The following is a 72089-nucleotide window of genomic DNA, read 5'->3' on the forward strand; positions in this document are numbered from 1 at the left end:
TCCTCCAATAACCACACTCCATGGTGTCACACACGTCGAACACTGTCCCGAGGAACTCCTGCAGTGATGTCCTGGTGCTGAGACGATTCTCCAATAACCACACTCCATGGTGCCACACACGTCGAACACTGTCCCGAGGATCTCCTGCAGTGATGTCCTGGTGCTGAGACGATTCTCCAATAACCACACTCCATGGTGTCACACACGTCGAACACTGTCCCGAGGATCTCCTGCAGTGAGGTCCTGGTGCTGAGACGATTCTCCAATAACCACACTCCATGGTGTCACACACGTCGAACACTGTCCCGAGGAACTCCTGCAGTGATGTCCTGGTGCAGAGATGATTCTCCAATAACCACACTCCATGGTGTCACACACGTCGAACACTGTCCCGAGGATCTCCTGCAGTGATGTCCTGGTGCTGAGACGATTCTCCAATAACCACACTCCATGGTGCCACACACGTCGAACACTGTCCCGAGGATCTCCTGCAGTGATGTCCTGGTGCTGGGACGATTCTCCTCCAATAACCACACTCCATGGTGCCACACACGTCGAACACTGTCCCGAGGATCTCCTGCAGTGATGTCCTGGTGCTGAGACGATTCTCCTCCAATAACCACAGTCCATGGTGTCACACACGTCGAACACTGTCCCGAGGATCTCCTGCAGTGATGTCCTGGTGCTGGGACGATTCTCCTCCAATAACCACACTCCATGGTGCCACACACGTCGAACACTGTCCCGAGGATCTCCTGCAGTGATGTCCTGGTGCTGGGACGATTCTCCTCCAATAACCACACTCCATGGTGCCACACACGTCGAACACTGTCCCGAGGATCTCCTGCAGTGATGTCCTGGTGCTGGGACGATTCTCCTCCAATAACCACACTCCATGGTGTCACACACGTCGAACACTGTCCCGAGGATCTCCTGCAGTGATGTCCTGGTGCTGAGACGATTCTCCAATAACCACACTCCATGGTGCCACACACGTCGAACACTGTCCCGAGGATCTCCTGCAGTGATGTCCTGGTGCTGAGACGATTCTCCTCCAATAACCACACACCATGGTGTCACACACGTCGAACACTGTCCCGAGGATCTCCTGCAGTGATGTCCTGGTGCTGAGACGATTCTCCTCCAATAACCACACTCCATGGTGTCACACACGTCGAACACTGCCCCGAGGAACTCCTGCAGTGATGTCCTGGTGCTGAGACGATTCTCCTCCAATAACCACACTCCATGGTGCCACACACGTCGAACACTGTCCCGAGGATCTCCTGCAGTGATGTCCTGGTGCTGAGACGATTCTCCTCCAATAACCACAGTCCATGGTGTCACACACGTCGAACACTGTCCCGAGGATCTCCTGCAGTGATGTCCTGGTGCTGAGACGATTCTCCTCCAATAACCACACCCCATGGTGCCACACATGTCGAACACTGCCTTGATGCCAAGCACAGTCACTGTCACTTCACAGCTGGAATTCAGTTCTTTGGTCCTTGTTTGGAGTCGATTGGTCCTGGTGGAACTCAAATTGAGCCTCGGTGAGCAGCTTATTTGTGACGAAGTGCTGCTTGATAGTGTTTATAACTCCTTCCAACACTTTGATTGCGAGCAGGCTGATAGGGCGGTAATTGATCGGGTTGGATTTGTCCTGCTCTTTGTGGACAGGACATACCTGGACAATTCTCTACATTGTCGGGCAGATTCCAGTGATGTGGATATACTGGAACAACTTCACTAGATGTACGGTTAGTTCCAGAGCACAGATCTTCAACACCACAGCCAGAATATTGACGGGACCTTTAGCATTTGCTGTGCCCAGTTCATTCATTTGTTTCTTGATACTGAAATGTGGGGGACCTCTGCACTAAATCTCACACCTACTGTACATTCTGGAACTTTTGTCACCTTTAGTGCTTCCTCCAAGTTGTGTTCAAAATGGAGGAGCACTGATTCATCGGCTGAGGGAGGGCGGTAGGTGGTAATCAGCAGGAGGTTTCCTTGCCCATGTTTGACCTGAAGGCATGAGATTTCCTTGGCTCTGGAGTCAATGTTGATGACACGAAGGACACTTGCATCTGAGGGTACATCACTGCGCCCACCACTGGTGGGTCTGTCCTGTCCGATGACTGCTGATGGCGGTACCTGGGACTTTGCCTAATAACTATGATTTTAAATGTATCACTATGTCACACAGTTGCTTGACTAATGTGTGGTCCACTTCTCCCTACTTTGGCACCAGTCCCCAGGAGTTAATGAGGAGGGATTGGCAGGGTTGACTGGGCTGGGTGTTCCTTTGTGGTGTCCGAATCCAATGCCGAAGCTGAGCGGTCCGCCCGGTTTTATTCTTCTGTATCCTTCTTTCGAGAGGCTTTCTAGGCCATTTCAGAGGCCATCACGTTGGTGAAGGACTGGAGTCGCGTATAGACCAGGCGTAAAGGGCATTGGGTTTTACAACAATCTTTACTAATATCAGCTTTTTGTTTTGAAATGTTTCAAATTTGAATTCAATTCATGAAACGTCCACGATGATATTTGGACCGTTATCTCAGGATTACTTGTCCAGTAACATAACCAACAGGCTATCGTTCTCCACACCTCGCCCTCTCTATATCATTACCCGTCCAGTAACATAACCAACAGGCTATCGTTCTCCACACCTCGCCCTCTCCATATCGTTACCCGTCCAGTAACATAACCAACAGGCTATCGTTCTCCACACCTCGCCCTCTCTATATCATTACCCGTCCAGTAACATAACCAACAGGCTATCGTTCTCCACACCTCGCCCCCTCTATATCATTACTCGTCCAGTAACATAACTAACAGGCTATCGTTCTCCACACCTCGCCCTCTCCATATCGTTACCCGACCAGTAACATAACCAACAGGCTATCGTTCTCGACGTCTCATCATCTCTCTGTCCGTTGTCTGATTGCACCTCTGAAGTGCCTTTTGACGCTTTCTTTTCTGCATTAAAGGTGTTATATAAATGTAAGTTTTGCTGATAAGTCCTGACTACACCAACCCCATTGCTGGATATCTGTTCCCGGTTACCGAGGTTTCATACCGGCAGCGGATGTGTAAAATAACGGGTGTCGGACATTTCAATTACCGGGGGGAAAGCGATTAGATTTTTCATTATTTTTATTGGTCGATTCTCCAGCCCTACACCAACAGTGATTGTTTCGATTAGTCAGTGTAATTTCTCAGGCAGTTTTCTAGCTGTTTCTCTCACTTCCGATTCGTTCCTTCCCTGCCACTAGAGTTCTGACTCGCTGCTTTTTTATTTCTCGGGAAATCACAAAGTGCAGCAGCAGGAAAAACTGAGAGAAAGGAGTCTATCATATTGTCTGTCAGTAATCTGATGTCATGTTGGACACTGAAGGACAGAGACAAATAATCACATTAAAACTGCTCTCAGTGATTCCTCACTCTCCGAGAACTATAATTCATCAAATTTCTTTGCCGTTAATGACTGAATCAAGATATTTACAGAATATTCAGCCCATGTTCAGAATGGATCAGAACCCGGCACAGTGACTGCTTCCTGTGCTCAACAACTGGGAGATCCCATCACTGAGCAGATCCTTTCCTTCTCATTCTCGGTGTTTATATTTCACTCAGCTCCTCAATTCATTCATTACTATTCTTTACAGAAAGTCACTGAGCTCGCGGAGAAGGGAAACCGGGCGGACAGTTCCAAACTTCTCCTAACTCTGGTGATGGAGAAAGGCTCTCGGGCCCGAAGGGTGATGTGGGAATCCTTTGTGAAAATGCGCCATGGGGTACCAAAGCTGGACAAAATACTGAAAGAAATACAGGAACTTGGTACGGTAAAATCACACTGAATTCAGTTTCACATTCAAACAGGATTTTACTATAATATTACACAGATCTGATTTCATGAACACTAATTGATTTAAACAGGTTCTGAACCATTTGATTACATGAACATCGCACGAGGTTTATCCGAAGTACCCAGTCACTTGAGAGGTAAGTGATGAAATGGAGATTTCAAACCGTTTATCTCACTATAGAATCCAAATATTTGACTGGAGCTGATTTGTTTAAATGTTGTCAGAATCTGTGAATGAGAAGGTCCAAGGCTCAGGGAATAGGATTGAACATTATTTGGATTCGTGATTAATCCACAAAAGTTCTGCATAGATTCAATTTACAAATAAAGCTGATTTTTGAATTATTGGTAAATTTGCAGGTCTTGTATGCTCCAGTTAATCCAACTGCACATTGCCTACACCTGGCAGGATCCTGATACACTGTGAAACCCCATACACATCTGGCAGGATCCTGATACACTGTGAAACCCCATACACACCTGGCAGGATCCTGATACACTGTGAAACCCCATGCACACCTGGCAGGATCCTGATACACTGTGAAACCCCATACACACCTGGCAGGATCCTGATACACTGTGAAACCCCATACACACCTGGCAGGATCCTGATACACTGTGAAACCCCATACACACCTGGCAGGATCCCGATACACTGTGAAACCCCATACACACCTGGCAGGATCCTGATACACTGTGAAACCCCATACACACCTGGCAGGATCCTGATACACTGTGAAACCCCATGCACACCTGGCAGGATCCTGATACACTGTGAAACCCCATACACACCTGGCAGGATCCTGATACACTGTGAAACCCCATACACACCTGGCAGGATCCTGATACACTGTGAAACCCCACACACACCTGGCAGGATCCCGATACACTGTGAAACCCCATACACACCTGGCAGGATCCTGATACACTGTGAAACCCCACACACACCTGGCAGGATCCCGATACACTGTGAAACCCCATACACACCTGGCAGGATCCTGATACACTGTGAAACCCCATACACACCTGGCAGGATCCTGATACACTGCGAAACCCCATACACACCTGGCAGGATCCTGATACACTGTGAAACCCCATACACACCTGGCAGGATCCTGATACACTGTGAAACCCCATACACACCTGGCAGGATACTGATACACTGAAACCCCATACACACCTGGCAGGATCCTGATACACTGCGAAACCCCATACACACCTGGCAGGATCCTGATACACTGCAAAACCCCATACACACCTGGCAGGATCCTGATACACTGTGAAACCCCATACACACCTGGCAGAATCCTGATACACTGGGAAACTCCATACACACCTGGCAGGATCCTGATACACTGAAACCCCATACACACCTGGCAGGATCCTGCTAGACAGAGAATAGCCACACACACCTGGCAGGATCCTGATACACTGTGAAACCCCGTACACACCTGGCAGGATCCTGATACACTGTGAAACCCCATACACACCAGGCAGGATCCCGATACACTGTGAAACCCCATACACACTTGGCAGGATCCTGATACACTGTGAAACCCCACACACACCTGGCCAGATCATTATACCGTGTGAAACCCCGTACACACCTGGCAGGATCCTGATACACTGTGAAACCCCATACACACCTGGCAGGATCCTGATACACTGTGAATCCCCACACACCTGGCCAGATCATTATACCGTGTGAAACCCCATACACACCTGGCAGGATCCTGATACACTGTGAAACCCCATACACACCTGGCCAGATCATTATACCGTGTGAAACCCCATACACACCTGGCAGGATCCCGATACACTGTGAAACCCCACACACACCTAGCCAGATCATTATACCGTGTAAAACCCCATACACACCTGGCAGGATCCTGATACACTGTGAAACCCCATACACACCTGGCAGGATCCTGATACACTGGGAAACCCCATACACACCTGGCAGGATCCTGATACACTGTGAAACCCCATACACACCTGGCAGGATCCTGATACACTGTGAAACCCCATACACACCTGGCAGGATCCTGATACACTGTGAAACCCCATACACACCTGGCAGGATCCTGATACACTGTGAAACCCCATACACACCTGGCAGGGTCCTGATACACTGTGAAACCCCATACACACCTGGCAGGATCCTGATACACTGTGAAACCCCATACACACCTGGCAGGATCCTGATACACTGTGAAACCCCATACACACCTGGCAGGATCCTGATACACTGTGAAACCCCATACACACCTGGCAGGATCCTGATACACTGTGAAACCCCATACACACCTGGCAGGATCCCGATACACTGTGAAACCCCATACACACCTGGCAGGATCCTGATACACTGTGAAACCCCACACACACCTGGCAGGATCCTGATACACTGGGAAACCCCATACACACCTGGCAGGATCCTGATACACTGTGAATCCCCATACACACCTGGCAGGATCCTGATACACTGTGAAACCCCACACACACCTGGCCGGATCCTGATACACGGTGTAACCCCACACACACCTGGCAGGATCCTGATACACTGTGAAACCCCATACACACCTGGCAGGATCCTGATACACTGTGAAACCCCATACACACCTGGCAGGATCCTGATACACGGTGAAACCCCATACACACCTGGCAGGATCCTGATACACTGTGAAACCCCATACACACCTGGCAGGATCCTGATACACTGTGAAACCCCATACACACCTGGCAGGATCCTGATACACTGTGAAACCCCATACACACCTGGCAGGATCCTGATACACGGTGAAACCCCATACACACCTGGCAGGATCCTGATACACTGTGAAACCCCATACACACCTGGCAGGATCCCGATACACTGTGAAACCCCATACACACCTGGCAGGATCCTGATACACTGTGAAACCCCATACACACCTGGCAGGATCCCGATACACTGTGAAACCCCACACACACCTGGCAGGATCCTGATACACTGTGAAACCCCATACACACCTGGCAGGATCCTGATACACTGTGTAACCCCCATACACACCTGGCAGGATCCTGATACACTGTGAAACCCCATACACACCTGGCAGGATCCTGATACACTGTGAAACCCCATACACACCTGGCAGGATCCCGATACACTGTGAAACCCCATACACACCTGGCAGGATCCTGATACACTGTGAAACCCCATACACACCTGGCAGGATCCTGATACACTGTGAAACCCCATACACACCTGGCAGGATCCCGATACACTGTGAAACCCCACACACACCTGGCAGGATCCCGATACACTGTGAAACCCCATACACACCTGGCAGGATCCTGATACACTGTGTAACCCCCATACACACCTGGCAGGATCCTGATACACTGTGAAACCCCATACACACCTGGCAGGATCCTGATACACTGTGAAACCCCATACACACCTGGCAGGATCCTGATACACGGTGAAACCCCATACACACCTGGCAGGATCCTGATACACTGTGAAACCCCATACACACCTGGCAGGATCCTGATACACTGTGAAACCCCATACACACCTGGCAGGATCCTGATACACTGTGAAACCCCATACACACCTGGCAGGATCCTGATACACTGTGAAACCCCATACACACCTGGCAGGATCCTGATACACTGTGAAACCCCATACACACCTGGCAGGATCCCGATACACTGTGAAACCCCATACACACCTGGCAGGATCCTGATACACTGTGAAACCCCATACACACCTGGCAGGATCCCGATACACTGTGAAACCCCACACACACCTGGCAGGATCCTGATACACTGTGAAACCCCACACACACCTGGCAGGATCCTGATACACTGTGAAACCCCATACACACCTGGCAGGATCCTGATACACTGTGAAACCCCATACACACCTGGCAGGATCCTGATACACTGTGAAACCCCATACACACCTTGCAGGATCCTGATACACTGTGAAACCCCATACACACCTGTCAGGATCCTGATACACTGTGAAACCCCATACACACCTGGCAGGATCCCGATACACTGTGAAACCCCATACACACCTGGCAGGATCCTGATACACTGTGAAACCCCATACACACCTGGCAGGATCCTGATACACTGTGAAACCCCATACACACCTGGCAGGATCCTGATACACGGTGAAACCCCATACACACCTGGCAGGATCCCGATACACTGGGAAACCCCATACACACCTGGCAGGATCCTGATACACTGTGAAACCCCATACACACCTGGCAGGATCCTGATACACTGTGAAACCCCATACACACCTGGCAGGATCCTGGTACACTGTGAAACCCCATACACACCTGGCAGGATCCTGATACACTGTGAAACCCCATACACACCTGGCAGGATCCTGATACACTGTGAAACCCCATACACACCTGGCAGGATCCTGATACACTGTGAAACCCCATACACACCTGGCAGGATCCCGATACACTGGGAAACCCCATACACACCTGGCAGGATCCCGATACACTGTGAATCCCCATACACACCTGGCAGGATCCTGATACACTGTGAAACCCCACACACACCTGGCCGGATCCTGATACACGGTGTAACCCCACACACACCTGGCAGGATCCTGATACACTGTGAAACCCCATACACACCTGGCAGGATCCTGATACACTGTGAAACCCCATACACACCTGGCAGGATCCTGATACACGGTGAAACCCCATACACACCTGGCAGGATCCTGATACACTGTGAAACCCCATACACACCTGGCAGGATCCTGATACACTGTGAAACCCCATACACACCTGGCAGGATCCTGATACACTGTGAAACCCCATACACACCTGGCAGGATCCTGATACACGGTGAAACCCCATACACACCTGGCAGGATCCTGATACACTGTGAAACCCCATACACACCTGGCAGGATCCCGATACACTGTGAAACCCCATACACACCTGGCAGGATCCTGATACACTGTGAAACCCCATACACACCTGGCAGGATCCCGATACACTGTGAAACCCCACACACACCTGGCAGGATCCTGATACACTGTGAAACCCCATACACACCTGGCAGGATCCTGATACACTGTGTAACCCCCATACACACCTGGCAGGAACCTGATACACTGTGAAACCCCATACACACCTGGCAGGATCCTGATACACTGTGAAACCCCATACACACCTGGCAGGATCCTGATACACTGTGAAACCCCATACACACCTGGCAGGATCCCGATACACTGTGAAACCCCATACACACATGGCAGGATCCTGATACACTGTGAAACCCCATACACACCTGGCAGGATCCCGATACACTGTGAAACCCCACACACACCTGGCAGGATCCCGATACACTGTGAAACCCCATACACACCTGGCAGGATCCTGATACACTGTGTAACCCCCATACACACCTGGCAGGATCCTGATACACTGTGAAACCCCATACACACCTGGCAGGATCCTGATACACTGTGAAACCCCATACACACCTGGCAGGATCCTGATACACGGTGAAACCCCATACACACCTGGCAGGATCCTGATACACGGTGAAACCCCATACACACCTGGCAGGATCCTGATACACTGTGAAACCCCATACACACCTGGCAGGATCCTGATACACTGTGAAACCCCATACACACCTGGCAGGATCCTGATACACTGTGAAACCCCATACACACCTGGCAGGATCCTGATACACTGTGAAACCCCATACACACCTGGCAGGATCCTGATACACTGTGAAACCCCATACACACCTGGCAGGATCCCGATACACTGTGAAACCCCATACACACCTGGCAGGATCCTGATACACTGTGAAACCCCATACACACCTGGCAGGATCCCGATACACTGTGAAACCCCACACACACCTGGCAGGATCCTGATACACTGTGAAACCCCACACACACCTGGCAGGATCCTGATACACTGTGAAACCCCATACACACCTGGCAGGATCCTGATACACTGTGAAACCCCATACACACCTGGCAGGATCCTGATACACTGTGAAACCCCATACACACCTGGCAGGATCCTGATACACTGTGAAACCCCATACACACCTGTCAGGATCCTGATACACTGTGAAACCCCATACACACCTGGCAGGATCCCGATACACTGTGAAACCCCATACACACCTGGCAGGATCCTGATACACTGTGAAACCCCATACACACCTGGCAGGATCCTGATACACTGTGAAACCCCATACACACCTGGCAGGATCCTGATACACGGTGAAACCCCATACACACCTGGCAGGATCCCGATACACTGGGAAACCCCATACACACCTGGCAGGATCCTGATACACTGTGAAACCCCATACACACCTGGCAGGATCCTGATACACTGTGAAACCCCATACACATCTGGCAGGATCCTGGTACACTGTGAAACCCCATACACACCTGGCAGGATCCTGATACACTGTGAAACCCCATACACACCTGGCAGGATCCTGATACACTGTGAAACCCCATACACACCTGGCAGGATCCTGATACACTGTGAAACCCCATACACACCTGGCAGGATCCTGATACACTGTGAAACCCCATACACACCTGGCAGGATCCTGATACACTGTGAAACCCCATACACACCTGGCAGGATCCTGATACACTGTGAAACCCCACACACACCTGGCCAGACCATTATACCGTGTGAAACGAGTGCCTGATGTGGATGTTATCTCTGCCCCTGGGCAGCTATTCAGCACAAACTGTGGTCAGTGGTGCAGAATTGGGAAAAGGTTAAGCATTACCATTGTACATCACCTCATGAACGTCCGATAGTGTTCGCTCTAATCTGAGAAGATGTTCAGAGTTTCACAATCAAACATTAACTGAGGAGGAACATGAGCAATAGGCCGTGTTCTGGGTGATTTGAAATTGACTGTGCCGATTACCTCTGGCAGTAAAACAGACAAACTAGGCACAGAGAATCTTGTTGTACTGAAAGAACCGTCATTTCATTCAGGGGGATTTGAATCCCAATTTAATTATTATCACAAACATATTTATAATTTTCAAAACTACATTATCGGCAACTCGTATCCAAATGAAACGATGGAGTTTAATAATAGTAACTGTTGAAATGAAGTCTGTCTTCCCTAACGTAATACTGAGTGAAGTGGGCGGTAGTTCTAGTTCTGATTCTGATCGATTATCTGATGAGACTGTTATCTAAAAATAATATAAATGTAAAATTACTGAAAGCTGATCGCATTTTCTGAAACACAACAGGAGGATGTTTAGGGGAACACAAGGCTACTTTGGTCCAAACCAGTCTGTCCCTGTTCGAGGTGAACTCACCTTCCTCTCTTCAGCTTATCCACAGAAATACAACCAATTGTCTCTTGTCCCCAATCACACTGCCCCTTAGTGTCCTCCCTGGTAACTGGTCTCCCACTCTACTACCCTTCAGTGAAAAATATTACCCTGATTTCACACAGAAACACAACCAATTGTCTCTTGTCCCCAATCACACTGCCCCTTCGTGTCCTCCCTGGTAACTGGTCTCCCACTCTACTACCCTTCAGTGAGAAATATTACCCTGATTTCACACAGAAACACAACCAATTGTCTCTTGTCCCCAATCACACTGCCCCTTAGTGTCCTCCCTGGTAACTGGTCTCCCACTCTACTACCCTTCAGTGAAAAATATTACCCTGAATTCACACAGAAACACAACCAATTGTCTCTTGTCCCCAATCACACTGCCCCTTAGTGTCCTCCCTGGTAACTGGTCTCCCACTCTACTACCCTTCAGTGAAAAATATTACCCTGATTTCACACACAAACACAACCAATTGTCTCTTGTCCCCAATCACACTGCCCCTTAGTGTCCTCCCTGGTAACTGGTCTCCCACTCTACTACCCTTCAGTGAGAAATATTACCCTGATTTCACACAGAAACACAACCAATTGTCTCTTGTCCCCAATCACACTGCCCCTCAGTGTCCTCCCTGGTAACTGGTCTCCCACTCTACCACCCTTCAGTGAAAAATATTACCCTGATTTCACACAGAAACACAACCAATTGTCTCTTGTCCCCAATCACACTGCCCCTTAGTGTCCTCCCTGGTAACTGGTCTCCCACTCTACTACCCTTCAGTGAAAAATATTACCCTGATTTCACACAGAAACACAACCAATTGTCTCTTGTCCTCAATCACACTGCCCCTTAGTGTCCTCCCTGGTAACTGGTCTCCCATTCTACTACCCTTCAGTGAGAAATATTACCCTGATTTCACACACAAACACAACCAATTGTCTCTTGTCCCCAATCACACTGCCCCTTAGTGTCCTCCCTGGTAACTGGTCTCCCACTCTACTACCCTTCAGTGAGAAATATTACCCTGATTTCACACAGAAACACAACCAATTGTCTCTTGTCCCCAATCACACTGCCCCTTAGTGTCCTCCCTGGTAACTGGTCTCCCACTCTACTACCCTTCAGTGAGAAATATTACCCTGATTTCACACAGAAACACAACCAATTGTCTCTTGTCCCCAATCACACTGCCCCTTAGTGTCCTCCCTGGTAACTGGTCTCCCACTCTACTACCCTTCAGTGAAAAATATTACCCTGATTTCACACAGAAACACAACCAATTGTCTCTTGTCCCCAATCACACTGCCCCTTAGTGTCCTCCCTGGTAACTGGTCTCCCACTCTACGACCCTTCAGTGAAAAATATTACCCTGATTTCACACAGAAACACAACCAATTGTCTCTTGTCCCCAATCACACTGCCCCTTAGTGTCCTCCCTGGTAACTGGTCTCCCGCTCTATTACCCTTCAGTGAGAAATATTACCCTGATTTCACACAGAAACACAACCAATTGTCTCTTGTCCCCAATCACACTGCCCCTTAGTGTCCTCCCTGGTAACTGGTCTCCCACTCTACTACCCTTCAGTGAGAAATATTACCCTGATTTCACACAGAAACACAACCAATTGTCTCTTGTCCCCAATCACACTGCCCCTTAGTGTCCTCCCTGGTAACTGGTCTCCCACTCTACTACCCTTCAGTGAAAAATATTACCCTGATTTCACACAGAAACACAACCAATTGTCTCTTGTCCCCAATCACACTGCCCCTTAGTGTCCTCCCTGGTAACTGGTCTCCCACTCCACTACCCTTCAGTGAGAAATATTACCCTGATTTCACACAGAAACACAACCAATTGTCTCTTGTCCCCAATCACACTGCCCCTTAGTGTCCTCCCTGGTAACTGGTCTCCCGCTCTACTACCCTTCAGTGAAAAATATTACCCTGATTTCACACAGAAACACAACCAATTGTCTCTTGTCCCCAATCACACTGCCCCTTAGTGTCCTCCCTGGTAACTGGTCTCCCACTCTACTACCCTTCAGTGAAAAATATTACCCTGATTTCACACAGAAACACAACCAATTGTCTCTTGTCCTCAATCACACTGCCCCTTAGTGTCCTCCCTGGTAACTGGTCTCCCACTCTACTACCCTTCAGTGAGAAATATTACCCTGATTTCACACAGAAACACAACCAATTGTCTCTTGTCCCCAATCACACTGCCCCTTAGTGTCCTCCCTGGTAACTGGTCTCCCACTCTACTACCCTTCAGTGAAAAATATTACCCTGATTTCACACAGAAACACAACCAATTGTCTCTTGTCCCCAATCACACTGCCCCTTAGTGTCCTCCCTGGTAACTGGTCTCCCACTCTACTACCCTTCAGTGAAAAATATTACCCTGATTTCACACAGAAACACAACCAATTGTCTCTTGTCCCCAATCACACTGCCCCTTAGTGTCCTCCCTGGTAACTGGTCTCCCACTCTACTACCCTTCAGTGAAAAATATTACCCTGATTTCACACAGAAACACAACCAATTGTCTCTTGTCCCCAATCACACTGCCCCTTAGTGTCCTCCCTGGTAACTGGTCTCCCACTCTACTACCCTTCAGTGAGAAATATTACCCTGATTTCACACAGAAACACAACCAATTGTCTCTTGTCCCCAATCACACTGCCCCTTAGTGTCCTCCCTGGTAACTGGTCTTCCACTCTACTACCCTTCAGTGAAAAATATTACCCTGATTTCACACAGAAACACAACCAATTGTCTCTTGTCCCCAATCACACTGCCCCTTAGTGTCCTCCCTGGTAACTGGTCTCCCACTCTACTACCCTTAAGTGAGAAATTTTACCCTGATTTCACACAGAAACACAACCAATTGTCTCTTGTCCCCAATCACACTGCCCCTTAGTGTCCTCCCTGGTAACTGGTCTCCCACTCTACTACCCTTCAGTGAGAAATATTACCCTGATTTCACACACAAACACAACCAATTGTCTCTTGTCCCCAATCACACTGCCTCTTAGTGTCCTCCCTGGTAACTGGTCTCCCACTCTACTACCCTTCAGTGAAAAATATTACCCTGATTTCACACAGAAACACAACCAATTGTCTCTTGTCCCCAATCACACTGCCCCTTAGTGTCCTCCCTGGTAACTGGTCTCCCACTCTACTACCCTTCAGTGAGAAATATTACCCTGATTTCACACAGAAACACAACCAATTGTCTCTTGTCCCCAATCACACTGCCCCTTAGTGTCCTCCCTGGTAACTGGTCTCCCACTCTACTACACTTCAGTGAAAAATATTACCCTGATTTCACACAGAAACACAACCAATTGTCTCTTGTCCCCAATCACACTGCCCCTTAGTGTCCTCCCTGGTAACTGGTCTCCCACTCTACTACCCTTCAGTGAAAAATATTACCCTGATTTCACACAGAAACACAACCAATTGTCTCTTGTCCCCAATCACACTGCCCCTTAGTGTCCTCCCTGGTAACTGGTCTCCCACTCTACTACCCTTCAGTGAAAAATATTACCCTGATTTCACACAGAAACACAACCAATTGTCTCTTGTCCCCAATCACACTGCCCCTTAGTGTCCTCCCTGGTAACTGGTCTCCCACTCTACTACCCTTCAGTGAGAAATATTACCCTGATTTCACACAGAAACACAACCAATTGTCTCTTGTCCCCAATCACACTGCCCCTTAGTGTCCTCCCTGGTAACTGGTCTCCCACTCTACTACCCTTCAGTGAGAAATATTACCCTGATTTCACACAGAAACACAACCAATTGTCTCTTGTCCCCAATCACACTGCCCCTTAGTGTCCTCCCTGGTAACTGGTCTCCCACTCTACTACCCTTCAGTGAAAAATATTACCCTGATTTCACACAGAAACACAACCAATTGTCTCTTGTCCCCAATCACACTGCCCCTTAGTGTCCTCCCTGGTAACTGGTCTCCCACTCTACGACCCTTCAGTGAAAAATATTACCCTGATTTCACACAGAAACACAACCAATTGTCTCTTGTCCCCAATCACACTGCCCCTTAGTGTCCTCCCTGGTAACTGGTCTCCCGCTCTATTACCCTTCAGTGAGAAATATTACCCTGATTTCACACAGAAACACAATCAATTGTCTCTTGTCCCCAATCACACTGCCCCTTAGTGTCCTCCCTGGTAACTGGTCTCCCACTCTACTACCCTTCAGTGAGAAATATTACCCTGATTTCACACAGAAACACAACCAATTGTCTCTTGTCCCCAATCACACTGCCCCTTAGTGTCCTCCCTGGTAACTGGTCTCCCACTCTACTACCCTTCAGTGAAAAATATTACCCTGATTTCACACAGAAACACAACCAATTGTCTCTTGTCCCCAATCACACTGCCCCTTAGTGTCCTCCCTGGTAACTGGTCTCCCACTCCACTACCCTTCAGTGAGAAATATTACCCTGATTTCACACAGAAACACAACCAATTGTCTCTTGTCCCCAATCACACTGCCCCTTAGTGTCCTCCCTGGTAACTGGTCTCCCGCTCTACTACCCTTCAGTGAAAAATATTACCCTGATTTCACACAGAAACACAACCAATTGTCTCTTGTCCCCAATCACACTGCCCCTTAGTGTCCTCCCTGGTAACTGGTCTCCCACTCTACTACCCTTCAGTGAAAAATATTACCCTGATTTCACACAGAAACACAACCAATTGTCTCTTGTCCCCAATCACACTGCCCCTTAGTGTCCTCCCTGGTAACTGGTCTCCCACTCTACTACCCTTCAGTGAAAAATATTACCCTGATTTCACACAGAAACACAACCAATTGTCTCTTGTCCTCAATCACACTGCCCCTTAGTGTCCTCCCTGGTAACTGGTCTCCCACTCTACTACCCTTCAGTGAGAAATATTACCCTGATTTCACACAGAAACACAACCAATTGTCTCTTGTCCCCAATCACACTGCCCCTTAGTGTCCTCCCTGGTAACTGGTCTCCCACTCTACTACCCTTCAGTGAAAAATATTACCCTGATTTCACACAGAAACACAACCAATTGTCTCTTGTCCCCAATCACACTGCCCCTTAGTGTCCTCCCTGGTAACTGGTCTCCCACTCTACTACCCTTCAGTGAAAAATATTACCCTGATTTCACACAGAAACACAACCAATTGTCTCTTGTCCCCAATCACACTGCCCCTTAGTGTCCTCCCTGGTAACTGGTCTCCCACTCTACTACCCTTCAGTGAAAAATATTACCCTGATTTCACACAGAAACACAACCAATTGTCTCTTGTCCCCAATCACACTGCCCCTTAGTGTCCTCCCTGGTAACTGGTCTCCCACTCTACTACCCTTAAGTGAGAAATTTTACCCTGATTTCACACAGAAACACAACCAATTGTCTCTTGTCCCCAATCACACTGCCCCTTAGTGTCCTCCCTGGTAACTGGTCTCCCACTCTACTACCCTTCAGTGAGAAATATTACCCTGATTTCACACACAAACACAACCAATTGTCTCTTGTCCCCAATCACACTGCCTCTTAGTGTCCTCCCTGGTAACTGGTCTCCCACTCTACTACCCTTCAGTGAAAAATATTACCCTGATTTCACACAGAAACACAACCAATTGTCTCTTGTCCCCAATCACACTGCCCCTTAGTGTCCTCCCTGGTAACTGGTCTCCCACTCTACTACCCTTCAGTGAGAAATATTACCCTGATTTCACACAGAAACACAACCAATTGTCTCTTGTCCCCAATCACACTGCCCCTTAGTGTCCTCCCTGGTAACTGGTCTCCCACTCTACTACCCTTCAGTGAAAAATATTACCCTGATTTCACACAGAAACACAACCAATTGTCTCTTGTCCTCAATCACACTGCCCCTTAGTGTCCTCCCTGGTAACTGGTCTCCCACTCTACTACCCTTCAGTGAAAAATATTACCCTGATTTCACACAGAAACACAACCAATTGTCTCTTGTCCCCAATCACACTGCCCCTTAGTGTCCTCCCTGGTAACTGGTCTCCCACTCTACTACCCTTCAGTGAAAAATATTACCCTGATTTCACACAGAAACACAACCAATTGTCTCTTGTCCCCAATCACACTGCCCCTTAGTGTCCTCCCTGGTAACTGGTCTCCCACTCTACTACCCTTCAGTGAGAAATATTACCCTGATTTCACACAGAAACACAACCAATTGTCTCTTGTCCCCAATCACACTGCCCCTTAGTGTCCTCCCTGGTAACTGGTCTCCCACTCTACTACACTTCAGTGAAAAATATTACCCTGATTTCACACAGAAACACAACCAATTGTCTCTTGTCCCCAATCACACTGCCCCTTAGTGTCCTCCCTGGTAACTGGTCTCCCACTCTACTACCCTTCAGTGAAAAATATTACCCTGATTTCACACAGAAACACAACCAATTGTCTCTTGTCCCCAATCACACTGCCCCTTTGTGTCCTCCCTGGTAACTGGTCTCCCACTCTACTACCCTTCAGTGAAAAATATTACCCTGATTTCACACAGAAACACAACCAATTGTCTCTTGTCCCCAATCACACTGCCTCTTAGTGTCCTCCCTGGTAACTGGTCTCCCACTCTACTACCCTTCAGTGAGAAATATTACCCTGATTTCACACAGAAACACAACCAATTGTCTCTTGTCCCCAATCACACTGCCCCTTAGTGTCCTCCCTGGTAACTGGTCTCCCACTCTACTACCCTTCAGTGAAAAATATTACCCTGATTTCACACAGAAACACAACCAATTGTCTCTTGTCCCCAATCACACTGCCCCTTAGTGTCCTCCCTGGTAACTGGTCTCCCACTCTACTACCCTTCAGTGAGAAATATTACCCTGATTTCACACAGAAACACAACCAATTGTCTCTTGTCCCCAATCACACTGCCCCTTAGTGTCCTCCCTGGTAACTGGTCTCCCACTCTACTACCCTTCAGTGAAAAATATTACCCTGATTTCACACAGAAACACAACCAATTGTCTCTTGTCCCCAATCACACTGCCCCTTAGTGTCCTCCCTGGTAACTGGTCTCCCACTCTACTACCATTCAGTGAGAAATATTACCCTGATTTCACACAGAAACACAACCAATTGTCTCTTGTCCCCAATCACACTGCCCCTTAGTGTCCTCCCTGGTAACTGGTCTCCCACTCTACTACCCTTCAGTGAGAAATATTACCCTGATTTCACACAGAAACACAACCAATTGTCTCTTGTCCCCAATCACACTGCCCCTTAGTGTCCTCCCTGGTAACTGGTCTCCCACTCTACTACCCTTCAGTGAAAAATATTACCCTGATTTCACACAGAAACACAACCAATTGTCTCTTGTCCCCAATCACACTGCCCCTTAGTGTCCTCCCTGGTAACTGGTCTCCCACTCTACTACCCTTCAGTGAGAAATATTACCCTGATTTCACACAGAAACACAACCAATTGTCTCTTGTCCCCAATCACACTGCCCCTTAGTGTCCTCCCTGGTAACTGGTCTCCCACTCTACTACCCTTCAGTGAGAAATATTACCCTGATTTCACACAGAAACACAACCAATTGTCTCTTGTCCCCAATCACACTGCCCCTTCGTGTCCTCCCTGGTAACTGGTCTCCCACTCTACTACCCTTCAGTGAGAAATATTACCCTGATTTCACACAGAAACACAACCAATTGTCTCTTGTCCCCAATCACACTGCCCCTTAGTGCCCTCCCTGGTAACTGGTCTCCCACTCTACTACCCTTCAGTGAAAAATATTACCCTGATTTCACACAGAAATACAACCAATTGTCTCTTGTCCCCAATCACACTGCCCCTTAGTGTCCTCCCTGGTAACTGGTCTCCCACTCTACTACCCTTCAGTGAAAAATATTACCCTGATTTCACACAGAAACACAACCAATTGTCTCTTGTCCCCAATCACACTGCCCCTTAGTGTCCTCCCTGGTAACTGGTCTCCCACTCTACTACCCTTCAGTGAAAAATATTACCCTGATTTCACACAGAAACACAACCAATTGTCTCTTGTCCCCAATCACACTGCCCCTTAGTGTCCTCCCTGGTAACTGGTCTCCCACTCTACTACCCTTCAGTGAGAAATATTACCCTGATTTCACACAGAAATACAACCAATTGTCTCTTGTCCCCAATCACACTGCCCCTTAGTGTCCTCCCTGGTAACTGGTCTCCCACTCTACTACCCTTCAGTGAAAAATATTACCCTGATTTCACACAGAAACACAACCAATTGTCTCTTGTCCCCAATCACACTGCCCCTTAGTGTCCTCCCTGGTAACTGGTCTCCCACTCTACTACCCTTCAGTGAGAAATATTACCCTGATTTCACACAGAAACACAACCAATTGTCTCTTGTCCCCAATCACACTGCCCCTTAGTGTCCTCCCTGGTAACTGGTCTCCCACTCTACTACCCTTCAGTGAAAAATATTACCCTGATTTCACACAGAAATACAACCAATTGTCTCTTCTCCCCAATCACACTGCCCCTTAGTGTCCTCCCTGGTAACTGGTCTCCCACTCTACTACCCTTCAGTGAGAAATATTACCCTGATTTCACACAGAAACACAACCAATTGTCTCTTGTCCCCAATCACACTGCCCCTTAGTGTCCTCCCTGGTAACTGGTCTCCCACTCTACTACCCTTCAGTGAGAAATATTACCCTGATTTCACACAGAAACACAACCAATTGTCTCTTGTCCCCAATCACACTGCCCCTTAGTGTCCTCCCTGGTAACTGGTCTCCCACTCTACTACCCTTCAGTGAGAAATATTACCCTGATTTCACACAGAAACACAACCAATTGTCTCTTGTCCCCAATCACACTGCCCCTTAGTGTCCTCCCTGGTAACTGGTCTCCCACTCTACTACCCTTCAGTGAGAAATATTACCCTGATTTCACACAGAAACACAACCAATTGTCTCTTGTCCCCAATCACACTGCCCCTTAGTGTCCTCCCTGGTAACTGGTCTCCCACTCTACTACCCTTCAGTGAGAAATATTACCCTGATTTCACACAGAAACACAACCAATTGTCTCTTGTCCCCAATCACACTGCCCCTTAGTGTCCTCCCTGGTAACTGGTCTCCCACTCTACTACCCTTCAGTGAAAAATATTACCCTGATTTCACACAGAAACACAACCAATTGTCTCTTGTCCCCAATCACACTGCCCCTTAGTGTCCTCCCTGGTAACTGGTCTCCCACTCTACTACCCTTCAGTGAGAAATATTACCCTGATTTCACACAGAAACACAACCAATTGTCTCTTGTCCCCAATCACACTGCCCCTTCGTGTCCTCCCTGGTAACTGGTCTCCCACTCTACTACCCTTCAGTGAAAAATATTACCCTGATTTCACACAGAAACACAACCAATTGTCTCTTGTCCCCAATCACACTGCCCCTTGGTGTCCTCCCTGGTAACTGGTCTCCCACTCTACTACCCTTCAGTGAGAAATATTACCCTGATTTCACACAGAAACACAACCAATTGTCTCTTGTCCCCAATCACACTGTCCCTTAGTGTCCTCCCTGGTAACTGGTCTCCCACTCTACTACCCTTCAGTGAGAAATATTACCCTGATTTCACACAGAAACACAACCAATTGTCTCTTGTCCCCAATCACACTGCCCCTTAGTGTCCTCCCTGGTAACTGGTCTCCCACTCTACTACCCTTCAGTGAAAAATATTACCCTGATTTCACACAGAAACACAACCAATTGTCTCTTGTCCCCAATCACACTGCCCCTTAGTGTCCTCCCTGGTAACTGGTCTCCCACTCTACTACCCTTCAGTGAGAAATATTACCCTGATTTCACACAGAAACACAACCAATTGTCTCTTGTCCCCAATCACACTGCCCCTTAGTGTCCTCCCTGGTAACTGGTCTCCCACTCTACTACCCTTCAGTGAAAAATATTACCCTGATTTCACACAGAAACACAACCAATTGTCTCTTGTCCCCAATCACACTGCCCCTTAGTGTCCTCCCTGGTAACTGGTCTCCCACTCTACTACCCTTCAGTGAGAAATATTACCCTGATTTCACACAGAAACACAACCAATTGTCTCTTGTCCCCAATCACACTGCCCCTTAGTGTCCTCCCTGGTAACTGGTCTCCCACTCTACTACCCTTCAGTGAGAAATATTACCCTGATTTCACACAGAAACACAACCAATTGTCTCTTGTCCCCAATCACACTGCCCCTTAGTGTCCTCCCTGGTAACTGGTCTCCCACTCTGCTACCCTTCAGTGAAAAATATTACCCTGATTTCACACAGAAACACAACCAATTGTCTCTTGTCCCCAATCACACTGCCCCTTAGTGTCCTCCCTGGTAACTGGTCTCCCACTCTACTACCCTTCAGTGAAAAATATTACCCTGATTTCACACAGAAACACAACCAATTGTCTCTTGTCCCCAATCACACTGCCCCTTAGTGTCCTCCCTGGTAACTGGTCTCCCACTCTACTACCCTTCAGTGAAAAATATTACCCTGATTTCACACAGAAACACAACCAATTGTCTCTTGTCCCCAATCACACTGCCCCTTAGTGTCCTCCCTGGTAACTGGTCTCCCACTCTACTACCCTTCAGTGAGAAATATTACCCTGATTTCACACAGAAACACAACCAATTGTCTCTTGTCCCCAATCACACTGCCCCTTAGTGTCCTCCCTGGTAACTGGTCTCTCACTCTACTACCCTTCAGTGAGAAATATTACCCTGATTTCACACAGAAACACAACCAATTGTCTCTTGTCCCCAATCACACTGCCCCTTAGTGTCCTCCCTGGTAACTGGTCTCCCACTCTACTACCCTTCAGTGAGAAATATTACCCTGATTTCACACAGAAACACAACCAATTGTCTCTTGTCCCCAATCACACTGCCCCTTAGTGTCCTCCCTGGTAACTGGTCTCCCACTCTACTACCCTTCAGTGAAAAATATTACCCTGATTTCACACAGAAACACAACCAATTGTCTCTTGTCCCCAATCACACTGCCCCTTAGTGTCCTCCCTGGTAACTGGTCTCCCACTCTACTACCCTTCAGTGAAAAATATTACCCTGATTTCACACAGAAACACAACCAATTGTCTCTTGTCCCCAATCACACTGCCCCTTAGTGTCCTCCCTGGTAACTGGTCTCCCACTCTACTACCCTTCAGTGAGAAATATTACCCTGATTTCACACAGAAACACAACCAATTGTCTCTTGTCCCCAATCACACTGCCCCTTAGTGTCCTCCCTGGTAACTGGTCTCCCACTCCACTACCCTTCAGTGAAAAATATTACCCTGATTTCACACAGAAACACAACCAATTGTCTCTTGTCCCCAATCACACTGCCCCTTAGTGTCCTCCCTGGTAACTGGTCTCCCACTCTACTACCCTTCAGTGAGAAATATTACCCTGATTTCACACAGAAACACAACCAATTGTCTCTTGTCCCCAATCACACTGCCCCTTAGTGTCCTCCCTGGTAACTGGTCTCCCACTCTACTACCCTTCAGTGAGAAATATTACCCTGATTTCACACAGAAACACAACCAATTGTCTCTTGTCCCCAATCACACTGCCCCTTAGTGTCCTCCCTGGTAACTGGTCTCCCACTCTACTACCCTTCAGTGAAAAATATTACCCTGATTTCACACAGAAACACAACCAATTGTCTCTTGTCCCCAATCACACTGCCCCTTAGTGTCCTCCCTGGTAACTGGTCTCCCACTCTATTACCCTTCAGTGAGAAATATTACCCTGATTTCACACAGAAACACAACCAATTGTCTCTTGTCCCCAATCACACTGCCCCTTAGTGTCCTCCCTGGTAACTGGTCTCCCACTCTACTACCCTTCAGTGAGAAATATTACCCTGATTTCACACAGAAACACAACCAATTGTCTCTTGTCCCCAATCACACTGCCCCTTAGTGTCCTCCCTGGTAACTGGTCTCCCACTCTACTACCCTTCAGTGAAAAATATTACCCTGATTTCACACAGAAACACAACCAATTGTCTCTTGTCCCCAATCACACTGCCCCTTAGTGTCCTCCCTGGTAACTGGTCTCCCACTCTACTACCCTTCAGTGAAAAATATTACCCTGATTTCACACAGAAACACAACCAATTGTCTCTTGTCCCCAATCACACTGCCCCTTAGTGTCCTCCCTGGTAACTGGTCTCCCACTCTACTACCCTTCAGTGAAAAATATTACCCTGATTTCACACAGAAACACAACCAATTGTCTCTTGTCCACAATCACACTGCCCCTTAGTGTCCTCCCTGGTAACTGGTCTCCCACTCTACTACCCTTCAGTGAGAAATATTACCCTGATTTCACACACAGAAACACAACCAATTGTCTCTTGTCCCCAATCACACTGCCCCTTAGTGTCCTCCCTGGTAACTGGTCTCCCACTCTACTACCCTTCAGTGAAAAATATTACCCTGATTTCACACAGAAACACAACCAATTGTCTCTTGTCCCCAATCACACTGCCCCTTAGTGTCCTCCCTGGTAACTGGTCTCTCGCTCTATTGCCCTTCAGTGAAAAATATTACCCTGATTTCACACAGAAACACAACCAATTGTCTCCTGTCCCCAGATAACCTGCCCACGGTCTGATACAGTAACAGTGCAAATTCTGTCCATTCACAGTCTGTCCCTCTCCCAGTGTACACACTAACCCAGATAACCTGCCCACGGTCTGATACAGTTGATATGCCTATCAATTAGTCCAATAAAAGGCGACGAGTTAAGAACGTAACTGAAGGTTTTTATTGACTAAATAACAGAGCCCACCCTCGTGGGTGATCCGATCCAACAGGGAGGAATTCTAGCCAGTCAGCTACCTTTATACCTGGGCAGGTAATGGGCGGAGTCGGAGGTGGTCAGCCCAGGTATAACAGTGTGACAAGAGGCGACCTCGTGTAGTGATGTAACAGTGAGAACAGTGAGAACAATATACAGTGATAACTATAACAGTGGTTTACCACATTCACCCCTTGTTTAGATTAGAGTCCGGCGGGGTGAAGTGTATTACCAGCTCTGGTATGTCAGTCTGTCCGGAGGCCTCGTTAGCCTCTCCGATCGTCGCAGCGGCGGTGTTACATTATCCGGTGTTAAAGCTGGTGTCTGCGTAGTCGGCAAAGGCTCGTGGGGTCCGGCATGCCGTCTACCTGGGCTGGACTCGGGGGGTTGGGAGGTGGGGGTGAGGGTGCGAGGTCTCGTAAGGAGACAGTGTCCTCCCGCCCGTCTGGGTAAGCCACATAGGCGTACTGGGGGTTGGCGTGCAGGAGGTTCACCTTCTCGACCAGGGGGTCCGTTTTATGGGCCCTCACGTGCTTTCACAGCAAGACGGGCCCCGGAGAGGTCAGCCAGGTTGGTAGGGTGGTTCCCGTAGTCGACTTCCTGGGGAAGACAAACATTCGGGCATGGGGGGTGGTGTTAATGGCAGTGCAAAGTAGTGACCGGATGGAGTGCAGCGCAATCGGGAGGACCTCTTGCCAGCGGGAGGTTGGGAGGCCCTTAGACTTTAAGGCTAAGAGGGTGGCCTTCCATACCGTCGCGTTCTCTCTTTCCACCTGACCGTTACCTCTGGGGTTGTAGCTGGTGGTCCTGCTTGCTGCAATACCCCTCTCCAATAGGAACTGACGGAGTTCCTCGCTCATGAAGGAGGCGCCCCGGTCACTATGTATATAGTTCGGGAACCCGAACAAGGCGAAGAGTTTGTTCAGGCATTTAATGACCGTGTTACTGGTCATGTCTGGGCAGGGGAAGGCAAAGGGGAAACGGGAGTACTCATCAACGATGTTGAGGAAGTACACATTACGGTCGGATGACGGTAGGGGCCCCTTGAAGTCGATGCTCAGGCGCTCGAAGGGGCGGGTGGCCTTGATCAGGCTTGCTCTGTCCGGCCTATAGAAGTGCGGTTTGCACTCAGCACAGATCTGGCAGTTCCTGGTCATGGTCCTGACCTCCTCGATGGAGTATGGCAGGTTGCGGGCCTTCATGAAATGGTAGAGTCTGGTGACTCCGGGGTGGCAGAGGTCATTGTGGAGGGTCTGAAGTCTATCACTTTGCGCGCTGGCGCATGTAATGCGTGAGAGAGCATCAGGGGGGTCGTTCAGTTTACCGGGCAAGATCTCATAATCGTAGGTGGAAAGCTCGATTCTCCACCTCAAGATTTTGTCGTTCTTGATCTTGCCCCTCAGCTTGTTATTAAACATGAAGGCAACCGAGCGTTGGTCGGTGAGGAGGGTAAATCGTTTGCCTGCCAAGTAGTGCCTCCAGCGCCGTACTGCCTCCACAATTGCCTGGGCTTCCTTCTCGACCGACGAGTGTCGGGTCTCGGGGCCCTGTAGGGTCCTTGAGAAGAAGGCTACCGGCCTACCCTCCTGGTTAAGGGTAGCGGCTAGGGCGAAGTCGGATGCATCGCTCTCCACTTGGAAGGGGATTGACTCATCCACTGCGTGCATTGTGGCCTTGGCTATGTCTCCCTTAATGAGGGAGAAGGCCGCGCACGCCTCTTCCGTGAGGGGGAAGGATGTGGTTTTCAGGAGGGGTCTGGCTTTGTCCGCATAATTGGGTACCCATTGGGCATAGTAGGCGAAAAGCCCCAGGGTTCTCCTAAGTGCTTTTGGACAGTGGGGGAGGGGTAGCTCCATGAGGGGGCGCATTCTTTCGGGGTCGGGGCCGATGACTCCGTTCTCTACTACACAGCCAAGGATGGCAAGGCGCGCTGTGTTAAACACGCATTTCTCCTTATTGTAGGTGAGGTTCAGCCGTTGGGCCGTACGGAGGAATTTCTCCAGATTCACGTCATGGTCCTGCCGGTTGCGGCCGCAGATGGTGACGTTATCGAGATAGGGGAAAGTGGCCTGTAGTCCGTTCTGGTCAACCATCCGGTCCATCTCCCGTTGGAAAACCGAGACCCCGTTGGTGACACCAAAGGGGACCCTAAGGAATTGGTAGAGGCGGCCATTCGCCTCGAAGGCGGTGTACTGGCTGTCCTCCGGGCTGATGGGGAGTTGGTGGTAGGCCGACTTGAGGTCGATGGTCGAGAATACGCGGTATTGTGCAATCTCATTGACCATGTCCGATATGCGGGGGAGGGGGTATGCGTCCAGCTGGGTGTATCTGTTTATGGTCTGGCTGTAGTCGATAACCAGGCGATTTTTGTCGCCGGTCTTGACTACCACCACCTGGGCACGCCAGGGGCTGCTGCTCCCCTCAATAATGCCCTCTTTCAGGAGTCGCTGCACCTCAGAGCTAATGAAGGCTCTGTCCCCAGCGCTGTACCGCCTGCTCTTAGTAGCGACAGGTTTGCAGTCGGGGGTGAGGTTAGCGAACAGGGAAGGTGGCGGTACCTTGAGGGTGGATAGGCTGCAGGTGTTACGCGGTGGGCGGTTTAACTTTCGCTGGTTGTCGACTGTGAGTGGGGGGAGGGGTCCACCGTATGCTAGGGTTACACTTTGGAGGTGGGATTGGAAGTCCAGCCCTAGTATGACGGCAGCGCACAGCTGGGGGAGTACGAGGAGTTTAAAATTTTTATACTCTGTCCCTTTAACCGACAATGTCACGACACAGTAGCCGCTGATGTCTGTGGCGTGCGACCTCGATGCCATCGAGATGCGGCTGCGCGTTGGCAGGACGGGGAGGGAGTAGTGGCTCACCGTGTCTGGGTGGATGAAGCTCTCCGTGCTTCCGCTGTCGAACAGGCAGGTCGTGGCGTGGCCGTTGACTTTGATGTCCATCATTGAGCTGGCCAGGTGGTGCGGGCGGGCTTGATCCAGGGTCACGGAAGCTAGGGTGTAGATGAGCGCGTCGTTGTCATGACAAGATGGCGGCGAAGATGGCGGCCCCCGTAGTTCACATGAGGCTCTGTTTAAATCATTTGCCCCGCACAAAGATGGCCGCCCCTGCTGTTCCCATGAGGCTCTGCAGGCTTCGGCTGCCCCGCACAAAGATGGCCGCCCCTGGTTTTCCCATGAGGCTCTGCAGGCTTCGGCTGCCCCGCACAAAGATGGCCGCCCCTGGTTTTCCCATGAGGCTCTGCAGGCTTCGGCTGCCCCGCACAAAGATGGCCGCCCCCAGGGTTCGCATGAGGCACTGCTGGCTTCTGAGGATTTGCTTCTGCAGGCCTTGGAGAAGTGGCCTTTCTTGAGGCAGGTTTTGCAGGTCGAGTTTTTGGCTGGGCAGCGCGACCTCGGATGCTTCTCCTGGCCGCAAAAGAAGCAGCCAGCGGCCCGATCAGGGTTGCCTGATGTCGGGGCCGGTACCGGGGCTAGCGGGCCCGGTCGGATCCGTGATGCAGACGCTGAGGTAGGTCCCGGGGGCAGCGCTGTGAAGGGTGGTGGGGTGGGGGTCGGGCCCGAGTCCCAGGGTCGCGAATAGTACCTGGCAAACGCTTCCTGGTCTTGCTGGGTGGCCTCTAGGGTGAGGGCGAGGGCTTCGGCCTTGTCCAGGTCTAGGTCCTTAGCTTCAAGCAGTCTTTGCCGTGTGTAGTCGGAACGTAGGCCTCTCACCAAGGCGTCGCGGACATTGTCTTCCATGTTCGCAGTAGCCGTCACCGCTTTAAAGTCACAGTTCCTGCCGAGTTGTCTCAGCGCTCGTGAAAATTCAGCTATCGATTCTCCTGGCTGTTGCGGGCGAGATCTTAAGAGATGCCTAGTGTACATGTAGTTTACCGGGCTCCGGTACTGCTGTTTCAGTAGGTTGATAGCGTCGTCGTACGTAGTCATGTCCTGGATGAGTGTATATACTCTCGGGCTCGCTTGGGCTTTCAGGACTCTTAGTTTGGATCTCTGAGGGACGACGGCTTCCTCCAGGTACGATTCGAAGCAGTCCAGCCAGTGTTTGAAGTCGTTGGCTGAGTTTGGTGCCTGTGGGTTTAGATCCAGGTATGGTGGTTTCAAGGCTTGCAGCCAAGCCGGCTGGTGTGGCCCGTTGTCTGGAGGCTGCTGTTGCTGTGCTGCTGGGTGAGCTCCTTGCTGTTGCTGTTCATTATCAGACATCTTTAAAATTTAGTCAATAAAATTGATATGCCTATCAATTAGTCCAATAAAAGGCGACGAGTTAAGAACGTAACTGAAGGTTTTTATTGACTAAATAACAGAGCCCACCCTCGTGGGTGATCCGATCCAACAGGGAGGAATACTAGCCAGTCAGCTACCTTTATACCTGGGCAGGTAATGGGCGGAGTCGGAGGTGGTCAGCCCAGGTATAACAGTGCGACAAGAGGCGACCTCGTGTAGTGATGTAACAGTGAGAACAGTGAGAACAATATACAGTGATAACTATAACAGTGGTTTACCACAACAGTAACAGTGCAAGTTCTGTCCATTCACAGTCTGTCCCTCTCCCAGTGTACACACTAACCCCAGATAACCTGGCCACGGTCTGATACAGTAACAGTGCAAGTTCTGTCCATTCACAGTCTGTCCCTCTCCCACTGTACACACTAACCCAGATAACCTGGCCACGGTCTGATACAGTAACAGTGCAAGTTCTGTCCATTCACAGTCTGTCCCTCTCCCAGTGTACACACTAACCCAGATAACCTGCCCACGGTCTGATACAGTAACAGTGCAAGTTCTGTCCATTCACAGTCTGTCCCTCTCCCAGTGTACACACTAACCCCAGATAACATGCCCACGGTCTGATACAGTAACAGTGCAAGTTCTGTCCATTCACAGTCTGTCCCTCTCCCAGTGTACACACTAACCCAGATAACCTGCCCACGGTCTGATACAGTAACAGTGCAAGTTCTGTCCATTCACAGTCTGTCCCTCTCCCAGTGTACACACTAACCCCAGATAACATGCCCACGGTCTGATACAGTAACAGTGCAAGTTCTGTCCATTCACAGTCTGTCCCTCTCCCAGTGTACACACTAACCCAGATAACCTGCCCACGGTCTGATACAGTAACAGTGCAAGTTCTGTCCATTCACAGTCTGTCCCTCTCCCAGTGTACACACTAACCCAGATAACCTGCCCACGGTCTGATACAGTAACAGTGCAAGTTCTGTCCATTCACAGTCTGTCCCTCTCCCAGTGTACACACTAACCCAGATAACCCGCCCACGGTCTGATACAGTAACAGTACAAGTTCTGTCCATTCACAGTCTGTCCCTCTCCCAGTGTACACACTAACCCAGATAACCTGCCCACGGTCTGATACAGTAACAGTGCAAGTTCTGTCCATTCACAGTCTGCCCCTCTCCCAGTGTACACACTAACCCAGATAACCTGCCCGCGGTCTGATACATTAACAGTGCAAGTTCTGTCCATTCACAGTCTGTCCCTCTCCCAGTGTACACACTAACACAGATAACCTGCCCACGGTCTGATACATTAACAGTGCAAGTTCTGTCCATTCACAGTCTGCCCCTCTCCCAGTGTACACACTAACCCAGATAACCTGCCCACGGTCTGATACACTAACGGCGGGTCTTCTGCACATTGTCCCTCTCGGTGAGCAATCAATCCCGTTTTCCATTGCTTCAGAAGGGAATCACCACTGACGGTTTCAGAGTTTGATCCAGTAGAACTTCTACTGTCGTATAAACAGGATCATGTGTGGATTTGTAATGTGATTTCTAAAGCACAGCGCAGGCCGGAGAGTATTAACCATCAGAGGGAAAATATCACCTTCATTGAAACCTCCATGTTCAGTGAATATTAGAATCAAGTGAGGATTTGAAACTTTTCTCGCCCATTGTTCACTTTCAAGCGAGGTTTCCATTAACTGAGATTTAATTTCTACACGCACGTCTATTGAAGCTGTGAATTAAACCGTGCAATATTTTACTGAACATTCAATGTTATTGAGAAGTTGTTTTTGTCAATACAACTAACATTGAAACCACTTTCTCTCTGTTCTAATTGAAGATGTTCAGCAGAAACACAAGGAAACACTCCGGGTACAAACTGAAACACTGAGAGTGAACACGATCCTAATAAAGGAGAAGGTTAAGATTTTCCAGCTGGTTGATCGATACGCTGAACTAACAATCATTTCTACTGTTCGAGATCGGACACTTGTAGAACATGAACTGCTGGCAAGAGGCCGAGACCATGAAGAGTGGAGAAAACAACATCTCCGGGGAGTGCTGGAAAAAATCCGAACTGATCAATTGTTCCACAGCAGTTTTTCCCAGAGAGAATCCAAATCTGGGAGTTCAGGAGCAGTGAGCGGAGTCCCGGGGATTGGAAAAACAACAATGGTACAAAAGATTGTTCATGACTGGGCCACTGGGAAAATATACCCAAACTTTCAATTTGTTTTCAGCTTTAAATTCCGGGATTTGAACGCTATTAATTGTAGAATAAACCTGAGGAATCTGATACTGGATCAGTATCCTTACTTTGGGAATATTCTTAGGGAGCTCTGGAAGAACCCAGAGAGATTGTTGTTTATATTCGATGGTTTGGATGAATTCAAGGACAGGATCGATTTTGCTGACAATCGGAGACATACTGAACCTCAGCACAGGTGCACAGATCCTGAAGACTGGTGTGAAGTGTCTGACATTGTGTACAGTTTAATACAGCACAAGCTGCTCCCAGGATGTTCAGTGCTAGTGACCAGCCGCCCCACTGCATTACATTTATTGGAAAAGGCTGAGATCAGTGTCTGGGCTGAAATCCTGGGATTTGTTGGTGAAGAACGGAAGGAATATTTCAACAAGTTTTTTGAAGATCAGACGGTGGCAGCAGCTGTTTTCAAACACGTGGAGGAGAACGAGATCCTGTACACCATGAGCTACAACCCTTCCTACTGCTGGATCCTTGGTCTGTCACTGGGCCCCTTCTTTACACAAAGAGACAGGAATCGGCAAGTTCCCAAGACCATCACCCAACTATATTCCTACTATATTTACAACATTCTGAAAAACCATGGCCGAGAGATTGCAAGCCCCCGTGATGTGTTACTGAAGCTTGGTGGGATGGCCTTCACAGGAGTCTCCGAGAAGAAGATTGTGTTTGGAAATGGAGATTTGATCAAGTACAATCTGCAACATTCCCAGTTCCTGTCTGGGTTCATGGTGGAACTTCTGGAGAGAGATGAATCTGCCCAGAGCGTGGTGTACACATTCCCGCACCTCACCATCCAAGAGTTTGTAGCCGCACTCGCACAATTCCTGACTCCAGATCCTGGGGACATCCTGAAACTCCTCCGAGAAGCCCACAGCAAGGAAGATGGGCGATTTGAGATATTTCTCCGTTTTGTTGCTGGCCTCTCCTCCCCACAGGCAGCTCGGCCCCTGGAGGAGTTTCTGGATCCATTTCTTCATCACACCACCTGCCGAGTGATTGACTGGGTGAAGGAGAAGGTTGAAGGACAGATTGGAAACACAGGGAGTGAAACTGGTAAAAGGAACCTCCTGAACACATTCCACTACCTGTTTGAGTCTCAGAATAAAGCACTGGCTCGGACCACAGTGGGATCTGTGGAAACACTTAGATTTACTGGATTGACATTGACCCCGATTGACTGTGCGGTCCTGTCTCACGTCATTGGACTCTGTGATTCAATAAAAGACCTCAATCTAGGAGGCTGCTCCATTCAGTGTGAAGGACTCCAGCGGCTGGGACCCATACTGCACAAATGCCGGGTGTTGAGGTAACTGTTTATTTGTCTCTAACTGTTGGGTGAATTGTAGAACAGTCACGGATTGTGTTGTTGCTCCATTCAGTGTGAAGGACTCCAGCGGCTGGGACCCATACTGCACAAATGCCGGGTGTTGAGGTAACTGTTTATTTGTCTCTAACTGTTGGGTGAATTGTAGAACAGTCACGGATTGTGTTGTTGCTCCGTAATGTAGGGAAACAAACAGTTCAGTTAAACCAGGGAGAAGTGGATTCAACACAAATATGACCAATAATAATATGATCGGTCAGTAATTCCCTAAGGACTGGAGAATCTAAAATGGATCCTTGTGAACAAGTAGGGATTTTACAGTCTTTATCGGATCAGCAGATACAGGTCACTGAGAGTCTGATAATTTAATTACAATAAATCATATTTAATAAGGCTGGACAGGTAAACATATAAAATAGAATCTGGCAGTAAAGATAAAATTAATTTAAAATATTTTCCACATCCACCATTTCAACTAGAAACAGGAGAGAAACCCGAGTTTAAATCACTAACAGTTCGATATTTACTCCAATACCGTGCAGGGTGTGTCCTGTCGAGGGGGTAGTTTCCTGGATTGGGAATATTGGGGAATCGGGAATTCTTTCAGCTGTAAATGTTTACAATTATTCACAGTGCTGAACATTGAGTAAAGATTGATATTCAGGATCTTAAACCTGCCGGTGAAAAGGTTCCAATCTAACCGGAGTACAGACACACACCGGCCAGCGGTGGGGCCTCGCACACAGCGGGCGGCTCCTGGGTAAACCGGGGGCAGTGGACCCGAGAATTCCCCATAATCCACCCCCTGTGTGTGAGGCCCCGCTCGGGGAGGGAACTTCCGAAAATTCCCCAAAAACTGTCGGGCCAGTTACACCTGAAATAAATGTAGAGCCAGTTTAATAATGGGAATAAAGTGAGAGACTCCCCTCCCCTATAAACTAGGAGCACAGGGACATTTAAAACTTGTAACGGGACAGAATAAACTCTCTTGCTGCTATTGACAAACATTCACTATAAGCCCTCTGACTCCCACAGCTACCTGGAATACACTTCCTCCCACCTCACTTCCTGTAAGGACGCTGGCCCATTCTCCCAGTTTTTCTGATGATGCCACGTTCCATCCAGTGCTTCCGACATGTCTTCCTTTTCCCTCAACCGAGGATTCCCCTCTACCGTGGTTGACGCGGCTCTTGACCGTGTCTGTTCTGTTTCCCACACTTCTGCTCTCACCCCTGCCCCTCCCTCCCAGAACCACGATAGGTTCCCCTTGTCTTCACCTTTCACCCCACCAGCCTCCACATTTAATCTCTCCTGTCTTCCACCCTATCACAGACCTTCCCTTTTGTTCTGTCCTCCGCTCCCCCCACCTTTCCCGGCCCCGACACTTGCTTAAACATCTGTTACATCTGTAACTTGTTCCAGTTCTGACGAGGGGTCCTTGTCCTGAAACATTAACTCTGTTTCTCTCTCTCTAGATGCTGCCTGACCTGCTGGGTATTTCCAGCATTTCCTGTTTTTATTTCAGAATAAATTCTCCTTGTTATATAAAATCCTGGGGGGCGGATTTTACAGCAGCAGTGAGCGTTTCACAATATAACTCACCCAGAGTTATTGTACAGATTAATATAATGCACAGAGTAGAAAGCACAGGGAATCACCGCTTTATCATTTAATTCTGAAAAAATCGACCGATTCCCATAAAATCCGGGATTTAAGGAGCAGCAGAAATGGGACAAGTTTCTCCAAACATGACGAGGCCGGTCACTGAGCTCCAGGAGGGTAATTCTGATCATCAGGGAATGAGACCGGACTGAGGGACATTTAAAGGCTCCACACAGACAGCACTTTATTTAATAAATACATTAACGGACAGTCCCTGAATATATGGGCAGTTGGACAGAGTGAGATACATTCCCAGTGAGGGGGGAATTTCGCAGGGGTCAGCGGGCGCGATCAGTGGCGGGTCGGGTGGGAAAATGGATTTTTCCCCAGTGGTTCGGGACCTCGCTGTCAACCCGCCACCACGTGCCTTTCCCAAATGTCGGGTCTGTCAGAGCAGAGCAGACCCCACACGTAGCGGCGGGGGAGGCAATTCAGGTCATTATAACCTTGTTAACAGAGGATTACAGTAACAACTATTTTCAGCTCGCCTTCAGAGTTTACATAGAAACATAGAAGATAGGAGCAGGAGTAGGCCAATCGGCCCCTCGAGCCTGCTCCGCCATTCAATGCGATCATGGCTGATCATCCAAATTCAGTACCCTGTCCCTGCTTTCTCCCCATATCCCTTGATCCCTTTAGCCTTAAGAAATATATCCAACTCCTCCTTGAATATATTTAATGAATTGGCCTCTGCTGCCTTCTGTGGTAGAGAATTCCACAGGTTCACCACTCTCTGGGTGAAGAAATTCCTCCTCATTTCTGTCCTAGAAGGCCTACCCCTTATCCTTTAGACTGTGACCCCTGGTTCTGGACTCCCCGACCATCGGGAACATCCTTCCTGCATCTAGTCTGTCTAGTCCGGTTAGAATTTTATAAGTTTCAATGAGATCCCCTCTCATTCTTCTAAACTCCAGCGAGTACAAGCCCAATCGACCCAATCTCTCTTCATACGTCATTTCTGCCATCCCAGGTATCAGCCTGGTGAATCTTCACTGAACTCCTTCCATGGCAGGAATATCCTTCCTCAGATGAGGTGACCAAAACTGCACACAATACTCAAGATGTGGTCTCACCAAGGCCCTGTACAACTGCAGCAAGACCTCCTTGTTCCTGTACTCAAACCCTCTCGCTACGAAGGCCAACATACCATTTGCCGCCTTAACCACCTGCTGCACCTGCATGCTTACCTTCAGCGACTGGTGCACAAGGACACCCAGGTCTCATTGCACTTCCCCTTCTCCCAATCTATTGCCATTCAGATAATAATCTGCCTTCCTGTTTTTGACACCAAAGTGGATAACCTCACATTTATCCACGTTGTATTGCATCTGCCATGCTTCTGCCCAATCACCCAACCTGTCCAAATCATTCTGTAGTTTCTCGGCATCCTCCTCACAACACACACGCCCACCCAGCTTTGTGTCATCTGCAAATTTGGAGATATTACATCTAGTTCCCTTGTCTAGATCATTAATATATATTGTGAATAGCTGGGGTCCAAGGACCAATCCCTGCGGTACCCCACTAGTCACTGCCTGCCTCTCAGAAAAAGACCCGTTTATTCCAACTCTTTGCTTTCTATCTGCCAACCAGTTCTCTATCCAAGTCAACACCTTGCCCCCAATCCCATGTGCCTTAACTTTACACACTAATCTCTTATGTGGGACCTTATCGAAAGCCTTCTGAAAGTCCAAATACACCACATCCACTGGTTCTCCCTTATCTATTTTACTAGTTACATCCTCAAAAAATTCCAGTAGATTATTCAAGCACGATTTACCTTTTGTAAATCCATGTTGACTTTGTCCGATCCTGTCACTGTTTTCCAAGTGCTCTGCTATTGCATCTTTTATAATGGACTCTAGCATTTTCCTCACTACCGATGTCAGGCTTACCGATGTAATTCCCTGTTTTCTCTCTACCACCTTTTTTGAACAGTGGGGTAACATTAGCTACCCTCCAATCCATGGGTACTGTTCCAGATTCCATCAAATGTTGGCAGATGATCAGCAATGCATCTACTATTTCTAGGGCCACTTCCTTAAGTACCCTAGGATGTAGATTATCAGGCCCGAGGGATTTATCGGCCTTCAATCCCATCAATTTCCCTAACACCATTTCCCTACAAATACTGATTTCTTTCAGTTCCTCCCTTTCATCAGACCCTATGTTCCTGTGGTCCACGCTGCTCGGGGATCACGTCAGGTAACCAGGGCGGGAGTTGAAAGGCCATGGAATCATTTCATTACTTGACAGCTGGAAATGTGCTATAAAAGCTCCCATCTCACAGCTGTTCACTTTCCAAGCTCAGAAGCTGTTGCTTACTGCATTTGGAAGACAGATTGAGCTTTATGCAGGTTGCAAGTGTTTGGAGCAAACTCTCTATCCAGTGTCACCTCATTGGAACAACCTCTCTCACCGTTAACAGATAGCTTCTGACATCTCAAGTTCACCTGCCATCTATTACACCAGCATGGGTCTGGTTTATACTGTCTCACCTTGGGCCTCAGAGTCTCACCACGATCAGCCCCAACACCAGCAGCACCAGGGACACCAGCAGCACCAACAACAACACCAACCTTCTCCACAAGTCCTGATGCTGCACCGCACAGAGGGCATCAACACCCGGCCACATTGCTGACCGGGTCACCAGAGATGGCCTCACCATGGCCAGAATTTCTTCACTTGGTGCTGCTCGCCCTGGATGACACATGATGCGCCAGGTTAACACCAGCCCACACCAACAACACAAAGCATCCCTACAATGCCCAAACCATTCCTGTCACACTCATCAGCATTGCGGGGGCTATCGTTATGTCTCACCATTCACTGCAACTCACTAAGCCACTTCCAAACATGTACACAAATCTTTCGAAGAACGGAAAGTGTTGAAAATAAAGATTTCAATGTTTGACACCACATTAACAGAAACTTCACATGAACATTGGCTAAAACACACAATTGCCTATCCTTGTGTGTTGTTAGTTGGTATGATTGGACTAGGATGAGGGTGAGTGTGAGGGGTGGCTCGTGAGATGGGGATGTGATAATATAGAGAGAGATGGGTGGAGGTGCAGGGTACGTTGGTGAGAGTAAGGATGTTCAGGAGTAGGGTGGGGAAGGCAGAGTGATGGGGATGTGATAATATAGAGAGAGATGGGTGGAGGTACAGGGTAAGTTGGTGAGAGTAAGGATGTTCAGGAGTAGGGTGGGGAAGGCAGAGTGATGGGGATGTGATAATATAGAGAGAGATGGGTGGAGGTGCAGGGTAAGTTGGTGAGAGTAAGGATGTTCAGGACTAGGGTGGGGAAGGCAGAGTGATGGGGATGTGATGAGAGGCACAGCCTGATGAGGTTAAGTGAGGCTTTGCAGTAACGTTTTGTAATCTACTGAGATCATTGAAAGGTTTGTGTCACTGCAGGCTGCTCCTCCCGACCACATCCCTGCTTGAGCCCCACGGTGCAATGTGCACCCAGGCTGTGTTGGTCTCTTCCGCCCCTTGAAAGTGACGAGAACCTCCCTGCGGGCTGTGGCTCCCTCAGTAATCATCTAGAGGGAGTTCTGGGAGAGCCTGGGTGCAGCCGAGCTCCTCTGTGCTGATGTCAGTGTTTGTAGAACCTCAATACTGTAGAACACAGAGCACAATGGGCAAAGTCAATGTGTGTCATCAAACCCGCTTCCCCCAATTCCCCAGAGTGAGGCCGCGACCCCCGACCCCGGACACACCCGACCCCCCCGACCCTCCGCCGCCCCCGGCCCTGCCCGACCCTCGCCCAGCCCCGCCCGACCCTCTGCCGTCCCCGGCCCCGCCCGACCCTCTGTCGTCCCCGGCCCCGCCCGACCCTCCGCCAAACCCGGCCCTGCCCGACCCTCCGCCGTCCCCGGCCCCGCCCGACCCTCCGCCGCCCCCAGCCCTGCCCGACCCTCTGCCGTCCCCGGCCCCGCCCGACCCTCGCCCAGCCCCGCCCGACCCTCCGCCGCCCCCCGGCCCCGCCTGACCCTCCGCCGTCCCCGGCCCCGCCCGACCCTCCATCGTCCCCGGCCCCGCCCGACCCGCCGCCGCCCCCGGCCCCGCCCGACCCTCCGTCGTCCCCGGCCCCGCCCGACCCTCCGTCGTCCCCTGGCCCCGCCCGACCGCCGCCTCCGGCCCCCGGCCTCGCCCCGACCCTCTCCCGACCCCGGCCCCGCCCGACCCTACCGACCCTCGCCCGACCCTCTCCCGACCCCGGCCCCGCCCGACCCTACCGACCCTCGCCCGACCCTCTCCCGGCCCCGGCCCCGCCCGACCCTACCGACCCTCGCCCGACCCTCTCCCGACCCCGGCCCCGCCCGACCCTACCGACCCTCGCCCGACCCTCTCCCGGCCCCGGCCGCACCCGACACCGATCCCACCCGACCGCCACCAACTCTCCACCGACCCTGACCCTCCCCTCCCCCGACCCAGGCCCCCGCCCGACCCTCCGCCGACCCCCGCCCGACCCTTCACCGGACCCCGCCCCCGCCCGACTGTCGCCGATGGGGAAAACCGGGTGATTAATTTCCTGAAGTACTTTCAGTGATTGCTGTAATATCCCAGAGAGAAAAGTATATCAGATCCGGGCTTTGATTCAGTTTGTTTCTCTCTCTCTGTTTGTTTTTAGGCTGAATGGCATTCAATTGGGAGATTCAGGAGTGAAACTACTGTCTGTGGCTCTGAGGAACCCGGACTGTAAAATACAGAGACTGGGGTAAGTACCAGACTGTGTGAGATTGTGTTTATAATAACTGGATGTCTGACACTGAACATTATTATTAGTATCAGTAATAGTGTTATTAATAAACTCTGGGGATTGACTCTGATTCCTGTTATTTCTCTCTCTGATCCCCAGGCTGGGTGATGTCGGTCTCACAGATTCTTGTACCGAGGATCTCGCCTCCACTCTCAGTACAAACCGCTCACTGACGGTTCTGAACCTGAGTCATAATAAACTGGGAGATTCAGGAGTGAAACTACTGTCTGCGGCTCTGAGGAACCCGGACTGTAAAATACAGACACTGGGGTAAGTACCAGACTGTGTGAGATTGTGTTTATAATAACTGGATGTCTGACACTGAACATTATTATTAGTATCAGTAATAGTGTTATTAATAAACTCTGGGGATTTACTCTGATTCCTGTTATTTCTCTCTCTGATCCCCAGGCTGGTTAATGTCCGTCTCACAGATTCTTGTGCCGAGGATCTCGCCTCCGCTCTCAGTACAAACCGCTCACTGACGGATCTGAGCCTGAGTCATAATAAACTGGGAGATTCAGGAGTGAAACTACTGTCTGTGGCTCTGAGGAACCCGGACTGTAAAATACAGACTCTGCAGTAAGTACCAGACTGTGTGAGATTGTGTTTATAATAACTGGATGTCTGACACTGAACATTATTATTAGTATCAGTAATAGTGTTATTAATAAACTCTGGGGATTGACTCTGATTCCTGTTATTTCTCTCTCTGATCCCCAGGCTGGGTGATGTTGGTCTCACAGATTCTTGTGCCGAGGATCTCGCCTCCGCTCTCAGTACAAACCGCTCACTGACGGATCTGGACCTGAGTGATAATAAACTGCGAGATTCAGGAGTGAAACGACTGTCTGTGGCTCTGAGGAACCCGGACTGTAAAATACAGAGACTGCAGTAAGTACCAGACTGTGTGAGATTGTGTTTATAATAACTGGATGTCTGACACTGAACATTATTATTAGTATCAGTAATAGTGTTATTAATAAACTCTGGGGATTGACTCTGATTCCTGTTATTTCTCTCTCTGATCCCCAGGCTATGGGATGTCGGACTCACAGATTCTTGTACTGAGGATCTCGCCTCCACTCTCAGTACAAACCGCTCACTGAGGGATCTGAACCTGGCAGGAAACGACTTCACAGACCGATCTGTCCCCGCTATCTGCTGCCTCATACTGACCTGCCGGAGTCTGGAGCAGATCATGTGAGTGTTTGTGTTAATGTTTAATGTAATAAATAAACTATCAATGGGATTCAGTCACTTTTTTGGGTAATATTTGTCAGTAATTATTATTGAAATATTACCCCCAGTCTCGCGGTTATTTACACTGTTGTTCAATCTGTTTATTTCCTGTTTAATCTTTAATCTGTTTCAGGCTGTGGGGGAATCAGTTCAGTTCATCCGGAGAAAAACAGCTGGAGTTACTGCGGGGAACAAGACTCGGACTGAGTGTGATTGTGTGAACAGTCCAAGTGATGACCTCACTGCTCCCATTGTGTGAACATTCCAAGTGATGACCTCACTGCTCCCATTGTGTGACCATTCCAAGTGATGACCTCACTGCTCCCATTGTGTGAACATTCCAAGTGATGACCTCACTGCTCCCATTGTGTGACCATTCCAAGTGATGACCTCACTGCTCCCATTGTGTGACCATTCCAAGTGATGACCTCACTGCTCCCATTGTGTGAACAGTCCAAGTGATGACCTCACAGCTCCCATTGTGTGACCATTCCAAGTGATGACCTCACTGCTCCCATTGTGTGAACATTCCAAGTGATGACCTCACTGCTCTCATTGTGTGACCATTCCAAGTGATGACCTCACTGCTCCCATTGTGTGAACATTCCAAGTGATGCTGTCACTGCTCCCATTGTGTGAACATTCCAAGTGATGACCTCACTGCTCCCATTGTGTGACCATTCCAAGTGATGATCTCACTGCTCCCATTGTGTGAACATTCCAAGTGATGCTGTCACTGCTCCCATTGTGTGACCATTCCAAGTGATGACCTCACTGCTCCCATTGTGTGAACATTCCAAGTGATGACCTCACTCCTCCCATTGTGTGACCATTCCAGGTGATGACCTCACTGCTCCCATTGTGTGACCATTCCAAGTGATGACCTCACTGCTCCCATTGTGTGACCATTCCAAGTGATGACCTCACTGCTCCCATTGTGTGACCATTCCAAGTGATGACCTCACTGCTCTCATTGTGTGAACATTCCAAGTGATGACCTCACTGCTCCCATTGTGTGACCATTCCAAGTGATGACCTCACTGCTCCCATTGTGTGACCATTCCAAGTGATGACCTCACTGCTCCCATTGTGTGAACATTCCAAGTGATGACCTCACTGCTCCCATTGTGTGAACATTCCAAGTGATGACCTCACTGCTCCCATTGTGTGACCATTCCAAGTGATGACCTCACTGCTCCCATTGTGTGAACATTCCAAGTGATGACCTCACTGCTCCCATTGTGTGACCATTCCAAGTGATGACCTCACTGCTCCCATTGTGTGAACATTCCAAGTGATGACCTCACTGCTCCCATTGAGTGATCAGTCCAAGTGATGACCTCACTGCTCCCATTGTGTGACCATTCCAAGTGATGACCTCACTGCTCTCTGTGGTAAACCACTGTTATAGTTATCACTGTATATTGTTCTCACTGTTCTCACTGTCACATCACTACACGAGGTCGCCTCTTGTCGCACTGTTATACCTGGGCTGACCACCTCCGACTCCGCCCATTACCTGCCCAGGTATAAAGGTAGCTGACTGGCTAGTATTCCTCCCTGTTGGATCGGATCACCCACGAGGGTGGGCTCTGTTATTTAGCCAATAAAAACCTTCAGTTACGTTCTTAACTCGTCGCCTTTTATTGGACTAATTGATAGGCATATCAATTTTATTGGCTAAATTTTAAAGATGTCTGATAATGAACAGCAACAGCAAGGAGCTCACCCAGCAGCACAGCAACAGCAGCCTCCAGACAACGGGCCACACCAGCCGGCTTGGCTGCAAGCCTTGAAACCACCATACCTGGATCTAAACCCACAGGCACCAAACTCAGCCAACGACTTCAAACACTGGCTGGACTGCTTCGAATCGTACCTGGAGGAAGCCGTCGTCCCTCAGAGATCCAAACTAAGAGTCCTGAAAGCCCAAGCGAGCCCGAGAGTATATACACTCATCCAGGACATGACTACGTACGACGACGCCATCAACCTACTGAAACAGCAGTACCGGAGCCCGGTAAACTACATGTACACTAGGCATCTCTTAAGATCTCGCCAGCAACAGCCAGGAGAATCGATAGCTGAATTTTCACGAGCGCTGAGACAACTCGGCAGGAACTGTGACTTTAAAGCGGTGACGGCTACTGCGAACATGGAAGACAATGTCCGCGACGCCTTGGTGAGAGGCCTACGTTCCGACTACACACGGCAAAGACTGCTTGAAGCTAAGGACATAGACCTGGACAAGGCCGAAGCCCTCGCCCTCACCCTAGAGGCCACCCAGCAAGACCAGGAAGCGTTTGCCAGGTACTATTCGCGACCCTGGGACTCGGGCCCGACCCCCACCCCACCACCCTTCACAGCGCTGCCCCCGGGACCTACCTCAGCGTCTGCATCACGGATCCGACCGGGCCCGCTAGCCCCGGTACCGGCCCCGACATCAGGCAACCCCGATCGGGCCGCTGGCTGCTTCTTTTGCGGCCAGGAGAAGCATCCGAGGTCGCGCTGCCCAGCCAAAAACTCGACCTGCAAAACCTGCCTCAAGAAAGGCCACTTCTCCAAGGCCTGCAGAAGCAAATCCTCAGAAGCCAGCAGTGCCTCATGCGAACCCTGGGGGCGGCCATCTTTGTGCGGGGCAGCCGAAGCCTGCAGAGCCTCATGGGAAAACCAGGGGCGGCCATCTTTGTGCGGGGCAGCCGAAGCCTGCAGAGCCTCATGGGAAAACCAGGGGCGGCCATCTTTGTGCGGGGCAGCCGAAGCCTGCAGAGCCTCATGGGAACAGCAGGGGCGGCCATCTTTGTGCGGGGCAAACGATTTAAACAGAGCCTCATGTGAACTACGGGGGCCGCCATCTTCGCCGCCATCTTGTCATGACAACGACGCGCTCATCTACACCCTAGCTTCCGTGACCCTGGATCAAGCCCGCCCGCACCACCTGGCCAGCTCAATGATGGACATCAAAGTCAACGGCCACGCCACGACCTGCCTGTTCGACAGCGGAAGCACGGAGAGCTTCATCCACCCAGACACGGTGAGCCACTACTCCCTCCCCGTCCTGCCAACGCGCAGCCGCATCTCGATGGCATCGAGGTCGCACGCCACAGACATCAGCGGCTACTGTGTCATGACATTGTCGGTTAAAGGGACAGAGTATAAAAATTTTAAACTCCTCGTACTCCCCCAGCTGTGCGCTGCCGTCATACTAGGGCTGGACTTCCAATCCCACCTCCAAAGTGTAACCCTAGCATACGGTGGACCCCTCCCCCCACTCACAGTCGACAACCAGCGAAAGTTAAACCGCCCACCGCGTAACACCTGCAGCCTATCCACCCTCAAGGTACCGCCACCTTCCCTGTTCGCTAACCTCACCCCCGACTGCAAACCTGTCGCTACTAAGAGCAGGCGGTACAGCGCTGGGGACAGAGCCTTCATTAGCTCTGAGGTGCAGCGACTCCTGAAAGAGGGCATTATTGAGGGGAGCAGCAGCCCCTGGCGTGCCCAGGTGGTGGTAGTCAAGACCGGCGACAAAAATCGCCTGGTTATCGACTACAGCCAGACCATAAACAGATACACCCAGCTGGACGCATACCCCCTCCCCCGCATATCGGACATGGTCAATGAGATTGCACAATACCGCGTATTCTCGACCATCGACCTCAAGTCGGCCTACCACCAACTCCCCATCAGCCCGGAGGACAGCCAGTACACCGCCTTCGAGGCGAATGGCCGCCTCTACCAATTCCTTAGGGTCCCCTTTGGTGTCACCAACGGGGTCTCGGTTTTCCAACGGGAGATGGACCGGATGGTTGACCAGAACGGACTACAGGCCACTTTCCCCTATCTCGATAACGTCACCATCTGCGGCCGCAACCGGCAGGACCATGACGTGAATCTGGAGAAATTCCTCCGTACGGCCCAACGGCTGAACCTCACCTACAATAAGGAGAAATGCGTGTTTAACACAGCGCGCCTTGCCATCCTTGGCTGTGTAGTAGAGAACGGAGTCATCGGCCCCGACCCCGAAAGAATGCGCCCCCTCATGGAGCTACCCCTCCCCCACTGTCCAAAAGCACTTAGGAGAACCCTGGGGCTTTTCGCCTACTATGCCCAATGGGTACCCAATTATGCGGACAAAGCCAGACCCCTCCTGAAAACCACATCCTTCCCCCTCACGGAAGAGGCGTGCGCGGCCTTCTCCCTCATTAAGGGAGACATAGCCAAGGCCACAATGCACGCAGTGGATGAGTCAATCCCCTTCCAAGTGGAGAGCGATGCATCCGACTTCGCCCTAGCCGCTACCCTTAACCAGGAGGGTAGGCCGGTAGCCTTCTTCTCAAGGACCCTACAGGGCCCCGAGACCCGACACTCGTCGGTCGAGAAGGAAGCCCAGGCAATTGTGGAGGCAGTACGGCGCTGGAGGCACTACTTGGCAGGCAAACGATTTACCCTAGTACGATAGCAAAATACTGCAGATGTTGGAAATCCGAAATAACAACAGAAAATGCTGGAAAAACTCAGCAAGTCAGGCAACATCCGTGGAGAGAAATTTGAGTTGACGTTTCGGGTTTGACCCTTCTTCAAAACTGGAGAGAAAAGGAACTAGATCGAAGGCAGGGCTGCGATCGGACAAAAGAATAAAAGAACCAAAAGAAGTAAAAGAGATTAGAAGCTAGACGAGATGGTAATAGGCTGTGATTAGGTGTAAAGTGTACTGGCAGGGCAAAAGATAGCTGCCAGGTGTGAGAGAGAAACAAAAGGAAAGGGGGGGGGGCTAGTTCCTTTTCTCTCCAGTTTTGAAGAAGGGTCAAACCCGAAACGTCAACTCAAATTTCTCTCCACGGATGTTGCCTGACTTGCTGAGTTTTTCCAGCATTTTCTGTTGTTATAAACGATTTACCCTCCTCACCGACCAACGCTCGGTTGCCTTCATGTTTAATAACAAGCTGAGGGGCAAGATCAAGAACGACAAAATCTTGAGGTGGAGAATCGAGCTTTCCACCTATGATTATGAGATCTTGTACCGGCCCGGTAAACTGAACGACCCCCCTGATGCTCTTTCACGCATTACATGCGCCAGCGCGCAAAGTGATAGACTTCAGACCCTCCACAATGACCTCTGCCACCCCGGAGTCACCAGACTCTACCATTTCATTAAGGCCCGCAACCTGCCATACTCCATCGAGGAGGTCAGGACCATGACCAGGAACTGCCAGATCTGTGCTGAGTGCAAACCGCACTTCTATAAGCCGGACAGAGCAAGCCTGATCAAGGCCACCCGCCCCTTCGAGCGTCTGAGCATCGACTTCAAGGGGCCCCTACCGTCATCCGACCGTAATGTGTACTTCCTCAACATCGTTGATGAGTACTCCCGTTTCCCCTTTGCCTTCCCCTGCCCAGACATGACCAGTAACACGGTCATTAAATGCCTGAACAAACTCTTCGCCTTGTTCGGGTTCCCGAACTATATACATAGTGACCGGGGCGCCTCCTTCATGAGCGAGGAACTCCGTCAGTTCCTATTGGAGAGGGGTATTGCAGCAAGCAGGACCACCAGCTACAACCCCCGAGGGAACGGCCAGGTGGAAAGAGAGAACGCGACGGTATGGAAGGCCACCCTCTTAGCCTTAAAGTCTAAGGGCCTCCCAACCTCCCGCTGGCAAGAGGTCCTCCCGATTGCGCTGCACTCCATCCGGTCACTACTTTGCACTGCCATTAACACCACCCTCCATGCTCGAATGTTTGTCTTCCCCAGGAAGTCGACTACGGGAACCACCCTACCAACCTGGCTGACCTCTCCGGGACCCGTCTTGCTGCGAAAGCACGTGAGGGCCCATAAAACGGACCCCCTGGTCGAGAAGGTGAACCTCCTGCACGCCAACCCCCAGTACGCCTATGTGGCTTACCCAGACGGACGGGAGGACACTGTCTCCTTACGAGACCTCGCACCCTCACCCCCCCCTCCCAACCCCCCGAGTCCAGCCGAGGTAGACGGCATGCCGGAACCCCACGAGCCTTTGCCGACTACGCAGACACCAGCTTTAACACCGGATAATGTAACACCGCCGCTGCGACGATCGGAGAGGCTAACGAAGCCTCCGGACAGACTGACATACCAGAGCTGGTAATACACTTCACCCCGCCGGACTCTAATCTAAACAAGGGGTGAATGTGGTAAACCACTGTTATAGTTATCACTGTATATTGTTCTCACTGTTCTCACTGTCACATCACTACACGAGGTCGCCTCTTGTCGCACTGTTATACCTGGGCTGACCACCTCCGACTCCGCCCATTACCTGCCCAGGTATAAAGGTAGCTGACTGGCTAGTATTCCTCCCTGTTGGATCGGATCACCCACGAGGGTGGGCTCTGTTATTTAGCCAATAAAAACCTTCAGTTACGTTCTTAACTCGTCGCCTTTTATTGGACTAATTGATAGGCATATCACTCCCATTGTGTGAACAGTCCAAGTGATGACCTCACTGCTCCCATTGTGTGACCATTCCAAGTGATGACCTCACTGCTCCCATTGTGTGACCATTCCAAGTGATGATCTCACTGCTCCCATTGTGTGACCATTCCAAGTGATGACCTCACTGCTCCCATTGTGTGAACATTCCAAGTGATGACCTCACTGCTCCCATTGTGTGACCATTCCAAGTGATGACCTCACTGCTCTCATTGTGTGACCATTCCAAGTGATGACCTCACTGCTCCCATTGTGTGAACATTCCAAGTGATGACCTCACTGCTCCCATTGTGTGACCGTTCCAAGTGATGACCTCACTGCTCCCATTGTGTGACCATTCCAAGTGATGACCTCACTGCTCCCATTGTGTGAACATTCCAAGTGATGACCTCACTGCTCCCATTGTGTGACCAATCCAAGTGATGACCTCACTGCTCCCATTGTGTCACCATTCCAAGTGATGACCTCACTGCTCCCATTGTGTGACCATTCCAAGTGATGACCTCACTGCTCCCATTGTGTGAACAGTCCGAGTGATGACCTCACTGCTCCCATTGTGTGACCATTCCAAGTGATGACCTCACTGCTCCCATTGTGTGACCATTCCAAGTGATGACCTCACTGCTCCCATTGTGTGACCATTCCAAGTGATGACCTCACTGCTCCCATTGTGTGACCATTCCAAGTGATGACCTCACAGCTCCCATTGTGTGACCATTCCAAGTGATGACCTCACTGCTCCCATTGTGTGACCATTCCAAGTGATGACCTCACTGCTCCCATTGTGTGACCATTCCAAGTGATGAGCTCACTGCTGCCATTGTGTGAACAGTCCAAGTGATGACCTCACTGCTCCCATTGTGTGAAGAATCCAAGTGATGACCTCACTGCTCCCATTGTGTGACCATTCGAATTGATGACCTCACTGCTCCCATTGTGTGACCATTCCAAGTGATGACTTCACTGCTCCCATTGTGTGAACATTCCAAGTGATGACCTCACTGCTCACATTGTGCGAACAGTCCAAGTGATGACGTCACTGCTCCCATTGTGTGAACATTCCAAGTGATGACCTCACTGCTCCCATTGTGTGACCATTCCAAGTGATGACCTCACTGCTCCCATTGTGTGAACATTCCAAGTGATGACCTCACTGCTCCCATTGTGTGACCATTCCAAGTGATGACCTCACTGCTCCCATTGTGTGACCATTCCAAGTGATGACATCACTGCTCCCATTGTGTGACCATTCCAAGTGATGACCTCACTGCTCCCATTGTGTGACCATTCCAAGTGATGACCTCACTGCTCCCATTGTGTGACCATTCCAAGTGATGATGTCACTGCTCCCATTGTGTGACCATTCCAAGTGATGACCTCACTGCTTCCATTGTGTGACCATTCCAAGTGATGACCTCACTGCTCCCATTGTGTGACCATTCCAAGTGATGACCTCACTGCTCCCATTGTGTGACCATTCCAAGTGATGATGTCACTGCTCCCATTGTGTGACCATTCCAAGTGATGACCTCACTGCTCCCATTGTGTGACCATTCCAAGTGATGACCTCACTGCTCCCATTGTGTGACCAGTCCAAGTGATGACCTCACTGCTCCCATTGTGTGACCATCCCAAGTGATGACCTCACTGCTCCCATTGTGTGACCATTCCAAGTGATGACCTCACTGCTCTCATTGTGCGAACAGTCCAAGTGATGACCTCACTGCTCCCATTGTGTGACCATTCCAAGTGATGACCTCACTGCTCCCATTGTGTGACCATTCCAAGTGATGACCTCACTGCTCCCATTGTGTGACCATTCCAAGTGATGACCTCACTGCTCCCATTGTGTGACCATTCCAAGTGATGACGTCACTGCTCCCATTGTGTGACCATTCCAAGTGATGACCTCACTGCTCCCATTGTGTGACTATTCCAAGTGATGACGTCACTGCTCCCATTGTGTGACAATTCCAAGTGATGACCTCACTGCTCCCATTGTGCTAGCATTCCAAGTGATGACCTCACTGCTCCCATTGTGTGACCATTCCAAGTGATGATGTCACTGCTCCCATTCTGTGGCCATTCCAAGTGATGACCTCACTGCTCCCATTGTGTGACCATTCCAAGTGATGACGTCACTGCTCCCATTGTATGACCATTCCAAGTGATGACCTCACTGCTCCCATTGTGTGACCATTCCAAGTGATGACCTCACTGCTCCCATTGTGTGACCAGTCCAAGTGATGACCTCACTGCTCCCAATGTGTGAACAGTCCGAGTGATGTCACTGCTCCCATTGTGTGACCATTCCAAGTGATGACCTCACAGCTCCCATTGTGTGACCATTCCAAGTGATGACCTCACTGTTCCCATTGTGTGACCATTCCAAGTGATGACCTCACTGCTCCCATTGTGTGACCAGTCCAAGTGATGACCTCACTGCTCCCATTGTGTGAACAGTCCGAGTGATGTCACTGCTCCCATTGTGTGAACAGTCCAAGTGATGACCTCACTGCTCCCATTGTATGAACAGTCCAAGTGATGACCTCACTGCTCCCATTGTGTGAACATTCCAAGTGATGACCTCACTGCTCCCATTGTGTGACCATTCCAAGTGATGACCTCACTGCTCTCATTGTGTGACCATTCCAAGTGATGATGTCACTGCTCCCATTGTGTGATCATTCCAAGTGATGACCTCACTGCTCCCATTGTGTGACCATTCCAAGTGATGACCTCACTGCTCCCATTGTGTGAACAGTCCAAGTGATGACCTCACTGCTCCCATTGTGTGAACATTCCAAGTGATGACCTCACTGCTTCCATTGTGTGACCATTCCAAGTGATGACCTCACTGCTCCCATTGTGTGACCATTCCAAGTGATGACCTCACTGCTCCCATTGTGTGACCATTCCAAGTGATGACCTCACTGCCCCCATTGTGACCATTCCAAGTGATGACCTCACTGCTCCCATTGTGTGAACATTCCAAGTGATGACCTCACTGCTCCCATTGTGTGACCATTCCAAGTGATGACCTCACTGCTCCCATTGTGTGACCAGTGCAAGTGATGACCTCACTGCTCCCATTGTGTGACCATTCCAAGTGATGACCTCACTGCTCCCATTGTGTGACCATTCCAAGTGATGACCTCACTGCTCCCATTGTGTGACCATTCCAAGTGATGACCTCACTGCTCCCATTGTGTGACCATTCCAAGTGATGACCTCACTGCTCCCATTGTGTGACCATTCCAAGTGATGACCTCACTGCTCCCATTGTGTGAACATTCCAAGTGATGACCTCACTGCTCCCATTTTGTGAACATTCCAAGTGATGACCTCACTGCTCCCATTGTGTGACCATTCCAAGTGATGACGTCACTGCTCCCATTGTGTGACCATTCCAAGTGATGACCTCACTGCTCCCATTGTGTGAACATTCCAAGTGATGACCTCACTGCTCCCATTGTGTGACCATTCCAAGTGATGACCTCACTGCTCCCATTGTGTGAACATTCCAAGTGATGACCTCACTGCTCCCATTGTGTGACCATTCCAAGTGATGGCATCACTGCTCCCATTGTGTGACCATTCCAAGTGATGACCTCACTGCTCCCATTGTGTGACCATTCCAAGTGATGACCTCACTGCTCCCATTGTGTGACCATTCCAAGTGATGACCTCACTGCTCCCATTGTGTGAACAGTCCAAGTGATGACCTCACTGCTCCCATTGTGTGAACAGTCCAAGTGATGACCTCACTGCTCCCATTGTGTGACCATTCCAAGTGATGACCTCACTGCTCCCATTGTGTGAACATTCCAAGTGATGACCTCACTGCTCCCATTGTGTGACCATTCCAAGGGATGACCTCACTGCTCCCATTGTGTGACCATTCCAAGTGATGAGCTCACTGCTGCCATTGTGTGAACAGTCCAAGTGATGACCTCACTGCTCCCATTGTGTGAACAGTCCAAGTGATGACCTCACTGCTCCCATTGTGTGACCATTCCAAGTGATGATGTCTCTGCTCCCATTGTGTGACCATTCCAAGTGATGACCTCACTGCTCCCATTGTGTGACCATTCCAAGTGATGACCTCACTGTTCCCATTGTGTGAACATTCCAAGTGATGACCTCACTGCTCCCATTGTGTGACCATTCCAAGTGATGATGTCACTGCTCCCATTGTGTGACCATTCCAAGTGATGACCTCACTGCTCCCATTGTGTGACCATTCCAAGTGATGATGTCACTGCTCCCATTGTGTGACCATTCCAAGTGATGACCTCACTGCTCCCATTGTGTGACCATTCCAAGTGATGACCTCACTGCTCCCATTGTGTGACCATTCGAAGTGATGACCTCACTGCTCCCATTGTGTGAACATTCGAAGTGATGACCTCACTGCTCCCATTGTGTGACCATTCCAAGTGATGACCTCACTGCTCCCATTGTGTGACGATTCCAAGTGATGACCTCACTGCTCGCATTGTGTGACCATTCCAAGTGATGACCTCACTGCTCCCAATGTGTGACGATTCCAAGTGATGACCTCACTGCTCCCATTGTGTGAACATTCCAAGTGATGACCTCACTGCTCCCATTGTGTGACCATTCCAAGTGATGACCTCACTGCTCCCATTGTGTGACCATTCCAAGTGATGACCTCACTGCTCCCATTGTGCGAACAGTCCAAATGATGACGTCACTGCTCCCATTGTGTGACCATTCCAAGTGATGACCTCACTGCTCCCATTGTGTGACCATTCCAAGTGATAACCTCACTGTTCCCATTGTGTGACCATTCCAAGTGATGACCTCACTGCTCCCATTGTGTGACCATTCCAAGTGATGATGTCACTGCTCCCATTCTGTGACCATTCCAAGTGATGACCTCACTGCTCCCATTGTGTGACCATTCCAAGTGATGACGTCACTGCTCCCATTGTGTGACCATTCCATGTGATGACCTCACTGCTCCCATTGTGTGACCAGTCCAAGTGATGACGTCACTGCTCCCATTGTGTGAACAGTCCAAGTGATGACCTCACTGCTCCCATTGTGTGACCATTCCAAGTGATGACGTCGCTGGTGCCATTGAGTGACCAGTCCAAGTGATGACCTCACTGCTCCCATTGTGTGACCATTCCAAGTGATGATCTCACTGCTCCCATTGTGTGACCATTCAAAGTGATGAGCTCACTGCTCCCATTGTGTGAACAGTCCAAGTGATGACCTCACTGCTCCCATTGTGTGAACAGTCCAAGTGATGACCTCACTGCTCCCATTGTGTGACCATTCCAAGTGATGACCTCACTGCTCCCATTGTGTGACCATTCCAAGTCATGACCTCACTGCTCTCATTGTGTGACCATTCCAAGTGATGATGTCACTGCTCCCATTCTGTGACCATTCCAAGTGATGACCTCACTGCTCCCATTGTGTGACCATTCCAAGTGATGACGTCACTGCTCCCATTGTGTGACCATTCCAAGTGATGACCTCACTGCTCCCATTGTGTGACCATTCCAAGTGATGACCTCACTGCTCCCATTGTGTGAACAGTCCAAGTGATGACCTCACTGCTCCCATTGTGTGACCATTCCAAGTGATGATGTCACTGCTCCCATTGTGTGACCATTCCAAGTGATGACCTCACTGCTCCCATTGTGTGACCATTCCAAGTGATGTCCTCACTGCTCCCATTGTGTGAACATTCCAAGTGATGACCTCACTGCTCCCATTGTGTGACCATTCCAAGTGATGATGTCACTGCTCCCATTGTGTGACCATTCCAAGTGATGACCTCACTGCTCCCATTGTGTGACCATTCCAAGTGATGATGTCACTGCTCCCATTGTGTGACCATTCCAAGTGATGACCTCACTGCTCCCATTGTGTGACCATTCCAAGTGATGACCTCACTGCTCCCATTGTGTGACCATTCGAAGTGATGACCTCACTGCTCCCATTGTGTGAACATTCGAAGTGATGACCTCACTGCTCCCATTGTGTGACCATTCCAAGTGATGACCTCGCTGCTCCCATTGTGTGACCATTCCAAGTGATGACCTCACTGCTCGCATTGTGTGACCATTCCAAGTGATGACCTCACTGCTCCCAATGTGTGACGATTCCAAGTGATGACCTCACTGCTCACATTGTGTGAACATTCCAAGTGATGACCTCACTGCTCCCATTGTGTGACCATTCCAAGTGATGACCTCACTGCTCCCATTGTGCGAACATTCCAAGTGATGACCTCACTGCTCCCATTGTGTGACCATTCCAAGTGATGACCTCACTGCTCCCATTGTGTGACCATTCCAAGTGATGACCTCACTGCTCCCATTGTGCGAACAGTCCAAATGATGACGTCACTGCTCCCATTGTGTGACCATTCCAAGTGATGACCTCACTTCTCCCATTGTGTGACCATTCCACGTGATGACCTCACTGTTCCCATTGTGTGACCATTCCAAGTGATGACCTCACTGCTCCCATTGTGTGACCATTCCAAGTGATGATGTCACTGCTCCCATTCTGTGACCATTCCAAGTGATGACCTCACTGCTCCCATTGTGTGACCATTCCAAGTGATGACGTCACTGCTCCCATTGTGTGACCATTCCATGTGATGACCTCACTGCTCCCATTGTGTGACCAGTCCAAGTGATGACGTCACTGCTCCCATTGTGTGAACAGTCCAAGTGATGACCTGACTGCTCCCATTGTGTGACCATTCCAAGTGATGACCTCACTGCTCCCATTGTGTGACCATTCCAAGTGATGACGTCGCTGGTGCCATTGTGTGACCAGTCCAAGTGATGACCTCACTGCTCCCATTGTGTGACCATTCCAAGTGATGATCTCACTGCTCCCATTGTGTGACCATTCAAAGTGATGAGCTCACTGCTCCCATTGTGTGAACAGTCCAAGTGATGACCTCACTGCTCCCATTTTTGAACAGTCCAAGTGATGACCTCACTGCTCCCATTGTGTGACCATTCCAAGTGATGACCTCACTGCTCCCATTGTGTGACCATTCCAAGTCATGACCTCACTGCTCTCATTGTGTGACCATTCCAAGTGATGATGTCACTGCTCCCATTCTGTGACCATTCCAAGTGATGACCTCACTGCTCCCATTGTGTGACCATTCCAAGTGATGACGTCACTGCTCCCATTGTGTGACCATTCCAAGTGATGACCTCACTGCTCCCATTGTGTGACCATTCCAAGTGATGACCTCACTGCTCCCATTGTGTGAACATTCCAAGTGATGACGTCACTGCTCCCATTGTGTGAACAGTCGAAGTGATGATCTCACTGCTCCCATTGTTTGACCATTCCAAGGGATGACCTCACTGCTCCCATTGTGTGACCAGTCCAAGTGATGACGTCACTGCTCCCATTGTGTGAACAGTCCAAGTGATGACCTCACTGCTCCCATTGTGTGACCATTCCAAGTGATGACCTCACTGCTCCCATTCTGTGACCATTCCAAGTGATGACGTCACTGCTCCCATTGTGTGACCATTCCAAGTGATGACCTCACTGCTCCCATTGTGTGACTATTCCAAGTGATGACGTCACTGGTCCCATTGTGTGACGAGTCCAAGTGATGACCTCACTGCTCCCATTGTGTGACCATTCCAAGTGATGACCTCACTGCTCCCATTGTGTGACCATTCCAAGTGATGACCTCACTGCCCCCATTGTGTGAACTGTCCAAGTGATGACCTCACTGCTCCCATTGTGCGACCATTCCAAGTGATGACCTCACTGCTCCCATTGTGTGAATAGTCCATGTGATGACCTCACTGCTCCCATTGTGTGACCAGTCCAAGTGATGACCTCACTGCTCCCATTGTGTGAACAGTCCAAGTGATGACCTCACTGCACCCATTGTGTGAACATTCCAAGTGACGACCTCACTGCTCCCATTGTGTGACCATTCCAAGTGATGACCTCACTGCTCCCATTGTGTGAACATTCCAAGTGATGATGTCACTACTCCCATTGTGTGACCATTCCAAGTGATGACATCACTGCTCCTATTGTGTGAACAGTCCAAGTGATGACCTCACTGCTCCCATTGTGTGAACATTACAAGTGATGACCTCACTGCTCCCATTGTGTGACCAGTCCAAGTGATGACCTCACTGCTCCCATTGTGTGAACAGTCCGAGTGATGTCACTGCTCCCATTGTGTGACCAGTCCAAGTGATGACCTCACTGTTCCCATTGTGTGACCATTCCAAGTGATGACCTCACTGCTCCCATTGTGTGAACATTCCAAGTGATGACGTCACTGCTCCCATTGTGTGAACAGTCGAAGTGATGATCTCACTGCTCCCATTGTGTGACCATTCCAAGGGATGACCTCACTGCTCCCATTGTGTGACCAGTCCAAGTGATGACGTCACTGCTCCCATTGTGTGAACAGTCCAAGTGATGACCTCACTGCTCCCATTGTGTGACCATTCCAAGTGATGACCTCACTGCTCCCATTGTGTGACCATTCCAAGTGATGACGTCGCTGGTGCCATTGTGTGACCATTCCAAGTGATGACCTCACTGCTCCCATTGTGTGACCATTCCAAGTGATGACCTCACTGCTCCCATTGTGTGACCATTCCAAGTGATGACCTCACTGCTCCCATTGTGTGACCATTCCAAGTGATGACCTCACTGCTCCCATTGTGTGAACATTCCAAGTGATGACCTCACTGCTCCCATTTTGTGAACATTCCAAGTGATGACCTCACTGCTCCCATTGTGTGACCATTCCAAGTGATGACGTCACTGCTCCCATTGTGTGACCATTCCAAGTGATGACCTCACTGCTCCCATTGTGTGAACATTCCAAGTGATGACCTCACTGCTCCCATTGTGTGACCATTCCAAGTGATGACCTCACTGCTCCCATTGTGTGAACATTCCAAGTGATGACCTCACTGCTCCCATTGTGTGACCATTCCAAGTGATGGCATCACTGCTCCCATTGTGTGACCATTCCAAGTGATGACCTCACTGCTCCCATTGTGTGACCATTCCAAGTGATGACCTCACTGCTCCCATTGTGTGACCATTCCAAGTGATGACCTCACTGCTCCCATTGTGTGAACAGTCCAAGTGATGACCTCACTGCTCCCATTGTGTGAACAGTCCAAGTGATGACCTCACTGCTCCCATTGTGTGACCATTCCAAGTGATGACCTCACTGCTCCCATTGTGTGAACATTCCAAGTGATGACCTCACTGCTCCCATTGTGTGACCATTCCAAGGGATGACCTCACTGCTCCCATTGTGTGACCATTCCAAGTGATGAGCTCACTGCTGCCATTGTGTGAACAGTCCAAGTGATGACCTCACTGCTCCCATTGTGTGAACAGTCCAAGTGATGACCTCACTGCTCCCATTGTGTGACCATTCCAAGTGATGATGTCTCTGCTCCCATTGTGTGACCATTCCAAGTGATGACCTCACTGCTCCCATTGTGTGACCATTCCAAGTGATGACCTCACTGTTCCCATTGTGTGAACATTCCAAGTGATGACCTCACTGCTCCCATTGTGTGACCATTCCAAGTGATGATGTCACTGCTCCCATTGTGTGACCATTCCAAGTGATGATGTCTCTGCTCCCATTGTGTGACCATTCCAAGTGATGACCTCACTGCTCCCATTGTGTGACCATTCCAAGTGATGACCTCACTGTTCCCATTGTGTGAACATTCCAAGTGATGACCTCACTGCTCCCATTGTGCGACCATTCCAAGTGATGACCTCACTGCTCCCATTGTGTGAATAGTCCATGTGATGACCTCACTGCTCCCATTGTGTGACCAGTCCAAGTGATGACCTCACTGCTCCCATTGTGTGAACAGTCCAAGTGATGACCTCACTGCACCCATTGTGTGAACATTCCAAGTGACGACCTCACTGCTCCCATTGTGTGACCATTCCAAGTGATGACCTCACTGCTCCCATTGTGTGAACATTCCAAGTGATGATGTCACTACTCCCATTGTGTGACCATTCCAAGTGATGACATCACTGCTCCTATTGTGTGAACAGTCCAAGTGATGACCTCACTGCTCCCATTGTGTGAACATTACAAGTGATGACCTCACTGCTCCCATTGTGTGACCAGTCCAAGTGATGACCTCACTGCTCCCATTGTGTGAACAGTCCGAGTGATGTCACTGCTCCCATTGTGTGACCAGTCCAAGTGATGACCTCACTGTTCCCATTGTGTGACCATTCCAAGTGATGACCTCACTGCTCCCATTGTGTGAACATTCCAAGTGATGACGTCACTGCTCCCATTGTGTGAACAGTCGAAGTGATGATCTCACTGCTCCCATTGTGTGACCATTCCAAGGGATGACCTCACTGCTCCCATTGTGTGACCAGTCCAAGTGATGACGTCACTGCTCCCATTGTGTGAACAGTCCAAGTGATGACCTCACTGCTCCCATTGTGTGACCATTCCAAGTGATGACCTCACTGCTCCCATTGTGTGACCATTCCAAGTGATGACGTCGCTGGTGCCATTGTGTGACCATTCCAAGTGATGACCTCACTGCTCCCATTGTGTGACCATTCCAAGTGATGACCTCACTGCTCCCATTGTGTGACCATTCCAAGTGATGACCTCACTGCTCCCATTGTGTGACCATTCCAAGTGATGACCTCACTGCTCCCATTGTGTGAACATTCCAAGTGATGACCTCACTGCTCCCATTTTGTGAACATTCCAAGTGATGACCTCACTGCTCCCATTGTGTGACCATTCCAAGTGATGACGTCACTGCTCCCATTGTGTGACCATTCCAAGTGATGACCTCACTGCTCCCATTGTGTGAACATTCCAAGTGATGACCTCACTGCTCCCATTGTGTGACCATTCCAAGTGATGACCTCACTGCTCCCATTGTGTGAACATTCCAAGTGATGACCTCACTGCTCCCATTGTGTGACCATTCCAAGTGATGGCATCACTGCTCCCATTGTGTGACCATTCCAAGTGATGACCTCACTGCTCCCATTGTGTGACCATTCCAAGTGATGACCTCACTGCTCCCATTGTGTGACCATTCCAAGTGATGACCTCACTGCTCCCATTGTGTGAACAGTCCAAGTGATGACCTCACTGCTCCCATTGTGTGAACAGTCCAAGTGATGACCTCACTGCTCCCATTGTGTGACCATTCCAAGTGATGACCTCACTGCTCCCATTGTGTGAACATTCCAAGTGATGACCTCACTGCTCCCATTGTGTGACCATTCCAAGGGATGACCTCACTGCTCCCATTGTGTGACCATTCCAAGTGATGAGCTCACTGCTGCCATTGTGTGAACAGTCCAAGTGATGACCTCACTGCTCCCATTGTGTGAACAGTCCAAGTGATGACCTCACTGCTCCCATTGTGTGACCATTCCAAGTGATGATGTCTCTGCTCCCATTGTGTGACCATTCCAAGTGATGACCTCACTGCTCCCATTGTGTGACCATTCCAAGTGATGACCTCACTGTTCCCATTGTGTGAACATTCCAAGTGATGACCTCACTGCTCCCATTGTGTGACCATTCCAAGTGATGATGTCACTGCTCCCATTGTGTGACCATTCCAAGTGATGACCTCACTGCTCCCATTGTGTGACCATTCCAAGTGATGATGTCACTGCTCCCATTGTGTGACCATTCCAAGTGATGACCTCACTGCTCCCATTGTGTGACCATTCCAAGTGATGACCTCACTGCTCCCATTGTGTGACCATTCGAAGTGATGACCTCACTGCTCCCATTGTGTGAACATTCGAAGTGATGACCTCACTGCTCCCATTGTGTGACCATTCCAAGTGATGACCTCACTGCTCCCATTGTGTGACGATTCCAAGTGATGACCTCACTGCTCGCATTGTGTGACCATTCCAAGTGATGACCTCACTGCTCCCAATGTGTGACGATTCCAAGTGATGACCTCACTGCTCCCATTGTGTGAACATTCCAAGTGATGACCTCACTGCTCCCATTGTGTGACCATTCCAAGTGATGACCTCACTGCTCCCATTGTGTGACCATTCCAAGTGATGACCTCACTGCTCCCATTGTGCGAACAGTCCAAATGATGACGTCACTGCTCCCATTGTGTGACCATTCCAAGTGATGACCTCACTGCTCCCATTGTGTGACCATTCCAAGTGATAACCTCACTGTTCCCATTGTGTGACCATTCCAAGTGATGACCTCACTGCTCCCATTGTGTGACCATTCCAAGTGATGATGTCACTGCTCCCATTCTGTGACCATTCCAAGTGATGACCTCACTGCTCCCATTGTGTGACCATTCCAAGTGATGACGTCACTGCTCCCATTGTGTGACCATTCCATGTGATGACCTCACTGCTCCCATTGTGTGACCAGTCCAAGTGATGACGTCACTGCTCCCATTGTGTGAACAGTCCAAGTGATGACCTCACTGCTCCCATTGTGTGACCATTCCAAGTGATGACGTCGCTGGTGCCATTGAGTGACCAGTCCAAGTGATGACCTCACTGCTCCCATTGTGTGACCATTCCAAGTGATGATCTCACTGCTCCCATTGTGTGACCATTCAAAGTGATGAGCTCACTGCTCCCATTGTGTGAACAGTCCAAGTGATGACCTCACTGCTCCCATTGTGTGAACAGTCCAAGTGATGACCTCACTGCTCCCATTGTGTGACCATTCCAAGTGATGACCTCACTGCTCCCATTGTGTGACCATTCCAAGTCATGACCTCACTGCTCTCATTGTGTGACCATTCCAAGTGATGATGTCACTGCTCCCATTCTGTGACCATTCCAAGTGATGACCTCACTGCTCCCATTGTGTGACCATTCCAAGTGATGACGTCACTGCTCCCATTGTGTGACCATTCCAAGTGATGACCTCACTGCTCCCATTGTGTGACCATTCCAAGTGATGACCTCACTGCTCCCATTGTGTGAACAGTCCAAGTGATGACCTCACTGCTCCCATTGTGTGACCATTCCAAGTGATGATGTCACTGCTCCCATTGTGTGACCATTCCAAGTGATGACCTCACTGCTCCCATTGTGTGACCATTCCAAGTGATGTCCTCACTGCTCCCATTGTGTGAACATTCCAAGTGATGACCTCACTGCTCCCATTGTGTGACCATTCCAAGTGATGATGTCACTGCTCCCATTGTGTGACCATTCCAAGTGATGACCTCACTGCTCCCATTGTGTGACCATTCCAAGTGATGATGTCACTGCTCCCATTGTGTGACCATTCCAAGTGATGACCTCACTGCTCCCATTGTGTGACCATTCCAAGTGATGACCTCACTGCTCCCATTGTGTGACCATTCGAAGTGATGACCTCACTGCTCCCATTGTGTGAACATTCGAAGTGATGACCTCACTGCTCCCATTGTGTGACCATTCCAAGTGATGACCTCACTGCTCCCATTGTGTGACCATTCCAAGTGATGACCTCACTGCTCGCATTGTGTGACCATTCCAAGTGATGACCTCACTGCTCCCAATGTGTGACGATTCCAAGTGATGACCTCACTGCTCACATTGTGTGAACATTCCAAGTGATGACCTCACTGCTCCCATTGTGTGACCATTCCAAGTGATGACCTCACTGCTCCCATTGTGCGAACATTCCAAGTGATGACCTCACTGCTCCCATTGTGTGACCATTCCAAGTGATGACCTCACTGCTCCCATTGTGTGACCATTCCAAGTGATGACCTCACTGCTCCCATTGTGCGAACAGTCCAAATGATGACGTCACTGCTCCCATTGTGTGACCATTCCAAGTGATGACCTCACTTCTCCCATTGTGTGACCATTCCACGTGATGACCTCACTGTTCCCATTGTGTGACCATTCCAAGTGATGACCTCACTGCTCCCATTGTGTGACCATTCCAAGTGATGATGTCACTGCTCCCATTCTGTGACCATTCCAAGTGATGACCTCACTGCTCCCATTGTGTGACCATTCCAAGTGATGACGTCACTGCTCCCATTGTGTGACCATTCCATGTGATGACCTCACTGCTCCCATTGTGTGACCAGTCCAAGTGATGACGTCACTGCTCCCATTGTGTGAACAGTCCAAGTGATGACCTGACTGCTCCCATTGTGTGACCATTCCAAGTGATGACCTCACTGCTCCCATTGTGTGACCATTCCAAGTGATGACGTCGCTGGTGCCATTGTGTGACCAGTCCAAGTGATGACCTCACTGCTCCCATTGTGTGACCATTCCAAGTGATGATCTCACTGCTCCCATTGTGTGACCATTCAAAGTGATGAGCTCACTGCTCCCATTGTGTGAACAGTCCAAGTGATGACCTCACTGCTCCCATTTTTGAACAGTCCAAGTGATGACCTCACTGCTCCCATTGTGTGACCATTCCAAGTGATGACCTCACTGCTCCCATTGTGTGACCATTCCAAGTCATGACCTCACTGCTCTCATTGTGTGACCATTCCAAGTGATGATGTCACTGCTCCCATTCTGTGACCATTCCAAGTGATGACCTCACTGCTCCCATTGTGTGACCATTCCAAGTGATGACGTCACTGCTCCCATTGTGTGACCATTCCAAGTGATGACCTCACTGCTCCCATTGTGTGACCATTCCAAGTGATGACCTCACTGCTCCCATTGTGTGAACATTCCAAGTGATGACGTCACTGCTCCCATTGTGTGAACAGTCGAAGTGATGATCTCACTGCTCCCATTGTTTGACCATTCCAAGGGATGACCTCACTGCTCCCATTGTGTGACCAGTCCAAGTGATGACGTCACTGCTCCCATTGTGTGAACAGTCCAAGTGATGACCTCACTGCTCCCATTGTGTGACCATTCCAAGTGATGACCTCACTGCTCCCATTCTGTGACCATTCCAAGTGATGACGTCACTGCTCCCATTGTGTGACCATTCCAAGTGATGACCTCACTGCTCCCATTGTGTGACTATTCCAAGTGATGACGTCACTGGTCCCATTGTGTGACGAGTCCAAGTGATGACCTCACTGCTCCCATTGTGTGACCATTCCAAGTGATGACCTCACTGCTCCCATTGTGTGACCATTCCAAGTGATGACCTCACTGCCCCCATTGTGTGAACTGTCCAAGTGATGACCTCACTGCTCCCATTGTGCGACCATTCCAAGTGATGACCTCACTGCTCCCATTGTGTGAATAGTCCATGTGATGACCTCACTGCTCCCATTGTGTGACCAGTCCAAGTGATGACCTCACTGCTCCCATTGTGTGAACAGTCCAAGTGATGACCTCACTGCACCCATTGTGTGAACATTCCAAGTGACGACCTCACTGCTCCCATTGTGTGACCATTCCAAGTGATGACCTCACTGCTCCCATTGTGTGAACATTCCAAGTGATGATGTCACTACTCCCATTGTGTGACCATTCCAAGTGATGACATCACTGCTCCTATTGTGTGAACAGTCCAATTGATGACCTCACTGCTCCCATTGTGTGAACATTACAAGTGATGACCTCACTGCTCCCATTGTGTGACCAGTCCAAGTGATGACCTCACTGCTCCCATTGTGTGAACAGTCCGAGTGATGTCACTGCTCCCATTGTGTGACCAGTCCAAGTGATGACCTCACTGTTCCCATTGTGTGACCATTCCAAGTGATGACCTCACTGCTCCCATTGTGTGAACATTCCAAGTGATGACGTCACTGCTCCCATTGTGTGAACAGTCGAAGTGATGATCTCACTGCTCCCATTGTGTGACCATTCCAAGGGATGACCTCACTGCTCCCATTGTGTGACCAGTCCAAGTGATGACGTCACTGCTCCCATTGTGTGAACAGTCCAAGTGATGACCTCACTGCTCCCATTGTGTGACCATTCCAAGTGATGACCTCACTGCTCCCATTGTGTGACCATTCCAAGTGATGACGTCGCTGGTGCCATTGTGTGACCATTCCAAGTGATGACCTCACTGCTCCCATTGTGTGACCATTCCAAGTGATGACCTCACTGCTCCCATTGTGTGACCATTCCAAGTGATGACCTCACTGCTCCCATTGTGTGACCATTCCAAGTGATGACCTCACTGCTCCCATTGTGTGAACATTCCAAGTGATGACCTCACTGCTCCCATTTTGTGAACATTCCAAGTGATGACATCACTGCTCCCATTGTGTGACCATTCCAAGTGATGACGTCACTGCTCCCATTGTGTGACCATTCCAAGTGATGACCTCACTGCTCCCATTGTGTGAACATTCCAAGTGATGACCTCACTGCTCCCATTGTGTGACCATTCCAAGTGATGACCTCACTGCTCCCATTGTGTGAACATTCCAAGTGATGACCTCACTGCTCCCATTGTGTGACCATTCCAAGTGATGGCATCACTGCTCCCATTGTGTGACCATTCCAAGTGATGACCTCACTGCTCCCATTGTGTGACCATTCCAAGTGATGACCTCACTGCTCCCATTGTGTGACCATTCCAAGTGATGACCTCACTGCTCCCATTGTGTGAACAGTCCAAGTGATGACCTCACTGCTCCCATTGTGTGAACAGTCCAAGTGATGACCTCACTGCTCCCATTGTGTGACCATTCCAAGTGATGACCTCACTGCTCCCATTGTGTGAACATTCCAAGTGATGACCTCACTGCTCCCATTGTGTGACCATTCCAAGGGATGACCTCACTGCTCCCATTGTGTGACCATTCCAAGTGATGAGCTCACTGCTGCCATTGTGTGAACAGTCCAAGTGATGACCTCACTGCTCCCATTGTGTGAACAGTCCAAGTGATGACCTCACTGCTCCCATTGTGTGACCATTCCAAGTGATGATGTCTCTGCTCCCATTGTGTGACCATTCCAAGTGATGACCTCACTGCTCCCATTGTGTGACCATTCCAAGTGATGACCTCACTGTTCCCATTGTGTGAACATTCCAAGTGATGACCTCACTGCTCCCATTGTGTGACCATTCCAAGTGATGATGTCACTGCTCCCATTGTGTGACCATTCCAAGTGATGACCTCACTGCTCCCATTGTGTGACCATTCCAAGTGATGATGTCACTGCTCCCATTGTGTGACCATTCCAAGTGATGACCTCACTGCTCCCATTGTGTGACCATTCCAAGTGATGACCTCACTGCTCCCATTGTGTGACCATTCGAAGTGATGACCTCACTGCTCCCATTGTGTGAACATTCGAAGTGATGACCTCACTGCTCCCATTGTGTGACCATTCCAAGTGATGACCTCACTGCTCCCATTGTGTGACGATTCCAAGTGATGACCTCACTGCTCGCATTGTGTGACCATTCCAAGTGATGACCTCACTGCTCCCAATGTGTGACGATTCCAAGTGATGACCTCACTGCTCCCATTGTGTGAACATTCCAAGTGATGACCTCACTGCTCCCATTGTGTGACCATTCCAAGTGATGACCTCACTGCTCCCATTGTGTGACCATTCCAAGTGATGACCTCACTGCTCCCATTGTGCGAACAGTCCAAATGATGACGTCACTGCTCCCATTGTGTGACCATTCCAAGTGATGACCTCACTGCTCCCATTGTGTGACCATTCCAAGTGATAACCTCACTGTTCCCATTGTGTGACCATTCCAAGTGATGACCTCACTGCTCCCATTGTGTGACCATTCCAAGTGATGATGTCACTGCTCCCATTCTGTGACCATTCCAAGTGATGACCTCACTGCTCCCATTGTGTGACCATTCCAAGTGATGACGTCATTGCTCCCATTGTGTGACCATTCCATGTGATGACCTCACTGCTCCCATTGTGTGACCAGTCCAAGTGATGACGTCACTGCTCCCATTGTGTGAACAGTCCAAGTGATGACCTCACTGCTCCCATTGTGTGACCATTCCAAGTGATGACGTCGCTGGTGCCATTGAGTGACCAGTCCAAGTGATGACCTCACTGCTCCCATTGTGTGACCATTCCAAGTGATGATCTCACTGCTCCCATTGTGTGACCATTCAAAGTGATGAGCTCACTGCTCCCATTGTGTGAACAGTCCAAGTGATGACCTCACTGCTCCCATTGTGTGAACAGTCCAAGTGATGACCTCACTGCTCCCATTGTGTGACCATTCCAAGTGATGACCTCACTGCTCCCATTGTGTGACCATTCCAAGTCATGACCTCACTGCTCTCATTGTGTGACCATTCCAAGTGATGATGTCACTGCTCCCATTCTGTGACCATTCCAAGTGATGACCTCACTGCTCCCATTGTGTGACCATTCCAAGTGATGACGTCACTGCTCCCATTGTGTGACCATTCCAAGTGATGACCTCACTGCTCCCATTGTGTGACCATTCCAAGTGATGACCTCACTGCTCCCATTGTGTGAACAGTCCAAGTGATGACCTCACTGCTCCCATTGTGTGACCATTCCAAGTGATGATGTCACTGCTCCCATTGTGTGACCATTCCAAGTGATGACCTCACTGCTCCCATTGTGTGACCATTCCAAGTGATGTCCTCACTGCTCCCATTGTGTGAACATTCCAAGTGATGACCTCACTGCTCCCATTGTGTGACCATTCCAAGTGATGATGTCACTGCTCCCATTGTGTGACCATTCCAAGTGATGACCTCACTGCTCCCATTGTGTGACCATTCCAAGTGATGATGTCACTGCTCCCATTGTGTGACCATTCCAAGTGATGACCTCACTGCTCCCATTGTGTGACCATTCCAAGTGATGACCTCACTGCTCCCATTGTGTGACCATTCGAAGTGATGACCTCACTGCTCCCATTGTGTGAACATTCGAAGTGATGACCTCACTGCTCCCATTGTGTGACCATTCCAAGTGATGACCTCACTGCTCCCATTGTGTGACGATTCCAAGTGATGACCTCACTGCTCGCATTGTGTGACCATTCCAAGTGATGACCTCACTGCTCCCAATGTGTGACGATTCCAAGTGATGACCTCACTGCTCACATTGTGTGAACATTCCAAGTGATGACCTCACTGCTCCCATTGTGTGACCATTCCAAGTGATGACCTCACTGCTCCCATTGTGCGAACATTCCAAGTGATGACCTCACTGCTCCCATTGTGTGACCATTCCAAGTGATGACCTCACTGCTCCCATTGTGTGACCATTCCAAGTGATGACCTCACTGCTCCCATTGTGCGAACAGTCCAAATGATGACGTCACTGCTCCCATTGTGTGACCATTCCAAGTGATGACCTCACTTCTCCCATTGTGTGACCATTCCACGTGATGACCTCACTGTTCCCATTGTGTGACCATTCCAAGTGATGACCTCACTGCTCCCATTGTGTGACCATTCCAAGTGATGATGTCACTGCTCCCATTCTGTGACCATTCCAAGTGATGACCTCACTGCTCCCATTGTGTGACCATTCCAAGTGATGACGTCACTGCTCCCATTGTGTGACCATTCCATGTGATGACCTCACTGCTCCCATTGTGTGACCAGTCCAAGTGATGACGTCACTGCTCCCATTGTGTGAACAGTCCAAGTGATGACCTGACTGCTCCCATTGTGTGACCATTCCAAGTGATGACCTCACTGCTCCCATTGTGTGACCATTCCAAGTGATGACGTCGCTGGTGCCATTGTGTGACCAGTCCAAGTGATGACCTCACTGCTCCCATTGTGTGACCATTCCAAGTGATGATCTCACTGCTCCCATTGTGTGACCATTCAAAGTGATGAGCTCACTGCTCCCATTGTGTGAACAGTCCAAGTGATGACCTCACTGCTCCCATTTTTGAACAGTCCAAGTGATGACCTCACTGCTCCCATTGTGTGACCATTCCAAGTGATGACCTCACTGCTCCCATTGTGTGACCATTCCAAGTCATGACCTCACTGCTCTCATTGTGTGACCATTCCAAGTGATGATGTCACTGCTCCCATTCTGTGACCATTCCAAGTGATGACCTCACTGCTCCCATTGTGTGACTATTCCAAGTGATGACGTCACTGGTCCCATTGTGTGACGAGTCCAAGTGATGACCTCACTGCTCCCATTGTGTGACCATTCCAAGTGATGACCTCACTGCTCCCATTGTGTGACCATTCCAAGTGATGACCTCACTGCCCCCATTGTGTGAACTGTCCAAGTGATGACCTCACTGCTCCCATTGTGCGACCATTCCAAGTGATGACCTCACTGCTCCCATTGTGTGAATAGTCCATGTGATGACCTCACTGCTCCCATTGTGTGACCAGTCCAAGTGATGACCTCACTGCTCCCATTGTGTGAACAGTCCAAGTGATGACCTCACTGCACCCATTGTGTGAACATTCCAAGTGACGACCTCACTGCTCCCATTGTGTGACCATTCCAAGTGATGACCTCACTGCTCCCATTGTGTGAACATTCCAAGTGATGATGTCACTACTCCCATTGTGTGACCATTCCAAGTGATGACATCACTGCTCCTATTGTGTGAACAGTCCAAGTGATGACCTCACTGCTCCCATTGTGTGAACATTACAAGTGATGACCTCACTGCTCCCATTGTGTGACCAGTCCAAGTGATGACCTCACTGCTCCCATTGTGTGAACAGTCCGAGTGATGTCACTGCTCCCATTGTGTGACCAGTCCAAGTGATGACCTCACTGTTCCCATTGTGTGACCATTCCAAGTGATGACCTCACTGCTCCCATTGTGTGAACATTCCAAGTGATGACGTCACTGCTCCCATTGTGTGAACAGTCGAAGTGATGATCTCACTGCTCCCATTGTGTGACCATTCCAAGGGATGACCTCACTGCTCCCATTGTGTGACCAGTCCAAGTGATGACGTCACTGCTCCCATTGTGTGAACAGTCCAAGTGATGACCTCACTGCTCCCATTGTGTGACCATTCCAAGTGATGACCTCACTGCTCCCATTGTGTGACCATTCCAAGTGATGACGTCGCTGGTGCCATTGTGTGACCAGTCCAAGTGATGACCTCACTGCTCCCATTGTGTGACCATTCCAAGTGATGATCTCACTGCTCCCATTGTGTGACCATTCAAAATGATGAGCTCACTGCTCCCATTGTGTGAACAGTCCAAGTGATGACCTCACTGCTCCCATTGTGTGAACAGTCCAAGTGATGACCTCACTGCTCCCATTGTGTGACCATTCCAAGTGATGACCTCACTGCTCCCATTGTGTGACCATTCCAAGTCATGACCTCACTGCTCTCATTGTGTGACCATTCCAAGTGATGATGTCACTGCTCCCATTCTGTGACCATTCCAAGTGATGACCTCACTGCTCCCATTGTGTGACCATTCCGAGTGATGACGTCACTGCTCCCATTGTGTGACCATTCCAAGTGATGACCTCACTGCTCCCATTGTGTGACCATTCCAAGTGATGACCTCACTGCTCCCATTGTGTGAACAGTCCAAGTGATGACCTCACTGCTCCCATTGTGTGACCATTCCAAGTGATGATGTCACTGCTCCCATTCTGTGACCATTCCAAGTGATGACCTCACTGCTCCCATTGTGTGACCATTCCAAGTGATGACGTCACTGCTCCCATTGTGTGACCATTCCATGTGATGACCTCACTGCTCCCATTGTGTGACCAGTCCAAGTGATGATGTCACTGCTCCCATTGTGTGAACAGTCCAAGTGATGACCTCACTGCTCCCATTGTGTGACCATTCCAAGTGATGACCTCACTGCTCCCATTGTGTGACCATTCCAAGTGATGACGTCGCTGCTGCCATTGTGTGACCAGTCCAAGTGATGACCTCACTGCTCCCATTGTGTGACCATTCCAAGTGATGATCTCACTGCTCCCATTGTGTGACCATTCAAAGTGATGAGCTCACTGCTCCCATTGTGTGAACAGTCCAAGTGATGACCTCACTGCTCCCATTGTGTGAACAGTCCAAGTGATGACCTCACTGCTCCCATTGTGTGACCATTCCAAGTGATGACCTCACTGCTCCCATTGTGTGACCATTCCAAGTCATGACCTCACTGCTCTCATTGTGTGACCATTCCAAGTGATGATGTCACTGCTCCCATTCTGTGACCATTCCAAGTGATGACCTCACTGCTCCCATTGTGTGACTATTCCAAGTGATGACGTCACTGGTCCCATTGTGTGACGAGTCCAAGTGATGACCTCACTGCTCCCATTGTGTGACCATTCCAAGTGATGACCTCACTGCTCCCATTGTGTGACCATTCCAAGTGATGACCTCACTGCCCCCATTGTGTGAACTGTCCAAGTGATGACCTCACTGCTCCCATTGTGCGACCATTCCAAGTGATGACCTCACTGCTCCCATTGTGTGAATAGTCCATGTGATGACCTCACTGCTCCCATTGTGTGACCAGTCCAAGTGATGACCTCACTGCTCCCATTGTGTGAACAGTCCGACTGATGTCACTGCTCCCATTGTGTGACCATTCCAAGTGATGACCTCACTGCTCCCATTGTGTGATCATTCCAAGTGATGACCTCACTGCTCCCATTGTGTGAACAGTCCAAGTGATGACCTCACTGCACCCATTGTGTGAACATTCCAAGTGATGACCTCACTGCTCCCATTGTGTGACCATTCCAAGTGATGACCTCACTGCTCCCATTGTGTGAACATTCCAAGTGATGATGTCACTACTCCCATTGTGTGACCATTCCAAGTGATGACATCTCTGCTCCTATTGTGTGAACAGTCCAAGTGATGACCTCACTGCTCCCATTGTGTGAACATTACAAGTGATGACCTCACTGCTCCCATTGTGTGACCAGTCCAAGTGATGACCTCACTGCTCCCATTGTGTGAACAGTCCGAGTGATGTCACTGCTCCCATTGTGTGACCAGTCCAAGTGATGACCTCACTGTTCCCATTGTGTGACCATTCCAAGTGATGACCTCACTGCTCCCATTGTGTGAACATTCCAAGTGATGACGTCACTGCTCCCATTGTGTGAACAGTCGAAGTGATGATCTCACTGCTCCCATTGTGTGACCATTCCAAGGGATGACCTCACTGCTCCCATTGTGTGACCATTCCAAGTGATGACCTCACTGCTCCCATTGTGTGACCATTCCAAGTGATGACCTCACTGCCCCCATTGTGTGAACTGTCCAAGTGATGACCTCACTGCTCCCATTGTGCGACCATTCCAAGTGATGACCTCACTGCTCCCATTGTGTGAATAGTCCATGTGATGACCTCACTGCTCCCATTGTGTGACCAGTCCAAGTGATGACCTCACTGCTCCCATTGTGTGAACAGTCCGACTGATGTCACTGCTCCCATTGTGTGACCATTCCAAGTGATGACCTCACTGCTCCCATTGTGTGATCATTCCAAGTGATGACCTCACTGCTCCCATTGTGTGAACAGTCCAAGTGATGACCTCACTGCACCCATTGTGTGAACATTCCAAGTGATGACCTCACTGCTCCCATTGTGTGACCATTCCAAGTGATGACCTCACTGCTCCCATTGTGTGAACATTCCAAGTGATGATGTCACTACTCCCATTGTGTGACCATTCCAAGTGATGACATCTCTGCTCCTATTGTGTGAACAGTCCAAGTGATGACCTCACTGCTCCCATTGTGTGAACATTACAAGTGATGACCTCACTGCTCCCATTGTGTGACCAGTCCAAGTGATGACCTCACTGCTCCCATTGTGTGAACAGTCCGAGTGATGTCACTGCTCCCATTGTGTGACCAGTCCAAGTGATGACCTCACTGTTCCCATTGTGTGACCATTCCAAGTGATGACCTCACTGCTCCCATTGTGTGAACATTCCAAGTGATGACGTCACTGCTCCCATTGTGTGAACAGTCGAAGTGATGATCTCACTGCTCCCATTGTGTGACCATTCCAAGGGATGACCTCACTGCTCCCATTGTGTGACCAGTCCAAGTGATGACGTCACTGCTCCCATTGTGTGAACAGTCCAAGTGATGACCTCACTGCTCCCATTGTGTGACCATTCCAAGTGATGACCTCACTGCTCCCATTCTGTGACCATTCCAAGTGATGACGTCACTGCTCCCATTGTGTGACCATTCCAAGTGATGACCTCACTGCTCCCATTGTGTGACTATTCCAAGTGATGACGTCGCTGGTGCCATTGTGTGACCAGTCCAAGTGATGACCTCACTGCTCCCATTGTGTGACCATTCCAAGTGATGATCTCACTGCTCCCATTGTGTGACCATTCAAAATGATGAGCTCACTGCTCCCATTGTGTGAACAGTCCAAGTGATGACCTCACTGCTCCCATTGTGTGAACAGTCCAAGTGATGACCTCACTGCTCCCATTGTGTGACCATTCCAAGTGATGACCTCACTGCTCCCATTGTGTGACCATTCCAAGTCATGACCTCACTGCTCTCATTGTGTGACCATTCCAAGTGATGATGTCACTGCTCCCATTCTGTGACCATTCCAAGTGATGACCTCACTGCTCCCATTGTGTGACCATTCCGAGTGATGACGTCAATGCTCCCATTGTGTGACCATTCCAAGTGATGACCTCACTGCTCCCATTGTGTGACCATTCCAAGTGATGACCTCACTGCTCCCATTGTGTGAACAGTCCAAGTGATGACCTCACTGCTCCCATTGTGTGACCATTCCAAGTGATGATGTCACTGCTCCCATTCTGTGACCATTCCAAGTGATGACCTCACTGCTCCCATTGTGTGACCATTCCAAGTGATGACGTCACTGCTCCCATTGTGTGACCATTCCATGTGATGACCTCACTGCTCCCATTGTGTGACCAGTCCAAGTGATGACGTCACTGCTCCCATTGTGTGAACAGTCCAAGTGATGACCTCACTGCTCCCATTGTGTGACCATTCCAAGTGATGACCTCACTGCTCCCATTGTGTGACCATTCCAAGTGATGACGTCGCTGCTGCCATTGTGTGACCAGTCCAAGTGATGACCTCACTGCTCCCATTGTGTGACCATTCCAAGTGATGATCTCACTGCTCCCATTGTGTGACCATTCAAAGTGATGAGCTCACTGCTCCCATTGTGTGAACAGTCCAAGTGATGACCTCACTGCTCCCATTGTGTGAACAGTCCAAGTGATGACCTCACTGCTCCCATTGTGTGACCATTCCAAGTGATGACCTCACTGCTCCCATTGTGTGACCATTCCAAGTGATGATGTCACTGCTCCCATTCTGTGACCATTCCAAGTGATGACCTCACTGCTCCCATTGTGTGACCATTCCGAGTGATGACGTCACTGCTCCCATTGTGTGACCATTCCAAGTGATGACCTCACTGCTCCCATTGTGTGACCATTCCAAGTGATGACCTCACTGCTCCCATTGTGTGAACAGTCCAAGTGATGACCTCACTGCTCCCATTGTGTGACCATTCCAAGTGATGATGTCACTGCTCCCATTCTGTGACCATTCCAAGTGATGACCTCACTGCTCCCATTGTGTGACCATTCCAAGTGATGACGTCACTGCTCCCATTGTGTGACCATTCCATGTGATGACCTCACTGCTCCCATTGTGTGACCAGTCCAAGTGATGATGTCACTGCTCCCATTGTGTGAACAGTCCAAGTGATGACCTCACTGCTCCCATTGTGTGACCATTCCAAGTGATGACCTCACTGCTCCCATTGTGTGACCATTCCAAGTGATGACGTCGCTGCTGCCATTGTGTGACCAGTCCAAGTGATGACCTCACTGCTCCCATTGTGTGACCATTCCAAGTGATGATCTCACTGCTCCCATTGTGTGACCATTCAAAGTGATGAGCTCACTGCTCCCATTGTGTGAACAGTCCAAGTGATGACCTCACTGCTCCCATTGTGTGAACAGTCCAAGTGATGACCTCACTGCTCCCATTGTGTGACCATTCCAAGTGATGACCTCACTGC

General features: G+C 49.7%; 1 protein-coding gene across 1 annotated transcript; it reads left to right on the plus strand.

The window, feature by feature from the left end:
- Positions 1-3648: 3648 nt before the first annotated feature.
- Positions 3649-41301, plus strand: LOC147094562 (NACHT, LRR and PYD domains-containing protein 3-like). The gene is made up of 9 exons (XM_085974393.1): positions 3649-3843; positions 3943-4008; positions 30218-31952; positions 38273-38359; positions 38501-38671; positions 38813-38983; positions 39125-39295; positions 39437-39604; positions 39777-41301. Exons 1-9 carry the CDS (start codon positions 3738-3740, stop codon positions 39862-39864), a joined length of 2763 nt encoding a protein of 920 aa, XP_085830519.1. The 5' UTR covers positions 3649-3737; the 3' UTR covers positions 39865-41301.
- The last annotated feature ends 30788 nt before the right edge of the window (positions 41302-72089 follow it).

Source organism: Somniosus microcephalus, unplaced genomic scaffold (genome assembly GCF_052327205.1).
Source record: "Somniosus microcephalus isolate GS21.2 unplaced genomic scaffold, FLI_Smic_1.0 unresolved_chr1, whole genome shotgun sequence".
In the NCBI taxonomy this organism is placed as follows: domain Eukaryota; kingdom Metazoa; phylum Chordata; class Chondrichthyes; order Squaliformes; family Somniosidae; genus Somniosus; species Somniosus microcephalus.

What these genes read in the sequence shown, in the direction of transcription:
- LOC147094562 (XM_085974393.1), top strand. Translation starts at nt 3,738, where the DNA reads ATGGAGAAAGGCTCTCGGGCCCGAAGGGTGATGTGGGAATCCTTTGTG. An exon ending in TGTAAAATACAGAGACTGCA is followed by an intron (nt 39,296 to 39,436) that starts GTAAGTACCAGA and finishes TCTGATCCCCAG; the next exon opens with GCTATGGGATGTCGGACTCA. An exon ending in CGGAGTCTGGAGCAGATCAT is followed by an intron (nt 39,605 to 39,776) that starts GTGAGTGTTTGT and finishes AATCTGTTTCAG; the next exon opens with GCTGTGGGGGAATCAGTTCA.